The sequence below is a fragment of the Quercus suber genome, unplaced genomic scaffold, assembly GCF_002906115.3.
Source record: "Quercus suber isolate HL8 unplaced genomic scaffold, Cork oak 2.0 scaffold_43, whole genome shotgun sequence".
Lineage (NCBI taxonomy): Eukaryota > Viridiplantae > Streptophyta > Magnoliopsida > Fagales > Fagaceae > Quercus > Quercus suber.
The window spans coordinates 1163137-1226857 of NW_027069508.1; the positions used below are offsets into that span (position 1 = coordinate 1163137).

The following is a 63721-nucleotide window of genomic DNA, read 5'->3' on the forward strand; positions in this document are numbered from 1 at the left end:
CACATTCTTAGCATGATAGTTACTCTACAAGTATAAAATTTTTGTGAGATGTGAGAGACAAGGGTTGAGATTCAAGTTTTCAAAAAAGAGCTTCACACACATTTACACTTAGATTATATTATAATATAATTTTTATCTTATATAAAAAACAAAACAAAACAAAATAAAATGTATCCCAAGCAATCTAAAAAAAAAGAAACACTTTCTCAAAAAAAAAAAAAAAAAAAAAAAAAAAAAAAGAAAAACAGAATCACAGTAAAGAAATGTTTATTTATACACCAAGAATAAGAATATTGAATAAGGCCTAACCTAAACTTCAAACGTCAATTTGGCCCCATTTAGGCCAACCATCAACCAAATTTTTGTATGAGCGTTGGTAATAGCTTATGAAAGGCAAGTAAATATTCAAAGTTATAGGGCCATTAATTTGATATTTTAATGCTTAATAGCAAAATTAAAAGTTCATTCACATGTACTATTGCTGTTTTCTTTTCTTTCTTTTTTTTCTTTTTCCCTTTTTGAAAATGATGAGAGCAGCAGACACATGTAAATGGATTTGAGTTCTAGAGTATGTTGTTAATACTAAGTTAATTTTGCGGATAATGTAAGGATATAAATCGTGGGTAATGCGTGCCTTTTTGAGTTGATCAATCATACGTAGAAAACATGATGCGCAGAAACCTTAACGACTAATTAAAAGACAAAGAGCAAGTAAGAAGATATCTTTTTATTTTATTTTATTTTATTTTTTGAGAAACAACTACGAAGATATCTAAAAGAAGCTCAATTTGACAACACCACCCTCAGCTTTTTAAAAAGGCTCTTTATTCAGTTAGGAGGCAAAGAATACATCAAAACTCTATTAAACTAAACCCATCTAATCTCATTCATCTCTAAATTTTTATTAATGGATTAAATTATTATGGTTAAACTTTTTTGAAAATTATTTTAGTAATTCTTTTGAAAAGTTGTGTCCACAAATGCCTACCAATGCGTGAGACTTGGTTTTGGTCTCTTCTTTGTGTTTTTTGGACAGGATAGGACCCTTTCTCGTATAGTAGGATTTCATTTCTTTTTTAATTACCCACTATGATACAAGGTTTCTGTATCTTTAATGGAAAGAATATTGAACATGATTCATCCTGATTTGCTTAATGTCTTTTCAGGTATAACCGATAGCTGATTTGCTTAATTGTACATAATGCACAACATGCCAAAGAAAATCACACCTTTCATTGGCCATTGACCTTTAGGACAAATATCATTTCTTTGTGTTTTTAACAAAGACGTGTAGAATTTGAATCCCCTTCCATCACTTTAAATGTAACCAAAAAAAAAAAAATCCACCTTTCATTGGACTGACATTCTATACCTGGAGTTACAAATTGTTAATTTTAATTATCTATCTTTCTTAGAAATATATATATATATATATATATATATATATGTAAATTGGGAAGGAGAGGAGAAATCTAACTATCTTCATTGATTCCAAAATTATAATCCAGAAAAATTTAACTGATAATGTAGTAAACTTAATTAGTATAACTAATCTAAAAAAAATCAACTTTTTAGGATTTTAAGTGCTGGCTACTTCCATGACAAATTTATATTATAACTTTGGATTTTCTATTGTGTAATATGTATGGATTAATAAGGGTTGAAGGCTAAACCTTTTGTTCATAGTGCAAGTATGAAGGCCTTGCCCGAGCGAAAACTAAAGCTCAATCAAGTGAGAATGAAGATTTAAACAGAATGTTTTCGGTAGACACCTAGTAGTTTCTCAGTTGGCCAAAACCTTATTATGGAAAGACCCAAAATTAAATTTTGTTTTCACATTGATCTGTTTTTTATAGTCACTAAACCCCAAACACTACAATGTTATAAATAAAAATTAAACCCTAATTACTAGATGGGAAAACGACTGCAAAAATAGTGAGAAAACCTACTGAGACAATCCATTGTTTTCCAACAATTCTGCATTGAATATCCTTGAGATTCCTATTATTCTAAGAACAAGATCACCTACAATGTGTTGGACCTAGATCATGGAAACACAAAGATGAATTCAAATATCTCGAATAAACTCTTGGAGAGATCAAGAGATTGATTTTCAAGTGATAATCGTTTGTGAAGTGGATCATGTAAAAGTCACAAGGCAAGAGTAGTAATTAAGCGGTCTAGGGGTTTAAACAATGTTTTTTTTCATAGGAAAGCTACAGAGTCAAGCTCAGAAGGCCAAATTATACTAAAATTTTGGCACGAAAAGCTTGACAATAAGAAAGTACAACATGGATATATGTGGCATAGCAATAATATGCACTAATAGTAAATTTCATCTTTGAAAACACCATCAATTTACTGAGTTGTAAGTGTGTGCCTTATTGCTTCTTAAACCCTGTCAATTAAATGAAAATTTACTGTTGTCACAAAATATAATGGTGCTTAAGGTATAGTTTAAATTGTAGGACAAATATGACATTTTGTATGAAAGAAATGGATCAATTTGACCAATAAGGAAGAGGTGGTATGAAAAGCAGCCAAAGTAGACACTTTTTCTAGGAGTTTTGCTTTGCTTTGCTTTGCTTTGTGAATGAGAACTTAACTTTGGAACTCATTTTGAAGCTAACAAGAAGAAAATGCCATGTTCAGAAAAAGAAGCTCTTGTTAGGCTGTTCTACAATGTCTCGAGTTCATTCCAGCTCCTCTTCCTCTTCCTCTACTGCTCCTCCTTTATACTTCCCAAGTTCTTCCATTTTCTTGGCAGAAATCCAATACTTCAAAGGTCTAGTAGCAACATCTCTTTAATTTTATCTTTTTCATGTGTTAGTTTGCTTTTCTTGTTCCTTAATTTTTTTTTGTGTGTTTCAGAAACCAAAATCGATATGAATACAACTTCTCAGAGGATGAAGCAGAAGAAGTAGAAGAAGAAGAAGATGAGAGGTATTTACATGTTGAGTGCAACGAAAAAGATCTTCTTGTAGCTGACATCATTGGTGGCGGAGAATCACTATTGTTTTTGCCAAAACACCCTCGGAGGAATCAAACTCTTTCTGAAGAATTCATAACTCCACAAGAGAGCTTATTTGAAGACCCAGATGAAGATTCTGCCCTTGAAATTGAAAACCTCTCTGTTAAATGTGTTCATGAATCTGACGAAGAGTATGAAGTTGAAGATGTGTTTGAAGAAGAGATTCCTACAAGAGATGCTGATTCAGTTTACAACTCTGAAACAAATCAAGGTGGGCCCTCCATGCTGATTTCTAAAGAACTACACAAAAGTGAAGTGGAAGACAATGACAAAAACTGTGACGGTAATTGCAACATGTCTAGGCATCTAAGTTTGTTACATCAGTCACATGCATGTTGTACTTATTATACTTTCACCGACCTGTTATTGTTTTTGTTGTTGTAGAAGACTATCATAATCGAGAACATGAAAGCAAGAAGTCAGAAACAACAAATTTCTCAGAGGATGAGAAATTTTTTATTTTTGCACCACCCAAGTCAGAGAGAAAGAAGTCTATAGTTCAAGAAAAGGAGGATGAGATATTTGGTGATTCATGCACTGCTGGCTCTACATCTAAGAGCTCGTCAGAGTGGAGAAGCTCAGTTAATTATACTGAGGATCCACTTTCTTCTTCATCACGAAGGAGTTGTCCCAAATGGGAATCGTACACAATGTTTCAAAAATATGACGAGGAAATGATGTTCCTAGACAGAATAAGTGCACAAAAGCTTCATGAAACTGGTATTTTGACTATTTTCACTTTCTATTTTTGTTCTCTTTGTTAATACCATATTTATCATTCCTTTGAAAAACTAACATTATAGTAATTATATATATATCACAACCAAAATTCAGAGTCACTTAGGTCTGTTCTAGTGGGTCCAAGATCAATGTCAGAGAGAATTGTTCATAAAATTTCAACAATAAAGAAAAGGCCATCAGATAACCGTCGGAACCCATATCATGAACTGGAAGCAGCATATGTGGCACAGATTTGCTTAACATGGGAAGCCCTAAATTGGAACTACAAGAATTTTCTACAGAAGAGAGCTTCACGGCGTGACAATGACCCTGGCTGTCCTGCCTATGTTGCGCAAGAGTTTCAGCAATTCCAAGTTCTTTTACAGCGATATATAGAAAATGAACCTTATGAGCAAGGCCGGAGACCTGAAATCTATGCTAGGATGAGGCTTTTGGCACCAAAGTTACTTTTAGTTCCAGAATACCGAGGTATGTACTTTTTTAATCTGAAGTATATATGAAATGTATCAATTTTAAATTGAAATGATCGTTTTTCTTTGAACTTTAGTCATATGAGTTCTTTTAATTACACTATTCTACCTCTTTAAGATTAATGTTTCATCTATATCTATGTTGTGTTTTTAAAGATTCCGAAGACGATCAGAAGGAGGATGGTTTTGGATCAAGAATATCTTCAGATGACTTTCTTCTAATATTGGAAGACGGCATCCGAACTTTCATGAATTTTCTCAAGGCTGACAAGGAAAAACCTTGCCAAGTTATATCAGCATTTTTTAGGAGAAATCGAAGAGGTTCAGTCGATCCAACTCTTCTCCATCTAATGAAGAAAGTTAATCAAAAAGTAAGTATGCATTTGCCTTGTATTCGATTTTAATATTAACTGTTCATCAATTATTATAAAATAAATAGTAAATAAGGCATATCATATACTAGGGATTAAGATTGGGAAGATATGATTAATGATAATAGTTTTTACTGAGGGGTTTCACATATATACATTTAGATTATATTAGAGTCAATTATTATAAAATAAATAGTAAATAAGGCATATCATATATTAGGGATTAAGATTGAGAAAATATGATCAGTATTAATAATAATCTTTACTAGAGTGTTTCACATATATACACTTAAATTAAATTAAAGTAGAATTTCTTTTGATAAATAGATTCTCTCTTGCATAAATAATTGCCTAGAGTAGATTCTCCTAATAGTAAAGGAAGTTTATTATTATTATTTTTTGGGTCCAACTATTAACAACTGTTTTCTACACAGAAAAAGATGAAGCTTAAAGATCTTCGCCATCCACGAGTATGCTTGATGAGAAAAAGAAAATTAAAGGTGAACGAAGAGATGGAGATATTAATGGGTCTAATAGACCTGAAAGTGGTGTCTAGGGTTTTGCGAATGAATGACATTGTTGAAGAACAGAGGAACTGGTGTGAAGAAAAGATGAGCAAAGTGAGAGTTGTGGAAGGGAAACTGCAAAGAGATTCCTCACCACTTTTCTTTCCGGCACACTGACCCACCATATTTTAATGCTTTATGACTAGATATTGAATGTGCATTACCACATAAAACGGATATCCAGGAAACCCTTTTGTAAATACTGTTAAAAAAAAATTAAAAAAAAAAAAAAAAGAAACATATGATGGGGCCCAACAGATGAAAGTAACTACATGTGGGTGACATGGATTATGGTGGTGATATGGAATCCATGAAAGAGAGTAGTATAGATCATGGTTAGCTTTGTGATTCATGAATGCTGAAAGTGAAAGACCGAAGACAAAGCAAGGAACATGAAGTTATAGACAAAGATAGCTTTAGCTTTAGCTTTTTTTTTTTTGTTAGGGTTTTAAATAAGGGATATGAGCTGCATAAAAAGAAAGAATGAACAAGGCTGCTAGACATGTGGAATAAAAAGGTAGCACATGGTACACTCAAGGGATTAGTATAAGCAGACGACCCCACTTAGATAAAAGAAAGGAGAGAGAAATAAACGTGTACATCAGCCTTTTATGATATATCTAGAGAGCATGGTATTTTATGATTTATGTTAATGTTAATCTTGTAGTTTGGACTATATCATGGAGATGAAATGGATGACTTTTAAAATGCATGACTCGGTAAAGGTAGAAAGCATATTGCGATAGTAGCAGCTTTGGAATCTTAAATACGATCGATGTATTTTCTTTTCATTCAAAGTCTTCTTCAATCAACTTTCACATGCTATTTTATTGTCTCTCTAATCTCTATACACTTTAGAGAGAATACGATTGTTGTAAGATTTCGTTTCCTTAGAAATAGAAGCATTGGCCATGGCGTACATTGAGGGCTGGAATATATGCCTGGCACAATTAATTCCGTGGTCAAGTCCAACAAATAAAAAACAACTTGCAATAGTGAAGTTCACCAGTCTCTTCTGCTTCTCATTGTAGACAGTACAGGTGCTTAGAATTACGTAGCAGTGCGGTGAGAGAAAAGAAAGAAGGGCAACCTTAAATTTCAGGATGACTGTTTTCTATAATTCATATCTAGCTAGATCAAGTATTTTGATAGCCACCCACTTTTTTTAAACTTTCAAGGTAAGTTGAAAGATATGTTAGACCCCTAGCTAGGTTGACTTTGTACCAATTTTAACAATTTATTAATGTCTAGTCCAAGTAGTTACATAGTTGATTTCAATTACAATGTGAACAAAATGGTAAAACAATCACATACAAAAGATAAAGCGTTGTTCACGAAGTAAAAACCCAACAAGAAAAAACACTCGGAAGACCTAACCTAGCTCATCATATCCACTATATAGAAGTTGCAATACAACGTAACTTACAAGACCTCCGGTCCTCCAATATATGTAATTTGCTTGTATCTAAGCTCCTATCTATTGTTGCAATTGCTCATCCAACCTCCTCTTCACAGTAACGCTACACTGCAAGTCAATACGCCAACCACCAACCCAATCCCTTGATTACTTCAAGGCCACTTGAAGATTTATGTTGTCTTTGTGGTTTCAAAAAAGCGCTCCAATAACATAGGTGGTTATCTTGTATTTGGGTGGCTAAATTCTCCTATCAAGGATTTTACTAACGGAGAAGGTTGGAAGACAAATCCAGGGTCAGAGGGTTTTTCTTTTCGTTCCGGTAGTTCTTTTTCCCTTTTTGGAGATTAGGATTAATAAGGACTTATGAATGTGTAAGGTTTGGGCTATATCTGTCACAATATTGACTCTTGAGGCAAATTTCAAAATTTCCAACAATAGGAATTCAATTGACCAAGAGTTTTGCTTGGAGTTCGCACAACAAAAAATCAGCTAGCTTGAACAAGAATTTGAATTTTGCTCGATCAAATATGACTTTGATATATGCAACTTTTAGCCTTCATTACCCACTGTTATAATACAATAATAATGAAAGAGATTTGTTATGGAATTAATTAGACAACATCAAAAAATCTTAGTAGAAATTTCTCTTCCTTTTTATTTTTAGTACTTTTGTTTTTGATTGTATTGGGAAATTAGGGGGGGGAGGGGAAAAGTAGGCATAGAGTCGCCATTATTCCTAGACGTGGGGTGAATTCCCTAAAATCCCCCCCCCCCCACTAAGTCCACACATCTCTTATGATGATAGTTGTACCTAACAAGTAACAAGTATATCCACTCCAAACTCTCTATAAAAGGGACCAAACTTCACCAAGTAAAGGTATGTACTACTATTCATCAACTTCTCATACTTGAATCCTAGAAAGAAATACAAATATAATCGTCAAATGATTCTTGGTGGGTTCCACCCTAGTTAACTTCGATAGTCTTTCTTTCTTTTTTAGGTTACTAATTGTCCTTAGTGTTCAGAGCTTGTGGCCTACTGATTTCATACTTCATCAATCTATGTGTGTGTGTGTGTGTGTGTGTGTTTGTGTGTGAAAGAATAGATACCAATGAAAAGGCATTGTTGAAATGTCACTACAGAGACAGCTTTTAAAACATAATTAAAATGGCTACTAGCGATTAAGAATCATCAACCCTCACAAAGATACGTACTTTTTCTCCTTATTTCTACAAAAATTTGCTAATTTGTCCACGATCTCACTTGAGCAAATTGATTGTAGCTTAAAGGAACTGGCTCTCACTTGAGTGAACAATTTATTTAATTTGAAAATTTTGTCTATCCTTTGCATGTAATTTTGCTTAAGTGTTCACTTTTGAAATAGGATCACCACATATATTACAACATACATTAAAATAAAATAAAATAAAATCCCTACTAGCTTGTGATATATTGAGATTCATATCTTATCATGCATACGAATCAAAAGATATCTTTGGAGGTATGCCTCTTAGTTTTGTCATTTCAAATTTTCAACAAGTTAATGTTGACTAGTCTTAAAATTTTTTTTTTTTTTTTAAATCTTAATGATTTTATAACACACATCACACATATGAAAAATATCCTCTACACCAAAATTCACTATTAATTTGTTCGAAACTAATATGAACTTGTGCTACTACCTAGTTTAACGTATATTTACACACAGCCGGCTCTAAAATAGAAGTATGAGATGCCCCAAGTAAAGAAAGACCATCTAATTTTAACCAATAGAGTTATTTTTTTATTGTAATAATATTAATTAAGCTCAAATATTGGCCAATAAATAAATCAATATTTTTAAACAAAAGAGAAATTCTACATTCACAACATTTTTCACAATATTTTCACAATAAATTTTAAATGGCAGGTTATTACTGACTATTCTTAGTGGCTAAAAATGTAGTTTTAGTGGTGGGTTCAAATTAGAACTAATAATAACTTAAAACTTAGGATTTGTTGTGAAAATGTTGTGCATTTAGCACTTCTATAAAAATAAATAAATAAAATAAAATAAAAAATAAAAAAAGAGCAACACAAAATATTTTACAACATTTTTTACAACAGTTGAGTTGGCTAACTTTTACTGGTTCTCATCTAGATTCATTACTAACATCACTTTTTTACTTACCACTATTAATTTGCCACATTAACAGGTATGAAAAGTTTGTCAAATTTTTTATGTCTATAGACATTCTCAAAAAAAAAATTGTGGTGGTTCATATTAATTAGTAATTTTGCATCTAACAAGAGAATAGAGCTTAAGCAATATTTCTTTTTAAAAAAAAAATTCATTTTTAAATATATAAAAAGCCTCCACTCATTTTTTGCCTTATTCCTCTAAATGCATCAAGTCACCCTTGCATTTACAAGAGTAAACTCTTAAGTCTTATTTAGAAGCGACACTACTTCTATGTTAGTATAGGTAAATTCCTTCTTTTGTCATTGTTAGTTACATAGGCATTGCACTATAAAATTGTACTTCACTAAGAGAACAACTCATCCTCCACAAGTAACAATCAGCATTGATCAATCCTAAATGAGACTTTAACACTAGTACTAAAGTAATCATTTATCTGTAGCTTGTTGATACCTTTTAAACCTTTTTAAATAAAGCCTAGGTGAGGTTAGGTTCCAACTACTAGTGATCCTATTTGAAGGATTTTAGTCCCATTCTAAAAGATATTGCCCTTACTTCTCAAGAGAAACCTACGTGGTAAAGGTATAATTTCTGACTTAAAATCTTAGATTTTTATCCTTATTTATATTTGTTATGAGCCTTTTTTACAATATTGGGTTGGGCTGCCTCCTGCGGTACTGGATCCAAGTATTCTGAGTAAGGGAGTTGAGACCGGTCCAACTGTAACTCAATTTGGTCTGACTTGTGCGCAAACTATACCTCGTTCGCCAAGAGCATGCTTACGGCAAGCAGAACTACCTTAGAAGAGTTGTACTGGCAAGCAGACATGATAATAATAACAAAAGAAAACACTTTGGCTTTTTAATCAAAACGAATAAATAATCCCCAATTAAAAAAATAACCTCAATAATAACAAGCACTTTTGTAAAGAAAATAGGGGGAACAAGTGGGTAGAACATGCGTTAACAAAAAAAAAGAAATCAAATCAATCTGATGTGCCAAGCTATGCCACAAGACCAAGACCAGAGAGGGAAGAATGTTTTTCCTCAATGTGAATAATCTCCCAAGAAAATCCTGCCATGGAAATTAATCACTTTGAGGGAAATGGACCTGAATGGTTGATGCCCAAAAGAACCCTTTACTTTTGGCAGAGAGCAAGACTTTGAGAGGGAGAGAGGGAGTCAACCTATTGATGCATGTCTACCGTTCTAACTCCCTGTTTTTCTTTCCTTCTTTTCTAATTTTCCCTTTTATCTTTCTTTTTTTTCTCTTTTTTTCTCAATCTTGTTTTCTATTCTGTGGTTTTCCTTAGAGGTTCCTATTATCGTGATTATGCCCCCCTTGTGCACGGTAAGGGCCCCTTTTTATAGTGCTTGTTGTGACCAGTTTTACTATTTTAGTCTTTAACCACCTTTGTCTGATTTTGGTGTATTTGCTGACCACCACTAGTCTGTTTATGTTGGCTGTGCCACTACCCATCACCAGACAAAGAAGATTATTTTGTTTTTTTGTCTATCGTGGCACCCTTACCTGCTACAGTGTGGGTGCCCTCTCTCTCTCTCTATCCCTCATGGCATGCACCTAAAGATTCAAACTCATCCTTACTTCTTTTTGGTAATATGTCATCCCAGCAGGATATTTCCCCCAAAAGAGCCTAAGCAGGAATCTCAGAATAGATTTTCCCTTCTCCCCACCGCCAGATCATGCCCTTTTACCTCTGACCCATGACCTCACCTTGTCCTGTATTGACTGGGTACAGGCTGGTGATGTCTGGGCCTTGCGCATGCCTCTCTTCTATGTATGTCCAAAATCTGTCTGCTGCTCATGCATTCACCATGGTTTGAAGGCTTGCCTACACAGTCTGCCATCCGCCCTTGACTTCTTATTTGAGTTGTTTTCTGATTTCCCTTTCTTTTATGGCTCGCTTCCCTTAGGAGCTGGGCTTTATTTGATGGTGGGCTTTGCCTTCTTTCAACCTACTCTTTTACTGCTATCATTTCCTGTCATACCACTCTGTCATTCCTGCTGCGGCGTTATTTGACCTAATCCTATTGGGCCTCTTTGGGCCTGCCATTTATTCTTCTCCCAATAGCCCTGTATGGCCATTAGTTCTTTTATTACATTACTTGCAGGCTCTTGTGTCCCATTTGTTTCTTCTTGGGCATCCTTGGTCCGTTTGCTTTCCTTGGGCTTCCTTGGCCCTTTTTCTAACTCTGTATTCCCATGGACTTTTACTAACTTCTTTGGACTTCCCCAGCTCAATTACTTTATCCCTCATCCTTGGGGCTCATGGGCTTGTCATCAACCCCTTACTTTTTTTGCTTGCATTACTTTGAGCCTATTGTGGCTCATTCTCACTTTTTTACATCATATACTACTCATGGGTTTGCTACTTTTCTCTTTCCAGGCTCCTTTAAGCCCATCTGCTTCCTCAAAGCCCGTTTATTTATTTCATGGACCTATGATCTATTATTTCTGCCACTTGAGCTTAATGGTTTTTCTATCCATTTACCAACTCTTTTCTACCCGTGTTGCTGGGCTTCTTCTTTCTATTTCGATTCCCAAAATGATCATCAACAATATTATCTAGCTTTGAATTTCATGATCATATGTTGATTCACAGTAGTGTAATGATCATGTAACTAGAAATTGAATTAAAATGATTGTCTCTTAGTTCCTAGGTTTATGTTTTCTTTTAACGCACCTCTGATATTGCTCACTGGTTTAATCTAGATTTTTTTTTTTTTTTTCTTAATCATGTGTATAGGTTAGGGGTGTTTCATTTGATTGACATCACATGCATGCCGATTTGATTAGTCATTACTCAGGATTAGTCATCCTACATAAAATAACAAAATAAAAAAAAAAAAAAAAAAAAACATCATGCAAATGGATAAGATCAAATGTGGAAAGAATAATTTCTCATGCATTTTTACATGCACCCATAATTTTGATTTCATTTTATGTAGTTTATCACTCCAAAATGATAGAATTTGTCATATGAAATTATGTGTTTTGAGCATACAAGTGGGACTTTCTCACATATATAAGATGATTAATGTTCATACAAATGAGGTTTTTTTTTATTTAAAAAAAAAAAGTTTCAATTTATGATATTCGCTTCTGATGATAGCTCCTTTATCAACAAACCAAAACACTAATCAGTTTTTTAGTGTAGGCGAGAATTGAACCTTAGATCTCTTATTCAACCATAAAAAAACTTTACCAGCTGAGCTAACTAAAACTCACCCATACCATACAAATGAGGTTAATGGTTAATGTCCGTACACTTAATAATGGAATTAAACATGGGAATTTGGTTCTCATTCACAAAACAATAGCAGTGCATCCATTCCCCTGTCATTTACATTATAACATGCATTGTAAGATGTCCAAGCATCATTCACATGCACCTAGTTTTTTATTGAGTTCTATTGTTTTTTAGTCAATTTATGAACAATTTTTTTTTTACTTGGACTTGACTTGTTTATTAAAAAGGCCTAAAATTAGACTCAATCTTGACTTGTTTATAAACAAACAAACATAAATGAACTTTTTATCAAACCAAGCCCAAGTAGTTTATAAACATCATGGTTTATTTACAACCCTAAGCATAATTGACTCTAAATGGCCTACAAAAATACATTTTTGTCCATGAGCTTTTTACACTCTCTTTACTTCATTGGGCCATTAAAGAAAAAACATTTTTTTTTTCCTTTGCAAACCAAAGAAAGTAAAGATAAAATACATTCTTCTCTTTTTTTATCTCCATCCCTCCCTTCGTCCAAACATACAAGAGGAAAACATATTCTCCCTTTCTTTACCTTTTATTTTACCTTGTCCTTTTCTTTTTTCTCCTTCCCCAACTACAACCAAACTCAGTGTAATAAAGCATTGAAGAAGAGGTACTTGTATCTAATGCTAAGTGATTCCCAACTATTATGGTCAGCCATTTTTGCTCCTCAAGAGGCCAACTAGTTGGCCCATAATTTAGCAGCTTGGCCCACCCCATTTCTGTTGTTCCTACTTGGGTGTTTTCTTCCTTGGCTGAAATGAGCTGGTCCCCTTAGGCTTTTGTACCTTCACTCATTTTCACAATTAATCGTAATTGACTGATTGTAACTTTTATATGGATCTTTTTTTTCTTTATAACAAAAAAAGAGTGGGGTGATCAATGTGAAAATCCTACCTTGGCGTGACTATAATAACACTCTATTTGTTTGGGTCACAGGCCCTACTGAAATGCAGAAGAACCACAATGAGCCATTATTTTTTAACCTCATGAGAGATACTAATAAATCTTAAAGCTACTAAGGAAGACAACCCAAGTAAATTCATATTCGGACTCAAACCTTGAACCTTGAACCTCACACTTAACGCATCTTGTATATCACCCAAGAACACTAAACCACAGCCCACGGTAGTAACTTTAATATGGACCAATCCTTCTTCTTTTTTCCCAACATTCAGAATCAACAATGTAAAATAATTATTAAAAAAATCGTGTAATTCATTGGGTCCGAGAATTATTCTTTTTATCTCTGGTCATCCATGAAATGATAGCAAGAAAAGAAAGTCAAATGGAGATTGGAGGACCTAAATATCCAGAGCCAGAGACATATGCAGCAGGCCATGCTTTTTCATTGGTTTTGATGATAAACAATTTTTTCTGTCACTTCACATCACCTTCAACTAGCAGTGTTATTCTAGAACAGAGCCAAGTCCAACACTGGTCCACGCTGCCCCCTATTTCCAGGCGCACTGATCAACTCATTTGGGCACCCATACATAAACATGATGTCCATACTCTAATGGGAGCGATCACCTCCATTTATAAACATTTTATTGACAACAATAGAATAGCCAATGAGCTATCGTAACCTTCATTACATTCTTCTTTTTTCTTTTTCTTTTTATAAATAGAAAAACCGTCATTACATTCTAAAGTGCCAATGCCACACAGAAATTCATACCACATTAATTTTCGACCTGAAAGCCTGAATCCCAGGGGCAACAAAAGTGTGGATTGTTTAACTAAGGGACATAACTAAATGGTTTGTACATGCAAACTTTGTGATCAAACAAATTACGTTGCCTTTGTTTCAACGCAAATAAATAAAGAAGTTTCCTTTCCTTATGGAATACAATCGTCAAGAATAAAGAAAGATGGGCATTTGGAGAATCATATAGAAAGCATAATGTGATTATCACAATATCTCAGATTTTAAAAATTATTTGAAGATGAACTAAGAGAGTATTTGAATTAATCTTGTCCAACTTACATGTTTGTCATGCTCATTGAAACCGAGATTTCTAATTTTTCAGTTATTATAACCACCTAAAGATTGGTGACTTCACCCTATCCTGGAATCAAAATTTCTAAAGCTTTTTCATCAATACGTATGTCCAAAGCTTACGAGGCTGTCCCCAAAAAACAAGGGGTTCTACTTCTTTGGTATTCACTCAATATGTTATTTTTAGATATTAGAAATTAGTAATTATAGAGATGAACCAATTAGCAATCCGCTTCTTGATGCTAGGAATCAATTTTTCATCTTATAATATTATCAAACATTGAAGTGTATGAAGTTATGCTTATTTAGCCATTTAATTTTTGAGAGAGAGAGAGAGAGAGAGAGAGAGAGAGAGGCAATGGTTGCATTCCAAAACTTCTCTCTTGATTGCTTCATTATGTGAACTAGCCTCATCACACGCTTTTTGTTTTTTAGTAGTTCTATTTTGTAGCCAAAAAAAAATGTGTTTTTATTTTATATATAGTTTTTATTTTGTGAATCTAATTTATAAGTGGATAAAAAAATTTGAAAATCAATAGAAGAGTGGCCATATATTTTTTAGGCAATGTTTTAATAAGAGTTAAAGCTGTATTTTTACCGGATTATCTTTTAGTTTTGTCTCTACTTAAACATGAGAATATAGAGGCATTTTTGAATTAAAAAAAAAAAATAAGGAATCCAAATAGGGAAAGCCTCTTAAATAATTGTATAGATAAACATTAAATCGTTCATACACACGTGCTCACGCGAACACATAGCTAACAGTTGCATTTTTTAACTTCTTTCTTGCTTGCTTGTTTGTATATAATCAAGAGCATCAAATTAAACTCCTAGCAATCTGATCCAGGAATTTGACAATGGAGATTGTCTTGATTAGATATTTATCTTTTACAAACCTATCTATTGTTACAGAATTCCCAATATCCCTCACCCATCTCTTAGCTATAACTGCATTAATCATTGCAGTTGTCTGTTTTACTTTCAGATCCAATCCTGTTTACCTTGTTGATTTTTCCTGTTATCTACCTCCCGATAGCTTGCGAGTTCCAACTGCTAATTTTATTGAACATTGTGAAGCATCTAATATCTTTGACCAAGAATGTATCGATTTCCAAGCGAAAATATTGGAAAGATCAGGTATTGGATTTGAGAGTTGCATGCCTATTGCAGTGCATGAAATCCCACCAAATAATTCTTTTTACAAAGCTCAAGAGGAAACTGAAACGGTTCTGTCCACAATAGTCAAAGACCTTCTTTCCAAGCACAACATAAATCCTAAAAGCATTGACATTCTTGTATCCAACTGTAGCCTCTTCTGCCCTACACCATCCCTTACATCTATGATCATAAACAAGTTTGGATTCAGAAGCAATGTAAAGAGTTTCAGCCTCGGAGGAATGGGTTGCAGTGCTGGAATGTTATCAATTAGTCTAGTTAAAGATCTTCTAAAAGTTCACAAAAATTCAGTAGCTTTAGTTCTCAGCATGGAAGCTATAACTCCCAATGGTTATATAGGTAAAGTTAAGTCCATGCTTATGGCCAACATTTTGTTTCGAATGGGAGGAGCAGCTATTTTGCTTTCTAATAGGAAGCAAGACAAGCACAAGGCCAAGTACAAACTTCAGAACCTTGTGAGAACGCACTTGGGGTCTGATGACCAAGCTTACCAGTCTGTTTTCCAACAACCTGATGAATCTGGAAAAGTCGGAGTGTCTCTATCACGGGAACTTCTACATGTGGCAGCAAAAGCATTAAGGACAAACATATCGGAATTAGGCCCACTTGTCTTGCCATACTCCGAGCAACTCCAGTATGGATGGTCAGTGATTAAGCAGAAAATATGGTTTTCAGCAAGCCAGAAGGGAACTTATGTGCCAAATTTCAAAAAGGCTTTCGAGCATTTCTGTATACATGCTGGTGGAAAGGCAGTAATTGATGCCATAGAGGACAATCTCAGGCTACACAAAGAAGATGCAGAAGCATCAAGAATGACATTATATAGGTTTGGCAACACTTCATCTTCATCACTTTGGTACGAGCTGAGCTATCTGGAGGCAAAAGGAAGAGTGAAGAAGGGAGATCGGGTTTGGCAAATTGCCTTTGGAAGTGGCTTCAAGTGTAACAGTGCAGTTTGGAAATGCATATCAGATCTTGACCCAGATTTAAGAAATTCATGGTCAGACAGAATCCATTTGTATCCTGTTGAGATCCCAAAGGTGTGTGATCATTGACTATCACTGCAAATGCTATGAAGATCTCTTTATGGATTTTGATGAATTAACATTCAGACCAAAGTGAAATTAGTAGTTAACAGGGAATGATGGACTTAATATCAGATCTTTTATAGAGAGTCCAAACACTAATACTATATACCCACGTCAATTTCAGATACGTTAAAGCAAGTTTTATCTAATTGCCTTCGTCAATAATACCATGGAAGACCATTTTTAAGATACACAGTTTTTTTTTTTTTTTTTTGATAAGATACACAGTTTATTGTCCAAGACAATATGAGTTTCAATTAGTTATAGAATCAATTTAATCTTTTTGTTTTATAAAACTCATGTACCTAGGGCAATCAATTCTTATTCCTTGAGCTATCCCCCCAAAGGGGCTCTCTCTCTCTCTCTCTATATATATATATATATTGGTCAGTTACACATGCAACCGTTGGATCTTGAACTCATGATCTTATCCTCCTACAACTCAAAACACAGTCTTCAAATAGTTAAAAATAATTTCCCCTAGCTGGGCATATACCTAGAAAAGTCAGGGGAAAGATGAACCTGTTGAAACAACTGGTCTTTCCTAGATGCTACCTCAACTGCTGTCAGCTCACCTTAGATTTTGAGGTTTAGGATCGATGGGCTTTTCATGCTAGATCTCGCTTCCTAACAACAAATAAAGCTAGTTAAGAACAGCTAGAAGTAGGTCAACTATCTTCCAGCCACTTTGGAACTTTGCATATATAGCTTTATTAGGCTATGCAATAAAAGGGGGGCTTTGTTCTGGATCCCCCCTACGTGCAGAAATGAACAACCGCGACATACATCTTCTCCATAGTCTATGCCGCCTTCCTAAATCCATTCCGCAACTCTAAACTCCACCATATAATCTGTACTCCAAACCCGCTACATCTGCCAACAAAACGCTTCAGAAATCAATGCCACCAGCCCACCATATTTTCAAAATCAAAGCCACACCCACACTCTCATTTGACAAAAAAGCAATCCAATCTAGCTTTTCAACCACCCACCTCCAGTCATGATGGACAAACTATCCATGACTTAGCTTAATTTTAATTCCAAGATATAACTCAGCATTGACCAAAAGATAATGAATTAAGTACATATATATGGTTGAGCATATAGGGGAGTTATCTGCAATTAAACACTCCCAACTCCCAAGTGCTTTAAACTAGAGAATAACAGTAGCAAGCCAGCTATAATTGTCACAAGAAGTCAGAGAAGTGATAAAAACAGTCCCTAAGAATGCCACACTACTAACATATTGAATACTACCTGATTTAATTCATTTAATTTCTTGGGGAAATTATACTTGGCCACCCTAAATTATTCCCCTAATTACATTTTGCACCATAAAATTTTCGAATGCACATTTTGCACCGTAAACTATGACCATTATTACACTTTGCACCCCGACGCAAGTTTACTGTTAACTTAGACGAAAAGGCATGACACCATGTGAAAAAACCTAATTGCTCTCTTCTCAATCCCTTAACAATCCCTTAAAAGTAAAAGAGAAATTAAACTCTACTGCCCTAAACTATACTTCTAATTACACTTTTCACTCTAAATTTTGAATTTCCATTCAAGTTAATAGAAAACTTAACGTCGGGGTGTAAAGTGTAACAAGAGTTGTAGTTTTGAAAAGTTTAGGTGCAAAGTGTAATTTAGGATATAGTTTTGGATGTTAAAGTGTAATTTCCCATAATTTCTAAAGTCCATTGAAAAAAATCCAATCTGTTTATGGACTATAGTCTTTGGTTCACAGTGCTATGGATCTATAGCAGTACAAATGTTCATTATATTACCTTATTTAGAGTTTTCACTGGATTGACAAGACTTCAAAAGTCATGCATGGGCAGCTGATCAAATTCTAGTCTATACATCGGTAACAAGAACTTCTCAACGGCTATAAGAAATTGTGTCATCATTATGACATCAAATTCTCTAAATACATTACAATAATCAGAGCTGTAGTTCTCAGATCTGGTCATATGCATTAAAGGTAAAATAAACAGGTTCATTCAATCTTGGCACTGTACATAGGTGGTAAACTAAAACCTACAGTCTTGTCAACAAAACAAAAACCTAACAAGTTTATTTGGGATTCACCACGCCCATCAGCTGACTCAAAAATGTGACACTGACATGTTATATTAAAACTGTCTTTCTTGGGAGGCAATGTTGATCAAATTGGTAGTTTCCCTGCGAAGAGGTCAGTGGCATTAATAGGTTACCTTGAACTCTTGTAGTTTTATCCTTAATTGGTAGTTTCCCTACAAGATCTCAATGCTTTTGATACCATATGCTGCTTGGACAATATTTCAGCAATTAGTTGGCGACCAAATAACTGCGAGTTCTGGAGGATAAGGTTTCTCGTAGATGAATCAACAACATAACCTTGACCTGGCATCCATTGTAACAGTTGTAGAAGCAATTCCTTCTTTTCAGGTTGATCAATATAACGCGATATTGCCATCTGAAATAATTCCTGAGAGGGAAATTGAAGAAGATGTGACTGAATCTGAAGTTCAAAAGTCAAACATCAAGAGGAAACAGAAATATGCTTTGTTTTCATTTAATGAAATCCAATGTACAAGGGATTTCCACCTGAGTGGGAGAAGGGTGGACTTGATGATTTGGCTGATAATCAAGGTAATACAGATTGTGAAGATGAGACATGCAAAACCAGGGAAACAAGAACAGTTTTATACCCTCGATTGAGGTTATGGAGGATTGGCAATTCACTGTAGGGCAAAATTTTTACTTTTATCAGTTGGTGGATTTCATAAAATGGCAGACCACTGAGAAATTTCACTTCTGTCACCTCTTCAAGGGGCGAACCTTTCCAGACCTCCACAACTTTACAAAATACTGGAGGTCACATATCAGCCTCTTATCCTAATAAATTATATTAGACACACCAAAACTTTAGAATTATGGTCAGGAACACAATCTGTAACCCTTGAATGTCAATCGACAATGCAGCTCCAGGAATCAAATTACTCAATGAATCCAGATAAAAGGTAAAATTGAATATAATTGATGGGGAATTCAAGTGAGGAGACTCAAATGAGCTGTAGTCCTCACCATCTACATCTATCTTCTTTTCTCTTTTGCATGCATCAGCACACAAGGATTCACCATGGCAACATGTTTTCTAGTGCTTTTGGATTGAGTTTCTCGGTGAATTAAAGGAAAATGTCAACCAAAAAAAAAAAAAAAAACAGAAACATTGTATTAAGACCTCCTTCTCATTCTCTTTACTTGGCTAGGTAAATGGATCCAACCACAACTGGGAAACAACATTGATATCAACAAAATTAGCAGTCAGGATCATTTGATGAATATTTGTCATCCCAGTGACAAGATTTTGGATTTTACGCTCCGTTTGTTTTGAAATATAATATTTTTATGTAAAATGTTTTCCCATTTTCATGTGTTTGTTTGCATGTAAAATGTGGTCAAACTACAAAAATATTTTCCTTTGATTGTAAAATCCATTGTAAAAAGTTCTAAAATTTTTTACCTTTAAAATTTTGGTAAAACATTTTACAAAAAGACACAGTGGCCCTCTCCCCCACCACCCCCCCCCCCCCAAAAATTTGGTGGCTAGTGCGCTGACAGCTGGTTCAGGCTGTCCAGTCACCGGAGCTGCCTTTTCAATGCCAGTGCTGGCGGTCCAAAAGCCAAAACCACCGGTCCGGTCACTGAACCTCCGGCACTGGCAACTCTAGTTGCTAAAAATTTTACATGTCACACCAAACACCTGAAAACATTTCATTGAAAATGTTTTACATGTAAAATATTTTAATTTGAGAATACTTTACTTCAAAACAAACGGAGCGCAAAGAAAAATAAAATAAAAAGCCCAAGATTGGTTTCAATTTCATGGCCTTAAATCACCAAATTATGATGCCTTTGGTGTAACAATCTTTTAAGTGCACCCTGTTGGGTTACACGTGTGAGTGAAGTCTCACATTGAATAAAGATAAGAAGAATAAGTGGTTAATATAACATAATTGAGCACATACCCATTGGGCTTAGGCCTTTTGGGTTAAAGTGTGTCTCTATATGTTATATTAATTACTCAAGGAAGCTCCCCAAGGTGTTTATCTCCCCAACAAGTGGTATCAGAGCTCATGGTGGTGTGCGGCGAAGGTGGTGAGGTGTTCATGGTCCCTACCCAGCAGGGACAGAGAAAGCCTTAATGGTCCACACACAAAATCCTGGAGAAAAAGAAAAGCCCAACAAAGGAATATTGCAAATGGTGCTAAAACAATGATGAGGTGCGAGGTTCCCATGGACATGGACGTGCGGAGTTCCCATGGATGTGCGTGCAGGTTGACACGTGGTTCCCATGGATGGCGTACGAGAGACTCATGGATGACGCATTGATGAAGTGAAAAGCCCATTAGTCAAGAGGGAGTGAGTAGGACTTGTTCAAAGCTCACAGAGAGGCAGAGACTCACGTGGTGCTAAATAATGGTATGGTGCGAGGTTCCCATGGACATGAACGTGCGGGGTTCCCATGGATGTGCGTGCAGGGTTGACACGTGGTTCCCATGGATGACGTACGAGAGACCCATGGATGACGCGCTGATGAAGTGAAAAGTCCATTAAGCAAGGGGGAGCGAGTAGGACTTATTCATGGCCCACAGAGAAGTCTTGAAGCCCACAGAGTGGCAGAGACTCACACGTGAGGGGGAGATTGTTGGGTTACACGTGTGAGTGAAGTCTCACATTGAATAAAGATAAGAAGAATAAGTGGTTAATATAACATAATTGAGCACATACCCATTGGGCTTAGGCCTTTTTGGGTTTAAGTGTGTCTCTATATGTTATATTAATTACTCAAGGAAGCTCCCCAAGGTATTTATCTCCCTAACACACCCAACTCATAATGGGATAGACACTACCAGGCAGGTCCTATTCATATTATAAGGGTGAATGTTTACTATTTGAAACGTAGATGCAAATTGCGTCAACAACAATAATTCATTCAAGATTTCTTGAACAGTTAACTTACACCCACAACTTCTTACCTGATCAATCTTGTGGCCAGAACCATGGATGGCCTTGATAACATCATTTATCAAGTTGATGTTTCCTGACTTCAAAAATGCAGTCGCAAATTTCTTTACTGCAGGTTTAGAAATCAAACCTGCATTGTCCTGAGCAAAGAATATTTTAAAGAAAACAATCACTCATATGACAGATGATGAATAAATCTAAGAATCCTTAAAACAACATAGCATACCTTGACTACTACATAGGCATCTTTGAGAAGCCCTCCTGCTATCAGAATGTGCAGAATCTTCTCATGAAGAGCCTTGCACATTGTTCTCTTACTATGTCTCAACATATTGTAAACAGAAAATGCTTCTGAATGTGCCTTTATTTTACCAAGATGAAATATTAATGTAGAACAAAGTTCCTGCAAAATATCAACAGGCAAAAGAGTTTGGAGTTAAATGTAAATTTACCGTTTAAAAGTTCATAACTGCAAATTGTTGAACCACATGTTTACCTGGACTAAGATAATATGCAAAAGCATGGAATAACAAATTGTAAGGACTCAATATGTATTGTGCAATTAGATTAAAAAAGTGGCAACACCAAAGTCTTCCAAATTGAGAAACAGAGACAGAGACAGAGAGGCTCTAAAGAAAAAGAGCTGTTCTGAAGACTTCTTATTTAGAAGTGACAAGTTGGATAACATCATACCTCCTCTGGGTGGTGACCTTTACTGCCCATGTCTTCCATAGTCTGATAAGCAAGCAGATATAACCTCTCCTTACAGAAAAATTTGATTAGGATACTAAAAGTATTATAATCAGGACAGATTGCTAATTCATCCATTTTCCGTAGCATTTGCATTGCGCTTTCCATTTCACCTGCTCTGCAGTAAGCACAGAGCATTGTGTTCAACATAACCAAATCATATCTGTCATAGGTTGTTTCAAAATCCCTGGCCAACTGCTTTGCCTCTTCCAAAAGCCCACCCCGGCAAAATGCTGAGATCATGATACTGTGGGCATAGCCATCTGCAGGATGAACTATAATTTATACAGATCAAGCAAAAAAGACGGGATACATATCTTACACCTGGCATAAAAAAATTCTTTAGGAAATCACAAAATTGAACACAATGAAAGCTGACATGCAATAATCACATCAGGTCACTTCCATCAGATTTGAGAAGGGTTCATGAACAAATTATTAATTATATAGGCCTATGCCAATAAGCAATATACACAAACTAAGCACAGGAATTTCCTAGTGTTCATATCCCAGATGTCTTAGCAATTGTGAGTTGTGACCTTCCCACAAGTAACAATGCAAGTGGAAAATAATAATAATAATTCAGAAACTACAATTCAACTTAGGGTTCAGAAAAACATTTTCCTGCAAGCATGGCCACTAAGTGCCCTCCAGGATTAACAATGGATCACATAGCATGACTCCAGAGCTAAATCTTTGGCTCATCAAAGCCATCTTTCAAAGACAACTATGCTTTATTTTTATGTAGAGAAAACCATAAGAAATATAGTTTTAGCTTGGTAAAGAATACTATAATTTTTTGGTACTATTTGAATCATTGACAATAAAATACATAATTTGATGGTTAAGAGATGGCTTCTTTAAGGCTCAATATGTATCAGAAAGCATACCAGATCTGATGGATTTCTCCTTTATTTCTTGAAAGAGTGATTTAGCTTCATCTATACGCCCAGCCTTAGCAAGGCCATCCATCAATAAACAGTATGGCATCTACAAGAAGTTCACATTCTAAGCTATGGAAGTTTATATATATATATATATATATATAAGACAAGGATAGCAGTATTCTATGAAGCTTAGTTAAAAAATATATCAGATGATAGAACAGAAAACTTAAGCAAAATATAACAGGAAGCTGAACTATGAAGATGATCCAACAAGTAAGCTATGGTGGTCAATCCATTATGAACAAATCTATTAAAGGTGAAAGTTATATTTTTGGTGAAGTAGAGGACCATTGTCTACTGCAATGGTAAAAATCTCATGCTGCCACCACTTCATGCAAAATTGCTAAAGGGTAGGCAGTATCTAAGCCATCCCTTGCAAGACCCACTTAAGTGGGACCAACACTGAGTAATGACCCTTCTAACATGTATGATTTAAGTTCAAGTTATACCTATTGCAATATTAACATAATTTGTCCAAATTTTTAAAATTTGGGAATAATTGCCAATCAGGAAGCTCTTTGCTCTGAAGAAGCCACAAATAAATCATAGGAGAATCGAGGTTTATAGCACTTATGAGTAGGCTATGGGCGGCACCCTATAGCTATGCCTATGATACTATGCATGCATAAATCCTTATTCCTTGGCAACACTAGAAGTTGGAATAAAGATCGCATAGCTTTGGTGACAATCAAAATGTTATCCAACCAATAATTTAATATTATCACTTGCACCACCCATAACTTTAGGGAAGCCATAACCTGCATATGGATGGGAAGTGGCAAGAGTAGGAGGAGCAACAGTGGATTTAGTTGATCAAATGACAGATGGTTGGGTAAGAATATATATGTGTATATATATATATATATGGGAAGTGGCTAGACCAAGAGTAGGGTAATGGTTGGTTAGCTGGAGCAACCATGGATTTGGTTGATCCAATAACAAATGGTTGGGTAATGGTATGTGTGTGTGTGTGTGTGTGTGTATTACGGGCACACGCATCCTCACATGTGAGGCCCACACTTCCGGTTGGAGCATAGTTCTGATACTATCTGTAACGACCCCACCTCAATTGTGTAGATATTATTTACTTCAAGGCCCATACCCCTCACAGTATTGTTCTCATTGAAGGGAGATTATTCCTTATAAACACATCCCCATATGCTTCCCCGGGTGACGTGGGACTCCAAGATTGCTTCTATATATATATATATATATATATATTATAAGCACGCGCGTCCTCGCATGTGAGGCCCACACTTCCGGTTGGAGCACGGCTCTAATACCATCTATAACAACCCCACCTCTTATGTAGATATTATCTGCTTCAAGGCCCATTCCCCTCATGGTATTGTTCTCATTGAAGAGAGATCATTCCCTATAAACACATCCCCATGTACTTCCCCAGGCGATGTAGGACTCTAAGATTGCTATATATATATACATATATTTGATAAGTAACAAAATTTTATTGATAAAAAAGGAAACACCTATGTACATGGGGGGTGTACTTACTATACTCGAGGATCAAAACAATCACTCATTCAAATTACAAACCTCAAACAACTCTAACAAATTAGAGCAAGGAAGAGCTTTAAAAGCAACACGTCAATCGGACAAATTGTGAAAAATGAGAGATTTAATCTCAAGAATATATGACCACTCTTATAATTAAATAATTTTGTTGTAGTTGCTTCCCCCAAAGAGAGTAAGGAATGTGATTCCTAGATGTTTAATGCAGCATATTTGGAGGGAGAGGAACAAGAGGACTTTTGAAAATCAAGAAGTATCTATTATGGGGATTAAATCACAATTATAGGATCCTTATTCTTTTGGATGTCTTTGGACCCAAGTAGACCCTTTATGCTTTATGACTTTATTAAAGCATTTTTTTATAAGCATGATATTTCATTAAGAGAAAAAAATGCTCAAAATGGTGAAATTGCTTTAAGAATTACAAACAGACATTCATATGGTCAAAAATATCAACTATAGGGCTACATGACAACCATTCCACCCCCATCATAGCGCAACATTTAAACAATGATCTCAAAGTACTATTCTTAATGTTGATTTCTCTTCATCTTCAAAACTCTCTCTCTCTCTCTCTCTCTCTCTCTCTCTCCACACGATACATTGACAAGTCACTTGCCAAACAAAAGAAACCGCACTTTATGTGCAATTGAGTCTTAGTTTCTAGTGTATTCAAGAAGAAAATATTGACCACCACTTTTACTAAAACACAAGATTGCAAAAAGAAACTGCTCAAGAAAAGCTCATATTGCAAGTCTCGGTACCTATTGACCTATCGAGAATTAATAAATCTTGATACCTACTCTACACCTCTCGATCTATCGAGCCTCGGGAAAACTGAACAATAAATTTTGTTTTCATCCTATGATAACTTGGCCTTCTAGGGATTCATGCACTAAGGTTCCAGAGCATATAAAAGACATTTTATAGCAGTTGTAAAAGAGACAAAGAGAAACAAGCATAACAAGAGTTTCTACAGGTTTTTGTACCAAGCTACTACCGATTCATTCAAGTGTGGTTTGAAGAACTCAACAAAGCTACAACAATCAAAGGGTTGTTGTGGAGTTAGTAACAGATACAAGATTAGTGCGAAGGTGAAATCTTCTACAAGAACTAGTCCAATTGGCGATTGGAGCTGAGCTTCCTTATAGTAAGTTCTACTATAGGTAGGTACTTTGAAATAGGGAAGATTCCTTGTACTTGTAAACTCTATTCTTGTTAATGGATTCTTTGGGAGTGGTGACCTGAAATTCACTCAGTGGGATTTTGCCTGTGAGGGTTTTTCCCATTGTAATCAAATCGTTATGTCAAACTTATTTTCCACTGCACTTAATTTAGTTTGGTGATTTGATTGTGCCTTAATTGGATTTGCATGTAATTTGGATTAATTAATCAACTTAGGTAATTGGTTAATTTAATTGGGGTCAATCTATAACCTAACACAACATAATTTCAATGATGACTGAAACACTCCTCTCCATGAAAACAACAAGTCTATCGCCTTCCTAGGCATCACCCATAGCACTCCAATGGTTGTAAATGCAAAAGCCCACAACTCTTGAGCTATAATAAGACAATGAAGTATCCAAAGACCACAACTCTTGAGCTATAAGACAATGAAGTAGCCAATGCTTTATTTTTTGCAACTACATTTCCACATTATAGATCTATTAACAACCACCACCTTCCTTTTAATATGATTATCCAAAGTTAGGATAGAATTCATGGTTGTTGTCCATGCAAAGAAAGCCACCTTGTGTGGTACCTTACACACTATTTGAAGGGAACTATGATGTAGGCACATGTCTCAAACACTATGAAAAATATAAACTAAACTGCCTTGTTCCCATCTGAAGTCCAAAATAAGCAATCATCATTTCCTTTTGAAATATACTTGGAGTAAAGCAAATCCATCGTTTCATTCACCTAGTCTAATTCCTAATCGTGAAAATCCCTGATGAATCATGGATTCCCTCAACAAGTAATTAAAGAATTCATTGATTACAAAAGAAAAGTAATCAAAGAATTCATAGAATCCCTATCCGTGGCAATTAAATACAACTCTGGGTACAATTCTTTCGATAAATAATTTCCACACCCAACATCATGCCAAGACCTTTTTTCCAGCCCTAAAAGACAAGGGGGCAGAGAATCTATCCCCAAGGGAAGAACTACATGTAAGGGTGGGCCACTAAAATTTTGAATAAATATACCCATTAGAAAAATAATATTAAAAATAAAAAATAAAAAAAATAAAAACTATTTTTTGGATTTTTCCCCCCTCAAAATTATGAGCTATTTCATCTCAAAATTTATTTAAAATAAATTCTTTTAAGAAAAAGGAAAAAAAGAAGAAGATGATAGATCTTTTAAATTCTAATATTCAAGATTTTTAAAATTTTAAGAAAGCAAAAGTCATCTTATAAATGAGAATAAAGCTATAAGCATATTATAGAGAAAATATAAATGCCTAAGCATATTATAGAGAAAATGCATTTTTTTAATGCTATATATTAATATAATTTGTGCCCATAACAGATCAATTTTATATATATTGTAGATTCCATTAAGATTAAAACCAACAACAATAACAATATATTAAGATAATTTGAAGATAAAATAAACCTTATCAAATAATACTTACAAAAATGTAAATTAAGAACGTGCTAAAAGTAAGTCTCTTTTTTATCTAATTTCGTAATTGTGGATTCTAATTATATGATCTTTTATGGGTTCCATTCAACGGTTTTGAAGCTTTGTATCACAAGCTTGACAATCTTTATTATTCATGACTATAAGAGATAGTGTACCTCTTCATCAGCATAGCCCAAAGTTTCCAGTTCAGCCAATAGTTCTCTTGATTTTTCAAACAAGCCTCCTCTAACATATACCTTTAATAAAGTTGTCAAAATTACCTGCAAGCATTTTTGAGTATGACTTCATGAAATACTGTAACCAAAGCCTTGACAGCTACTTAAAAACATAAAACAAAACAAAATGGAGAAAAGCATATGAGAAGAAATACAACAATGAGAATCAAAAATCAGTCAGGCCATATATCAATGACATGTGAGTAGAAAATTAAAAGCATGATGCAACACGTATCAATTTGTTAAAGTAAACATGTCGTAATACACATATTACCAATATTCTTGACCACACTAATTGTTCCCCCTATATTGACATCTTTTTTTTAATGAATAAAAAAAATAAAAAAGATTCTTGTAGTTTCTGAATTAGGAAAGAGTGTGCCAGAAAAACTTCATATCACCTGAGGGTTAATATGTAAAGGCAAGTTTATTTGATATATGCAACTCTTCTAACATAAGTATTCCGTTTTCATGGGATTTAAATTTGAATTTTGTTAACCTTTGAAATTTGCTACTAATACCAAGCCATCTCAATGCATACTAATACCAAGACATCAAACAACCTCAACATTTAAAAAAGCACGAATATACTACTTTTAGAAAACTCTAGTCTTTATTGACAAATTAAACATGAAAACAAACCTTATTTGGTACTAACCCTGCAGATTTCATATCTTGAACCAACTCGTCAGCCTTTCTATAGTTTCCACTAATTGAGTAAGCATTGAGCAAAGAACTGTAGTGAAACACATTTGGCGAATGACCTTCATCTTTCATCTGGTTAAAATAGCTTTCTGCTTCTTCCAATTTAGTATGTGAAGCACAAATAGCTAGAAGTGTCCCATAAATTACACTGTCCATGTGCAGCCCACTATGTTGAAGCTCCCGAACCAGCTCTAATGCCTTAGAATAACCATGTTTAACTTTGATGCAACCTGCAAGCAGCTAAGAATGACAAAGGACAATGGTGATGTGATGTAGGATCTTTAGAAATTCAGCACTAAATTAGGATTTTTTTTTTTTTTTTTTTTTTTGAGACCTTGAAGGGTCCTTTGACTAGGTTCTAAGGGTTTAGATAGGGTTAGGTAAAATAAATAAAAATGGATTTTGAATGAATTTGATCGCTGCTTGGTGTCAAAATAGTGAATAAAACAAGAAATAAAGATATATAAACCCTAAGCAATCACACCTTTAAAGCTTAGGAAAGCTGCTGGAATTTTCTTAGATTCAATCTCTACATCTCTATTATTGACTATATAAAAGCCTTTGTATAGTCTATTGCCAATGCCTTCCCTAGAAAGACTAAGGATACTAAATAACATTTTCCTAGAAAGATTAGGAGTTCTAATAACAAAGATAAGTAATTAAGAACTTTAAAGTCTAAACCAAATAGAAAAGGACTCAAAATAGAATAACTAGTAAAGGATAATTACCATGAAACATCTTTGATTTGTCCAAAGATTATTGTGCTGTTTAGACATCACAATAATGACAAAAAGGAAAGTTCCATCGTGCTTACATAACATTTGAGATGAGAATATTTTTCTCAGTGATGCAACTATCTGAGCAAAATCATAAATTCTAATAGTTTAACTCGAGAAATAAAGCAGCATACAAATTGAAACTGGCTAGTAAAGCTTGACACATGCAGTTTCATATTTGCATAGACACATACTCATAAATACATCCACAACACATGTCAGTTTATCTATATGGCAAACACACAAAATTCATGTGATTTTTTTCTTAATTAATAAGTTTAAAGATTCTAAGTGTGACCTCATTTTCAAACCGTCATGAGTCATCTTTGAGCATGCTGCTTTAAAACCTTAGCAAGGTGATAAACACAGACTCAAAGAATCTACACGTGGTGATCAAAGCTAGACATAGGTCATGGTTTTACTATCTAAATGTGTGTGTGTGCGCGCGTGTTCACGTCCATGTAACCATCTGAGTGGATATATTTTTAACTGGTAAATGAAAGGTCTGTGGTAGAAACAAACTATTCACTTGATTTTCTGCACAAATCAATTCTGTGTACAAACAAGTGACAACATGAAAAAAAAAAAAAAACAAAAAAAAACAAAAAAAAAAACAAAAAAGGAGTTCTGAAAGCTGTTTGTTATGGATAAGTGCCCTATATAGTAGCATATTATCATCGTGTAGCTGACTGTGGCAGAAACTTCAGGTTATATGAACAACATGTAAACACATGCTAGGAGAAAAATTGGAAATACATAGTATGAATTAAAAAAACATACCGTGCTATATGTAACAACATCTGGAATTAAACCATCCTGCTTCATCTGATGAAACATTTTAATGCTGCTATCAAACTTGCCATTCTGAACCAGACAACTAAGAACAGAATTACATATGAACACATTGTTTTTTGCTGATTCATCTTTAATGCCATTGTATATCTCCATTGCCTTTACAGGATTTAGGTTCTTTCTCATGAACTTCATATAACTGCTATAAGACGAAGCATTTATCTTCCCATTTTGTTGCATCCATTCAAAGAGCTGCAATAATGCAAAATTGACATAACAATTATCAACAATTATAAGAAGGGGAAATTAAACAACATAGTTAATTAGGTTCATTGTTCAAAGAGGATGTGATGCGGGAGACACAAGAAGATTATTATTTAGTATTATTTATGTTTGCAAGCCCATTGTATTTTTATGTTTTAGGTCTTTTAGTTATTGGGCTTTTAATTATTGGGCTTTTAGTATTTTAATTTAGAAGTAAGGTTATTTTTGTAATAAGGCAATTAGGGTTTCCTAGCCAATTAGAACTAGGGTTTAACAATCCTTTATAAGCAACTTATTGTACTCCTTGAGGAGATAGCTGATATTTTTGATGAATGAAAACAATGGCCGTTTGGTTTTTCTTTGGTCTGGTGCTGACTCCAGGTCTACCCTAGGTGCTGACTCCTAGTGGTTTCCCCGCTTGGTGCTGACTCCAAGCAAGGCCTAGGTACTGACTCCTAGGTCATATCCCTTTATTTTTCTATTGTTTAGTTTTCGTTCTGGTTGTCCTGCGTCATATTTGGTATCAGAGCAAACACCGATCCGTTGAAGAATTACCGCAGGAAAGAATCAAAAAAAAAAAAAAAAAAAAAATCACATACCCAAAAAAAAAAAAAAAAAAAAAAGTTGTTGTCCTATAATTGTGCTACCCGTCAGAAGACTCTCATTGCAGAGATTTTTCTTTTCAGTTTTGAACCCACTCAATTGAGGAGCCAAGCCCGTGACTATCAAGTGCAGTAAGTTAACCACTGACAAGGTGAGCTATGGTAATATCTGACGCACCTTATTTTGATGGTGATGATACTTATCCACGAGATTTTGTCAACTGGATAAATGGGATGGAGCAATTCTTTGAGCAAGCAAATTGGGCAGATAATAAAAAGGTTAGGTATGCCAAGTTGAAGTTAAGAGGTCACGCACAAAGGTTTTGGGAGAAGCTTGAATATTTTCGCTATGTGGATTATGAACCTGCCATTAGTGCGTGGGAAGATATGAAAGAAAAACTTTGTAATGAGTATTTGTCACCATACTATCGAGCTAAGTATCTACCCCAATCTCAATCTCAGTGTAGTGCTTTTCCAGTTGAAGCAAATACGATGAATTCTCATCATCATCATCCTATTTCATGTCCTCAACACACTTTTGAACAATCTACCAAGGAAACCAAGAAGACTCAATCTGATTCAATTGGGAAACCAAGGACACTAGATCACAATGAACTTCTTGCTGCCCAATAGAAGGCAACATTGATGATGATATCTTGGTCGTTGAGAATCCTCCAACAACACCAAAGCCTAATGTTGACACAGACGTACATGATTTGACAAGTGTTGCTTTAACATGCGTGCAAGGAAATGAATCTATTGAAGAGCAGCAAGGTGAAGAGATGGTGCCTAAAGAGAGTATTATGTTAGGGGGTGCACATGATGTGAAAGTTGAAGTTGTTGAATGTGCTTCTGATCAACCCTCCACAGTTCTTGAAGATCTACATCTTGGTGAAGTCGAAGAGGTTAAAACTACAGTGCTTCCTATGATTCATAAGGTTCAAGACGAGATTATACAAATTTCACACATTGATTTTGTTATTCCAAATGAGTTTGATGTGGTGGAATTCACGGTTTTTCTTTTCCCTGTGCTCCCTAAGGTGATTCCAGATTTGAAGCAAGCGTTACTTGTCAGCATCCTAATCCTTCAACACTTTAGAACTCGAGGTCGAGTTTTCTCCAACCAGAGGAGAATGATGCGGGAGACACAAGAAGATTATTATTTAGTATTATTTATGTTTGCAAGCCCATTGTATTTTTATGTTTTAGGTCTTTTAGTTATTGGGCTTTTAATTATTGGGCTTTTAGTATTTTAATTTAGAAGTAAGGTTATTTTTGTAATAAGGCAATTAGGGTTTCCTAGCCAATTAGAACTAGGGTTTAACAATCCTTTATAAGCAACTTATTGTACTCCTTGAGGAGATAGCTGATATTTTTGATGAATGAAAACAATGGCCGTTTGGTTTTTCTTTGGTCTGGTGCTGACTCCAGGTCTACCCTAGGTGCTGACTCCTAGTGGTTTCCCCGCTTGGTGCTGACTCCAAGCAAGGCCTAGGTGCTGACTCCTAGGTCATATCCCTTTATTTTTCTATTGTTTAGTTTTCGTTCTGGTTGTCCTGCGTCAGGATGGGTAAAGAGGGCAAAACTATAACCACAGACAGAGGGCAATTAAACAGTCTTTTTGAATGACAAGAAGACGCCTAAGTGACAATAATGCATATGAAAAACAATTTTATCTTATTTTATTTTTTGTAAAAGGCTTACGAAGACATTTTCTCAATATTTTTCAATTACAATTTACAAGATCCCTACTAAATGGATTTAGAATTACTAAAATTCTTTCAATATTTTGTTCATGACAAAATAAAATTTCTTGGTACTAGTACCATGCCATTCCATGATCTATCAAAAGTAAAATTGAATTATCCATTCAACTACAGAGTAGCAATATATGGATTTAGTTTATGCACTCATAAGATCAGTGAGCAATTTCCATTTTGTCGGTCATCCTATTTCTGCGCCTTGGCATGTGGGAATTCCAAATGCATATATACACCCTCTTGTTTCCGATTTTTTTTTAATATCTTATGTAAGCACTGACAGCCCTCTTGGAAGAACAACTAAAATTTTTATACCAAGTTCATGACACACGAATTAGACAAAAGAGAAAGGGAAACAAACCATCAGATATCATAATGATGGATAATTATTACTTAAAGAAGTCAATTATATGAAAGCTCTGAATTCCAATTCCCCAAACAGTCGTGAGAGAGGGGAGTCTCAATTTTCCTTTCCATCCAGATCTACCTCTGTGTGTTTCATTTTCCTCCTTTCTGTCCCTTTTTTTCTGCCCTACCTTTTCCATCCTCGCATATTCCATCTTTACTAAGTTTATGGGTACAAAAATAAATTAGTAGTAAAAAACAAATGGCTTTCCTCATTGAAAAGCAAAATGTGCCCTTATCACTGATCTAATATTAGTTTCTATTTTAGTTTACTCTATTTTTACTGCAATCACTTTGCTATGAGTACACCTATTTGTCAAATAACAAATGCTATTCATTCATCTACAAACTTTTCCCAATCTTACTATTTCTATGTCTTCCCTTCTTTACGCATTTCTATCATCAGAGGATGGCAGATGCCTCCCAAGCAACATGGCATAACCCCATCACTTCTAGCAACCACCATAACACTAGGAAAGCCATTAATGAGTAAAGAAATTATAATTATTATGGGGTAACATCCTGATGCAGGACCATTAAGAAATTCAGCACTATACTAGGTTTCTTGATGAATTCTTGAATAAGGATTGATGTTTAAGAGTTTAGGCTAGAAAAGAATGAATGTTGACTGCTGTTTGGGCCAGAAACAGGGGATAAACAGAAAATAACATAAATAAAACACTAGGCAATCACACGTCTTTCTAAGCATCACACCTAGGGTTCCTTGGCATCACACCTTGGAGAAGTTTGCATCACACAAACAAGGCTTAAAATAAGCTACCGAATTTTATTAATCAATCAGAGGCTATAGTTATCCTTTTCCTAGTAGGATTTGGACTCTAAATAACCTATTCCTAAAATGAATAGGAATACTAAGAATAATTAAATAAAAGACTTAATAATACATAAACATAAAATAAGACTCATAGGCCTTTGGTACGGCCAAAGACAGCCCATTCCAGATTTCTGGAAATTACCAAATTGCCCTTTTTCTAATAGAACTTAATTAAAACTGAACCAGCAGCAACTAAACAATAAAATAAGACTAAGCAAGGCCCCATGAGAGCACCCCATCATCCGAAACATCCCAAATTAAGGCTTGAGCATTAGAACCAGCTTTTCCTTGCCTCTTGTAGGTCTTAAAAGCGGGCTGCCACTCACATTCCCCATCATATCCTAATGCAACTGATTTCACACCACCTAGGGTCATGGCCCCATGGTTTTAGTCTTGGGGTAGATCCTAAGTTTGAAACTTTAGGGTGACAGCGTGACTCTAGTTCAGCTCAAGAACTATAGCCTTCCACTGCCTAAAATCAGTGGCACCGAGGTCAGGCTATACTCAACACCTACGGAAGCACCTATGGCCTCCTCACTATGTAGAGCCCTCAGGCATTCACATTACTGTGAGTGGAAACCTACTATGGTCAAGCCCAAGTAGGGTCACCATGGTTGGTCCCCCGAAATGATTTCACAAATTTTAGAATGAAACCAAAAGACTTCAAAATATTAGTTCTTTCCAACCCAAAATTTAGTCTTAGATGATAAAGTATACTTCTAGGGATTGTATGGCCTTAACCCTAAAGTTTTAATACCATGAGAGAGAGTTGCATATCAAGAGTGAACTGTATATCGCCTCTATGGAGCTGAAGAGGGTAGTGAGGAAAATTATACTTGTTGTCAAAGAGTGAGGTACCAATATCATTTGGTAATATATTCCAATGCTGAAATGAATTGAATGCCTTAGTGAAGCAACCATATACAATTTCAAAGATCGCTGGCAGCTTAGTGTTGACTACTTATAGAAAAGACATCTGGATGTATCTTTATTGGATAATTTTATACACACAAAAATAAAATTTGAGTTCAATTTTATTTTAGGCTCATATCATAAAATGTGTTGAGTTTAAAACATCAAATATATTCTGTTAAAGCAGCTGCCCAAGAAAAAGGAGTAAATAATGGATCTACATATGGAAAGACCCTTTTAAAAGGAACCAGATGCACAGATGGCACGAAATAAAATAAAACTAAATAACACACATCAAAGAGACATCCATGCAATAAGTTGTGAATATATATATATATATATATCCAAGTTTAAGACTCTACAACAAGCTTAACAATTCAAAAAACCAATAATTGGCTTCCAAAAACATGTACAACAGCTTCCTAATTGAAGCACCTGAGAAAGATCCTGCCATCTGCCTAGAGTTCCAAAATTTCGTAACACGGCATTCAAGTCTTGCACCTTCAACATCCCTCCTAATCTGCAGTGATTTATATTCTACAAGTTATATCTAATACACTCAACAGATGTTTTTTTCCAGTAAAAATATCATTTCAATATTTGAGTAATTAAGTTAACACAAAAACACCAAACAGGTAAAAAATTTCAGTAACATCATCAAATAACAATGGAGATAATTCTAGATGTCGGATAAATATGCTGCAATCCAAATTCAAGCTAACAATTTGATCTTTCCCCTAATGACAAAGCACGATTGAGATTCATTTTAAACTTAAGAGGCATTTGGCAACGTCAATAAAGATGCCTGAAAAGTTAAACTGACTACCCACCAAAAAGAAAACTAGTGATAAGTTATTAGACATTTTAATATTTCTTTCCTTTTTTTGTGGGGAGGGGGGGTGTTTGAAGTAAAGAGGCTAGGCATTAGTGTGATGGCAAATACCTTCCACCCAAACCGATATAGGGTTGGAAGTTCAAGCCTGGGAATATACATATACATACACATATACATACATATATATATGGGGTAAGACTGTCTACCCATAACTTTTTTTTCCCAACCCCCACAAAAGAATGAGCTTTTTGCACCAGTACAACCCTTTTTTTAAGTGAAGTAGACATTTTTATATACCAATAGACATATAACGCAATCTAAAATGAACCCAACAATCCAATGGGTAGTAATTACACCAAAAAAAAAAAAGTTAACAGGAAATTTCAAATACTAATGCATATAAGAAACACCTTATATTGGCATTAGTAACAATACCCAGATGATATGTCGCTTGATAACTTGAGAAAAAAAAAATGACATAAAAGAAAGAAGAATTAAAAAGGATAAAGTACCTTGCAAGAGCAGAGTCCAAATGAGATTGGGAGGAGGCCTGTTGAAGTTGAAGAATGGCAGATTGCCTTTCCAGGTAGGACTTGGAGTGGCGTCTCTTATTGACACTACCACTAACTTTGCTGTTTTGGTTAAAACTATTGGACTTTGTTGCTTCTTTGCCAACATTATTATTTTTTGTTTGGAATTGGGAGAATGATATTGCTGAAGCTGAAGCTGAAGGAATTGTAGGAAAAGCCATGGTGGATACGGGGCTGAACAGCGTATGCTGCTTAAGCTCAAACCCAGTGCCGAGCATCATCTCTTTTTGGATTTGGTTTTGCTTTTCGTCTTTTCCTTTGGTTTAAAAACTGACCATCTCAGTCCCTAGCCCTAAACGGCTTGTAACGCCGTTACATATTTTAGTCTAGTCGAGTCTCTCTCTTCCCTTTCTCTAACGCCAAAACCAGTCACAAAACTCTCCAACACGCACCACAAAAAACCCAAATCCTCTAACGCCAAATCCAAACCAAAACTGACCCACAACAAAACCCACAATCCACTAACGCCGATCCTAACCAAAACCCACAAACCGCCGCGAATCCATCACAACGGCGCCACAGTAAAGACGAAGAGGGAGGAGAAATCAACAACGAAGAGAAAGAAAATAGAAATGAGAGGGAGAGTCAAAGGTTATGGACTGAGATGGTCAGAGGAAGAGAGAGAAATTAGATATCATAGGCGGCAAAACTGGCTGAATAGTAGCTTTTTAGAAAGAAAAAAAAAAAAAAAAAAAAAAAAAATTTGTACATAGCATGGTTTGAAACTATTTTTTAAGTTGATTGATCTTTGAACTCAAGTTTGGCAAAATTGAGTTAGAGCTGAAACTCGAGTTCTAAGGACTATGTAACAATATTGAATGGAACTTTAGTTTGACAAACTCAAGTTTCAGTTAAAACTTGTGGTCTTAAAACAGTCTAACTTACAAAATAGTTTCATTGGTGTATTGGTTTTCTAAATATTTTCTAAAATTATGCTATTTGGCAAATTTTGCCTATCATAGGCAATGGACAAGAGTAAGAGGAAAAAAAAAAAAAAAAAAGGACGTTAGAGGCCTTTTGGGTTTATGGACTGATATGGTTAAATTTTTTAATTTTTTATGGACTTAATTAGCATTAGTCCAAATTTCAAGAATGTTCTTAAAATTTAGGGGCTATTTGATAACGTAATTATAATAATGTTGTTTTTATTTTTTGAAAATGCAAGACTTAGGTACAATATTTAAATGCTGTTCTTTAGGTTTCCCCTCTTAAAATTTTACCATGTAAATTTTTCCTCATAAGATGGAACTTTTTTTTTTTTTAGTTAAGTATCCACATGTCATAATCTTAAGAAAAAAAATCTAAAAAACTGCATCTAAAGTATTGTATTTATGTTTTGTTCTTTTTTGAAATATGTGTGGATCAAAAAGTGTGTGGAAATACGTGAATGTTATTTAAAAATTGAAAACATGTGTTTAAACACATGTACCAAACGGCTCCTTAAAGCATTCATAGCAGATGTTCTATAAAAAATGTCATTTTGACATACAAAAAGCCTACTTTATTATTTTACCACATCATTTTATAACATCTCATTTATCAGATGTTTTATTATTCAATTCTATACATTAAAATAATATTTACAACAAATTAAAATAATATATTAAACTACTTCCCCATCATCATCAACAACAACGGCACAACCACCTTGACTGCAACAATGTCGACAGCCATCACTAGCACAAACCCACATCCACCAACACCACCTTATAAAAAAAAATTTCACTAGGAATCTCTAATCAAACAACCCTATCCTTTCGTTTTTCTAGTAAGTTAAAAGGAGCGGCTCACTTCTAGTTGTAAACTCTCATGTTTCCTTCTATTGTAATATAGATGAAAGACACCTAGTAGACTACAATCCAAGGGCAAAAAAATAGTCAGGTTAGTCTCTCGTAATTTTGTCTTTCTTTCTCTCGTTCTTTCTCAATTACTCACAATCTCCAACAAGCAAAGTTAGCAAACCCACCGTCACACGCCCAACACCCCGGCAATGGAAGGCAAGGAGCTGTCAGAAATAATGGCGGAGATAATGTGAATGGATAGTGTCAAATGTGGAAAGAACAAATTCTCATGCATTTTAACATGCACCCATACTTTTGATTTCATTTCATGTAGTTTATCACTCCAAAATGATAGTATTTGTCATATGAAATAATTTTGTTTTGAGCATACAAGTGTAACTTTCTCACATATATATGATGGTTAATGTTCATACAAATGAGGTTAATGGTTAATGTTCATACACGAAATAATGGAATTAAACATGGAAATTTGGGTCTCATTTACAAAGTAATAGCAATGCATCCATTCCCATGTCATTTGCATTATAACATGCATTGTAAGATGTCCAAGCATCATTCACATGCATCTAGATTTTTATGGAACCCTATTGTTCTTAATTCTATTTATGAACTTTTTTTTTTTTTTACTTAGGCTTAACTCATTTATTAAAATAGCCTAAAACTAAAACTCAAGTTTGACTCATTTATAAATATACAAACATGAATTTTTTATTGAACTGAACCCAAGCAATTTATGAACACCATGGTTCATTTACAACCCATTACAAAAAAACGCAGCTTCGGAGCTGCATTTTGGATTTGCGTTTTCCAAAAACGCAGCTTCAGGGCACCCTAAGCATGTTTGACTCTCAATAGCCTACAAAAGTACGTTTTTGCCCATGAGCTTTTTACACTCTCTTTACTTCATTGGGCCATAAAAGTAAAAATCTTATTATTTTTCCTTTGCAAACCAAATAAAGTAAAGATACTCCTAAAATACATTCTTCTCTTTTTTTATTTCCTTCTCTTCCTTCGTCCAAACATACAAGGGGAAAAAATCACCCCCCCCCCCTCCCCCTTTCTTTACCTTATATTTTCCCTTGTCCGTTTCTTTTTCATTTTTCTCCTCCTCCAACTACAACCAAACTCAGTGTACGTAATAAAGCATTGAAGAAGAGGTACTTGTATCCAATGCTAGGTAATTTCCAACTATTATGGTCAGCTATTTTTGTTCCTCAAGAGGCCTACTAGTTGGCCCATCATTTAGCAGCTAGGCCCACCCCATCTCTGTTGTTCCTACTTGGGTGTTTTCTTCCGTGGCTGAAATGGGCTGGTCCCCTTAGGCTTTTGTTGTTTATGTATTTCTTGTTGTACGAACCAAAAAGAAAACCAGGAAAAAAAATTTTATGAGCAATTCTAGAGCTACAACAAATTCTTGACTCATTTTCACAACTAATCATAATTGACCGTTTGTAAGTTTTATATGGATTAATCCCTTCTTTTATTTTAATTGCATCATTCACAACCAATGACGTAAAATAGTTATAAAAACTAGTTTCATTATATGCGCTCTGCACATGTGATGAAATTCTTTTTATTATTTTAATTTAATATAATTTTTTAATTTAAATTTATCTATTATTTGTAGGGTTAAAAACTAAAATTTAAGATTTAAAATGAGCAAACTGCTAAATTTAATATGTGCTTTTTTTTTTTTAAATGTATCAAAATGTGTGAGATATATTCAAATAGAGAATGATCTAATATTCTAATTTTTAGAAGGAAAAAAAGTTTATCTAGTATTTTATTTTTTTAATTTTGTAAAATTACAATTTTAACCTTTTTATTTTTAAAAAATAAAAATTATTTAATTAAATTAAAAATATTTTAAACATTTTTTTAAAGGCGTAGTTATCTCAATCGCTTAATATACAGAGATAATCGTGGATTCATTGGGTTTGAGAATTATTCCTTTTATCTTTGGTAGTGACTGTACCTTTGATCATCCATGAAATGAAAGCAGGAAAAGATGGTCAAATGGGGAACCTAAATATCCAGAGCCAGAGACGTATGCAGCAGGCCATGCTTTTTCATTGGTTTTGATGATAAACANTAAAAAAAATTATATTAAAACCCACCACCAATGATTTGTCAATCACCATCTCAACCCACCCACTGCCGAATCGAGTATCAAATAACTGCAAAAAAAAAAAAAAAAAAAAACCCACAGTGACAGAGATTAATTTTTAGAAGGAAAAAAAGTTTATCTAGTATTTTATTTTTTTAATTTTGTAAAATTACAATTTTAACCTTTTTATTTTTAAAAAATAAAAATTATTTAATTAAATTAAAAATATTTTAAACATTTTTTTAAAGGCGTAGTTATCTCAATCGCTTAATATACAGAGATAATCGTGGATTCATTGGGTTTGAGAATTATTCCTTTTATCTTTGGTAGTGACTGTACCTTTGATCATCCATGAAATGAAAGCAGGAAAAGATGGTCAAATGGGGAACCTAAATATCCAGAGCCAGAGACGTATGCAGCAGGCCATGCTTTTTCATTGGTTTTGATGATAAACAATTTTGTCCATCACTTCACAACACATCAACTAGCCGTATTCTAGAACAACTCTCCAAGTCCAACACTGGTCCACGCTGCTACCTATTTCCAGGCCCGCTGATCAACTCATTTGGGCACCCATACATAAACATTATGTCCATACCCTTATGGGAGAGGCTCACCTCCCGTTATAAACTCTCCCATTTCCTCCTATTTTAATACACTAGACATGAAGTAAATAGAACATACCAGCAGGATATTTTTTTTTTAAAAAAAATTATTTATAGAGTTTAACCTATAGCATTTGTTTATGTGATTTTTGCTCTTTATTATCAGATTAAGAAATTACTCGGCTTTTTACGTAGGCAAAAATTAAACCCAATTGAACTCATAATTTCTTATTCAACCATTAAAAATTTTACTAGTTGAATTAACTATAAACCATACCATGTCATTATTGTTGGTTGGATGCAAATTTATCTCTTCGGAATTTATGATTGTAGCCTATAATTATTGTACTCATCAATAGGAATCAATAGGAAGATGACAAGCAGTGGCCAGGTACATTATTGGTGGAAGCCTTGTCATGCTACGCAAATTGTGTCTGAAAACCTGCAGAATAGTTAGGCCTGTTTGTAACATGGGTTTAAACAACAATTTTCAGTTTTTTTGAAAATTCGTGTGGATAAAAAAGTGTGTAAAAATACGTATAATGTTGTTTGAAAATTGAAAACATGTGTTTAAAATTATGTAGCAAATATTCATGATTGGAGTTCCAAATTTTATGGTACTAAAAAAACAACTCAATTAAATAAAAAAAATTCACCTATAAGCAACTTTCATTTCATTTGTTGCGAAAATATTGTTGTAAGGGCAAGTTTTGGCTCCTAAGCCCAAAAGATGAATGAATTAAGACTCAAAGAGCCCATCACAATAAATTTGTAGAGAATAAACTTAAAAGTTAGGCTTCAATTGATCCAACAGCGTGCATAGTGAATCAAAGATAGTATGAAAGTAAAAAAAAAACAAGCTCTGTGCAAAGAAACCCTTCTTCGGCAAAATCTGAGGAGAGCGGTCCTAATGTATATTTCTTTTAAACTGGGATATAATTTTAGTTCTTTTTGCTACAGTGTTTTCTTTACAGATTTTTCGATCCGTTCCTGTGGAGGGTCTCTTACATTATATAGCTTCCTTTAGATGATCTTAGCCCTCCATTTGTTGACCGTTCAGGCCACTACTTGAGTGTTTGTCCCATCAGACACTTTTCCAAACCCCTTATGAGTTGCGACAGCCAAGACAGCACTGTTCAAGAAACTTTTTCACATAAATGCAGCTAGAATGCATTAAATGTGGTAACATCTACCATCCCTTTAGTCATGTCAAGGCTAACCCCTTCTCCGAAACTCTTTTTCTACAGTGTGATCTCCTCTGGTAACATGCCATTGATGTGGCCTTATTGTCCAAGGGTGTGCCCTCCTCGGCATGATAATGGCCCCCTCAGCCATGAGTATGACACGTGGCGCAATTACCTTATTTAAATTCCTGTACCCCACAATTGTGATAAGAATAAAATGTCACAACATTTTTATAATACAATACCTTTATTTTTAAATGTGCTAAATTCCCATATGATATTTATTATTTTATTTTAACCCATAAGAAATTAACACATGGTTCACAATATTTTTATAATATCTCTATGTTTACATTTTACTTACAATGTTAATTTATATTGTAGAAAAAAAAAATGGTAAATGTTGTACACATTTGTTAAATGTGTATAATATTTACTATTTTTTACAAATTTGTACGACATTTATTACTTTTGTGTTAATGTAAGTTTATATTACAAGTATAATGTAAACATAAATTTTTTTAAAAAAAAAAAAAAAAAGACAAAAAAAACAAAAACAAGCTTAGCACACTTGAAAATAAAATAAAATAAAAAAGAAAAGGGCAGTTCACCAAATTGACCAAACTTTTTTTTTAAAAGAAACAATTGAACAAACCAAAAACACTATTTATGAGCCTCTTTCCTCTTTTTATATAATTAACAGAAATGAAAGATACTTGGTAGACTAATGATCCATTTGGTTGGAGGGATGGAAAAGTGAAAAGATAGAAAATATCTTAATTTCTCTTATTTTTATTTGATTGGGAATGAAAAAATGGAGGGATGAAAAAAGTGAATTTGTATAAATTTACTCATAGACCCTTGTTAAAAAATGATGGCCAATTAAAACAAATAAATGACAAACAACCAAAAAAAATCACCCAATTCATTAAAAAAAAATCATGTCAAAAAAAAAAATCATGTCTAATTAAACAAAGAAGAAGAAGAAGAAGAAGGCAATGCCTAGGAAATCCAAATAAAAGTAGAAGAAAAGGCAATGCCCAGCCCAAGATAGGAAAAGAAAAAAAAGGGAGGCAATGTCCCCAAGACAGCACACAAAAAAAGAAAAAAAAAAAAATGAAGAAGAAGAAGGAATTGGCTACACATGGTCATTTTTGTCGATTAAGTAGCCTCATTTTCTCATTTCAGTTTTCTTTCTAATTTAGGGAAAAAAAATTTTGGTGGGCTTGAAGAGAAAGCACCTGGGCCTTACCATTTATTTTCCTTCCTCCCAACCTAACCAAATATACTCCAAAAAGTTTTCCTTCCCATTTTTAGGGAGAAAATATTTTGGTGAGCTCGAAGAGAAAACACCTGGGTCTCATCATTTATTTTCCTTCCTCTTAACCCAACCAAATATACTTAAAAAAGTTTTCCTTTCCATTTTCCCTCTAAAACTTTCCATCCACCCTATTTCACCTCCAAACAAACACACCCTAACAGTCCACACGCCAAAAATAGCCACGTAAGTCTCTCTTAATTTTGCGTTTCTTTCTTTTGTTCTCTCTCAATTATTCACAACCTTCAGCAAGCAAAGTTAGCAAATCCACTATCACACACCCAACACCCTTGGTAGTGTAAGGCAAGGAGTTGTCCATCAGAGAAGCATGGCCAGTGTGTCAAAATTGCTACATCAGTTTCTCAATTTTTGATCTTATAGTTTCTCTTTCTTTCTCTTTATTTGCTCCATTCTCTCTCTCTCTCTTCAATATTTTCACAACCAAGACCAAGTCTTATGATAATAGCTTAATTTTGTATATTTATATCATTATTAGAAAGCATTATCATACTTATTTTGAGTTAATTCATGCATTTTATATTTGGTTTTGAAATAATGCTAAATAATTAATTTTGTGCTTAATTGAATTTTAATGCGTAAATCTGTCTTTTGTACGAGAATGGAACTAATGGACTTTACTTTTACAAGGGCGATAATGAAAATCAAAGTAGGTCAACCCAATTAAATGTGAATTCAATTGAAGTAAGAAATTAAAGGGAATTTGCACTAAATCCAAGTCCAATTTGGATTAGGATTCCAGCCTGTGCACCACTTAGTATTTTGGGTATAACTTTCTATTCAAATGTCCAATTAAGACGATTCAAGTTGGGCTAGAAATTTAACTTAAAGGGTTACAACTTTATAGTTTACCAAAAGTCCAAAATCTGACTTTAAATGGGTCAAAAACATCGGTTAAGTGAAGCTTGAAAACTTGAGATTTTCTCCAAACGGAAATTCAACTTGTAATAGAACTGTTTGACCTATTTAAATGCTCTTTACAGAAAAATTTGAAGGGAGCTGCCGTAGAACCTAATTTAGGTTTTTTTTTTATTTAATTTTTTTATTATACAGTTTTTAGAGTTTTATTTTGTGTAATAGTTTGCTAGAAGCCTTGCTAAGGCAATGAGTGAAACCCAATCATTTATTAGTATGTTCTTAACAATTATTTTATGGTTTTAATGCTTAAATTCTTATGTTTTTATTTTTTATTTTTTATTGATTTACTCATTTAGAGAAGTGTTTAGTTCTATATAATTCTTTGATTTATTGTAGACTCCGAGTATGTTAAATGCTTAGTATTCCTTGCGAACTAAGTCACTAGTTTTGTTTTGCCTAAAATCAATAAATTTCATAAAACTACCTTAGATAATTAATTATTTAGTTCTTATTGTTAAATTATCCAACTAAAATTATATTTCGTATGAATTTTAGTTGAGTTATAAAATGAATATTGTTAAGACTATCCATAAATGTGTTGTATGCATATCTCAAAAACTTAGCACCTTAATATATTATTATTCCTCTCAATTTAAATTACTTTTACTAAACCATCAAAAACTCTTCAATTAAAATTTATTACTTTAGTTTTATTCTTTTGTGATTTGATAATCAATTCTATTTTCCTATGGATTTGACCTTTGACTTACCGGTTATTATTTTACGACAATCCTGCACTTGAAAATATTATTTAAGTCGCAGCGCCTTGTTGCACCGGAGAAGAAGGAAACATCCAAATTGAATCAAAACTTTTTGGACACATCCAAAAATCCATAAGATGTACAAGCCAGAAATTTTTTTTGGACACATCCAAAAATTCATAAGATGTACAAGCCAAATTGAATCAAAATAACTCTCTCTCAAAAAGAATCCCCATGAACAACCCAGAAAACCCATTCACATGAAAATCAAAGAAATTTTATTAATCACCCAAAATACACACACATCCATTAAATATATCACAAAAATGAAGTGCAAGAAATAAAAAGAGAGAAAACTAACCACGCATTGGTGATGAAATCAGTGGCAAGAGGGAGAGATATAGAAGTTGGAAATTAGGAATAGAAAATCAAAGAAAAAATTGTTGAGCTTCTAGATATTTGCGGTAGCAATTTTGATACGTTGGCTACGCTTCTCAGATGGCGTCTCTAACATTATTTCTGATAGCTCATTGCCTTCCACTGCCAAGGGTGTTGGGTGTGTCACGGTGGGTTTACTAACTTTGCTTGCTAAATGTTGTGAGTGATTGAGAGAGAACGAGAGAAAGAAAATAAAATTAAAAAAGACTGACGTGTCTTTTTTTTTTTGGCCTTTGGATTGTTAGTCTCCCAAATGTCTTTCATCTATATTAAAATGGGAAGAATCAGGAGTGTTTATAACTGGAGGTGAGGCGCTCTCCACTCTAATAACAATGACTTAAAAATAGAACGCAACTGATAAATTTTATCAGTCAAATAATTAGAATTTAAAATTTACATATAAAAAAAGTTTAAAACTTACCTATAACACAAAGAAAAAAAGAAAAGAACAAGCTAACTTATGTACATTCTTCCAAAAAAACGTATATACATTGGTTTATGGCATTTTTTTGAAATAAATTTTATGAGAAAAAAATAAGTATTAATTTTTTTGACGACCTTTTACATTTTTTATAAAAATTATATTAAAATTTTTTAAAATAATTTAATAAAAATTACTCTAAAAACATTATTAATATAACTGTAAAAAAAAAAAAAAAATCAATCTTGACATAGTGCCTTTNGAGTTATGAGTATGTTATTAAGAAATATGATGAACAGGTTGCCCTTTAGCGGGCCAGTTAAGTATAATTATTGTCCTGTCTTTCTAGACATGTAACCTATTGCCCTATTGTGGGTTTAAACTCATGTATTTTGGACATATATCTGCTTATGTAACATTTGATAGGTATGTTGTGAAAAAATCTTATATTCGTTAAGTTTAGGTAGCCTATATGTGACTAACATTTGGATCTATGGACTGCAGTTGAATCTTTTAGCTTGGGCATCCAAGTCTAACCTTGCCACTTGCGTTTTTTGAAAAAATTAAAAAAAGATGCCGTACACTTTCGCCACAATTGAAAAAAAAAACTTTTTTTCCAATTGTGGCAATAGTATTGTCGAAATTGTGGAGAAAATGCCATTGCCACAATCGAAAAAAAAAAATCTTTTTTTTTTTTTCCAATTTCGACAATGCCATTGCCACAATTGAGAAACAAATTTTTTTTTTTTTTTTTTTTTTTTTTTTTTTTTTTTTTCCTATTTTCGGCAATGGCATTGCCACAATTACCAAAAAAAAAAATTCGGCAATGCCACAAACCCATTGAAACAATTTTTTTTCCTCCCATTTTCGGCAAGCCACAATTGCCACAAAATTTTCGGCAAATCCATTACACTTAAAAAAAAAAAAATTGATAAGTGCACACAATTTTTACAACATTTTTACAACAAATTCTAAGTATCAAGTTGTTATTTGTTGTTATTATTAGATTAAAATAATAATCTCAATGTTAAATTTAAATTTGAACTAATAATAACAAGTTACCCGTGATTTATTGTGAAAATATTGTATACGTAGCACATTATATTTTTCTTTAATTCTTCCCTAGATTTTGGCATTCACTTTTCCCCCTCCCATTTTCGGCAATACCATTGCCACAATTACTTTCTTTTGGGAACTCACACTTTCAGTTAGAGCACTTCTCACACAGCTACTCGATCAGCACTATTGGCAGAATGAATTGGGCAATGTCATTGCCGTAATTTAACTTTTCTCTTTCCGGCCTTTTTCTTATTCTCTCTACTACTTTTCTAGGAATTTCAGTAACACTGTTGCCGAAATTCAATATCTCTTCTCAAATCCCTAAGTTGTAACAATATTTATAACACAAATAAATTTCAAATTTACTATATTTAACCAAAAAACTTAATTGAATGAGGTAGAGATAAAAAGAAAATGGTAAAAATGATTGAAAGGGTATTAAGTAAAATTAGACAATATTTGCTGTTGTTTAAACCCACAATAGGGCAATAGGTTACATGTCTAGAAAGACAGGACAATAATTATACTTAACTGGCCCGCTAAAGGGCAACCTGTTCATCATATTTCTTAATAACATACTCATAACTCAAAAGTTTGTTGGGAAGACAATCAAAAATTTTCCGGGTTACAGGCTCTTTATATTTCTTCCTCTTCAACCTCTTTTTAAATGACGCTCTGCCTGAGGACATATTCCGACGACAACTTGAATGCTCTTCGGACGCCAGTCACAGTGGAATACGGTTAAAAACCGAACAAACCATGTTGGATAAAATCATAGGTTTCCTTCGAAAAACTTTAGCGTCCGGAATTACCTGCACAAATATAACTGATATTTTAGTTTTCAATAAAAAAAATTGCACAATTTGTGTAGAGAAACGTTTAGTCTATAGTATTTTAAAAAAATAAATAAAAATAAAAATAAAAATAAAAAACAAAGTGAAATATTGTTATTAATGAAAAAATAATAATTTTACTAATGAATTCGAGTTAAAACTAATAACAACATACTATTAATATTTGCTATAAAAATATTGTAAATATGTTGTCTGCATATCACTAGGTTGCCTTTTACATTTTGAACATGTTGTGTACCTACTATTTTAAGAATTTTGGGGATAGAATAGGAAGTAAAATTTTCCCAACATCTGCTGCTGTAGTGCCGTACAAGGGAGGGTTAAGATGAATTCCTTATTCTTAATAATTTTTTCCCAAATTTGCCACTTGCAATGAATATCTCTATATTTGTTCACAACATCTACTAACCTAAAATCCAAGTTAAATTTCTTATCCAATCCCTCTTAAGATATTTAAACTCCTTTATACCCAATTTTTTTGTCATCTAGGTCTATTTCATTGCACAACAAAAAATAATATTTCAAGATTTCCGGATTAGTCAAATCCGCTTCTTCCACTGGAGTCATTTACCATTATCCATATTTTGCTAGACGGAAAAAAAAAAACAAAAAAAACAAAAAAAAAAAACAAAAACAAAAAACAAAAACAAAAACAAAAACAAAAAAAGAATATTAGAAGGAAAACAAGTAAATGCAAACAAAAAGCAAGAACTTGCATTAATCAAGAGTTTGCATAGCCGACAATGGAGGAGGTGTTGGTGGTGGAAGAGAGTTTCTTCCCTCCCAAGAAGACAGACACCAAACTCCAAAGCTGATATTGATTGTGTGCGAACAATGTATGTCTCCCAAACTATCATCAATCAATAAACTCAAAAATTCAAATCCCACCCAAGATTGTCAAAGAACCAAAACAAAAACAGAGGAACAAGAAGAAAAAGAAGAAGAAAGAGATGTAGCTTAATATTACATTGAACCAGCCATTGCTCCCGAGTAATAGGATACAAGAATCTGCAAAAATAATTCCAACTTATTTAAAAATTGAAACCCACCAAATATAAATACTAACATTCACAATGAAGCACTCCATAAATTCTAAATGGCTAACTCATAATAAGAATCTGAATCTAAATAAGAAATTCACTTGATTTGGACTGAAATCAATAAAATCCTTTTATCCATTCCCCTCATAGAAAAAGAAATTGAAATAATAATGCCATAACTAGTGTACTTTAACCCAAAAAGAAAAAAAGAAAAAAATAAATAGATGTTAGCAGAATACATTGGAGCGTTAAGCTATTGTTATAATAGATTTAAGGCATCCTTCATTTTTTGAGTTAAAATTAGAAAAGTTTGTACCGTGTACCATAGAATTCTCCAATTTACATACAGTAACACGCATGTTCTTAACTGTCACGGTTTGGGATATTGATAAAAATGAGTGTTTCTTTCAATTTCAGTGTTTAGCTGTTTGTTTGTTTGTTTTTTTTTTTGTTTTTTCCTTCTTTTGCCGGCAATCTATCCATGAAGACGGAACAACAATGGAGGAGAAAGAGATAAAGAGAGAAACGTAGAGAGAGTCTAATATAACATTTTTTTGGGTTTAGAGATAGATATAAAATATAATAAATGAGGGATAATTAATGAGATCCTAATCAGAATATTAGCATTAATGAGGGTTTTTTTTTTTTAACCATTGGAATTAATGAGATCCTAATCAGAATATTAGTATTAATGAGGGTCTTTTTTTGACCGTTGGATCTACTTAAAACCAATGGTTTAAAAAATGTGTAATTTGAACCCATAACAAGCTGTTAGGAAAGTAAAAACTTGTAGAGATTCAATTTCCAAAATGAAATTACTGAGTTCTCATGCCAAAGGTCAACCATTTCTAGAGGCACGTAATTTAGATGCAAGGCTTGTTGTAAATCCAATATTACGAGAAAAATCCCAAAATCCAGTTGCCATAAAATGATCTCGAATAAGACCCCCAGATTTGGAGGGTCCCAGATTACGTCTTAAGCTATCATAGGAAGTTGAATCAGTTGATAGTTAGTTTTATAAAAACTTTTTTAAGGCGGGGACCAATAGATCCATTTTAGAGTTTTATTTTTTGATTCAATAATGTTAAAAACATAATAATAGTATTCCATTGCATGATGCTCGACTGTGTGAACATTTGAAATCTAGACAACTTCTTAAGGAAAATCTATTTATTGCCAAATATCCATATTCCTCATATGCCAAAAATAAATGGTAAAGGCTATGGTTGGTTAAGATTGCACATGACGTTAGAGCATTCACATCAGCTCGTATAAATTTTCTGTCTATTTTACATGAAAAAACCTACTTTTTCTATTTTACACATCCACTCTTACAATACATCCACATAGTTTATCTATTCTATACATTTATTCAATAAAATATTCATTATTTAACAATTTTTTATTATTCACTCCCCTCTCTCTCACAGACCCACAGCCACCATCACCACCATCATCACCGCCCAGCCACCGTCACCACTATCATCAGAAACCAAAAGCCGTTAAATCAGAAACCAAAATCGACATCAGATCAAAACGCCATCAATCAACACCGATCAACCTACACTGATCAATCAACGTCGATCAAAACGCCATCGTCTCAATGCGATGGTAAGATCAACCCACACCGATCAACCCACAAAACAACATCAGATCAACTAACACCGATCAACCCACATCGATCAATCAACGCCGATCAAAACGCCATCGTCTCCATGCCTCCACTCCTCCACACATACCCAAATCAACCCACAACCCAAATCAACCCAAAACCAAGCAAACCCACACAAACCAAGACCAACCATCGAGACCTCCCCACGTCGTCGCCATCGATCATCGACCCAAACCCACACCGCCACCATCGAGACCACGCCACGCGCCGATCTCGCCACGCTGTGAACGCCGGTGGCATGCTTTGAACGAGAGAGAGAGAGATGTGAGAGAGGGAGAGAGAATTGAGGATGAAAGAATATAGTGGGTTTTTTTGTGAGAGAAAGAGAGCACAACGCCTGAGAGAGAGAGAGAGGGAGGTGAGAGTCAGTAGATAGGAGAGAGAAAAAACTAATAAAAAACTAAATACATGAGCTACAGTGCCCGTGTAAATTTACACGGGCACTGTAGCTCATGTATTTAGTTTTTTATTAGTTTTTTCTCTCTCCTATCTACTGACTCTCACCTCCCTCTCTCTCTCTCTCTCAGGAATTTACACGGGTACTGTAGATCGTTGATAATTTTAGACGAGTTTACACATTTTAAATGGACTGATGTGGAGTGGCTTTTGGTTCAAAATGTGCAAAAGTGGTCCAAATGTGAATTTTACACATTTATAAAAGAGCTGATGTGATGGCTCTTACTGGAACACCAATCAAAGTTGTTAGAAGTGGAGAAATATTCCTCGGGATATGGGGGTTGAAGTTGATGTCACACACGCTGGACCAATGACAATCACAATGAAATGTAATGGAGTTTCAGAAAAGGGGCAACAAAAACATTGTTGAAGAAGATGGGATGACTGAGAAAATTATGACTCTTTGGAATCCAAGTATAAGTACTCTTCCAAAGAAAGAAGAGCTGTCGAGGGGGGATTAAGTGTACCAAATCCAAGACCAAGAGGGAAAGAACAGTATTCCATTGCATTATGCTTAACTATGTGAATAACATTTGAAATTGGGACAACTCTTTATTGGAAAATCAATTTATTGCCAGATATCCATATTCGTCAGATGCCAAAAATATAAATATTAAATTCCATGGTTTGTCAACTACAAGATAGTTGCACGTGGCATTAGTGCAACACCAATCAAAGATGATAGAAGTAGAGAAAGAGTCCTAAGGATTTGGGGGTTGAAGTCGATGCCAAACACGTTGGGACCAAAGACACTCACAGAGGAAATGCAATGGAGTTTCAGCAAAGGGGCAACAGGGACATTGTTGAGGAAGATGGTAAGAGTGAGAAAATGATGGATATTGTTGGAATACGCATATAAGCACTCTTCCAAATAAAGAAGAGGGTTTTAGTGTACCAAATCCAAGACCAAGAGGGAAAGAATAGTATTCCACTGCATGATGCTTAATTGTTTGAATGACATTTGAAATTGGGACAACTTTCTATTGGAAAACCAATTTACTGTCAGATATTCATATTCGCCATATGCCAAAAATAAATAGTAAAGGCCATGGTTGGTCAACTACAAGATAGTTGCACGTGGCATTAGTGCAACACCAATCAAAGACATAAGTAGTGGAAAAAAAGACTCAAGGATTTGGGGGTTGAAGTTAATGTCATACACATCCAGACAAATGACAATCACAAAGTTAATGTAATGGAATTTAAGCAAGCTGGGCAATGGGGACATTGTCGAGGAAGATGGGAGGAATGAGAAACAATGGATCTTGTTGGAATATCAGTATAAACACTCTTCTAAAGAAAGAAGAGTTCGAGGGGCTTGAGTGTACCAAATCCAAGACCAATAAGGAAAGAATTGCCACGTGAAAGAAGAGTTATGAATGCCATTTGAAATTGGGTCAACTCTCCATTGGAAAATTAATTTATTGTTAGACATTCATATTGGTCAGATACCAAAAATAAATAGTAAAGGTCATGGTCGGTTAACTACAAGATAGTTGCACATGGCAATAGTGCAACACCAATCAAAATGTTAGAAATAGAGAAAAAAGTCACCAGAATTTGGGGGTTGAAGCTAATGCCACACACGAGCGTACGAGACCAATGACAATCACATAGTTGCACATGGCATTAGTGCAACATCAATCAAAATGTTAGAAATGGAGAAAAAGTTTCAAGGATTTGGGGGTTGAAGTTGATCAAAAAGTAAGTGTAATGGAATTTTAACAAAGGGGCAACATGGACATTGTCGAGAAAAATGGGAGTAGTGAGAAAACGTTGGATCCTTGTTGGAATGCGAGTATAAGCAATCTTCCAAAGAAAGTAGGACTGGATTGTTGAGGGTGGGGGGGGTTTGGTTTGAGCGTGTCAAATCTAAGACGAAGAGGGAAAGAATAAATTCTACTACATATATGCTTAATCGTGGGACTAACATTTGAAATTAGGACAACTTTCTGGTGGAAAATCAACTAACATTTGAAATTAGCATTTTCCTATTACTAAATATCCATATTCGTTAGATGCCAAAAATAAATAGTAAAGGCCATGATTGGTCAACAACAAGATAGTTGCACGTGGCATTAGTGCAACACCAATCAAAGATGTTAGAGTGGAGAAAAGGTCAAAGGGATTTGGGGGGTGAAGTTGATGCCGTACACTTCGAGACCAATGACAACCACAAAGTAGATGTAATAGAGTTTAAGTAGAGGGGCAATGGGGACATTGTCGCAGGAGGAGTGAGAAAATGGCAGATCTTGTTGGAATACGAGTACAAGCTTTCTTCTAAAAAAAGAAGAGTTGTCAAGGGGGCTTGGGTGTGCCAGATCCAAGACCAAGAGGGGGAGAGGGTGATGAGAAAAAGTAGGAGGAAAGGAATTATAAGTTGAAGAAATAATAAAAGGTTTAAGGGAGGCTTTTTTTTTTTTGAGAAGGAGGTTTAAGGGAGGCTTGGATGTGTTTAGAAAGGCATTATTTTGTCTAATAGTGTCACAAATTCTAAATCCTCCCATGGATTTTGGCTTAATTAAGGTAGACTGATTAATTATATGAGCCGTTGGATTAGTTGGGTTATCACCCTCAAAAGAATGGTCTATGGATTTTGTTAATGAATTCGCACATTTGAATTTTGAAGAGGCTAGTGAATAGTTTGGATTTGCATATAATAAGCGGATTGAAGAGGCGTGTGGGTGTGGCTGGCTAGCCATGGCTAAATATATTCATTGCCATCCTTCAATACTTTGTTGAAGTTTTTCAAGGAGATATTTCTATGTTTGGACTTTGGAGTGTTCTATTTTTGTAGAATTCTGAATCATGGTAACATCTTAATTAGAAATATTTAAAAACAAAAAAAAGTTAAAGAAAAAAAATTTACCAAATATAAAAAAAGAGAACATGCATGCATCGTGTGGGACCAAACCAGATCTCTTTATATATTGCATCAGCGAATAAAGGGGAAAGACAATTGATTCCCCCATATATATATCTAATCCAATAGATTCCCTCTTGCACAAAGCCCAAGCCACAGAAACCTAATCAACGGTTACTAAACCCGATCTCATACTAAAAATAAAGTACTTGCACACACATGAGTGAAACTCATACACTCTTTTTCTTACCAAGCATTGTATGAATACTGGACCAACCTCTTTTCACATATCTCTTCTGTTATCTCCTTTGTCAAAAATCTCTGCCTTTCTTTTCGTCTCTTCCCTCTTTATTTTTCTTCCCCGAAATCCTCCTCCTCCTTTCTCAGGAGGAGCCTCTTAGGCAACCCAGGTCAGCTTTCTCTTCTTCTGGATTAGATCTACATAGTTTTTATTTTTTTAACATGATTACAAGTTCAAGGTCAGTTTGAAAGTCTAGAAGAATTTTTATGGTTTTTCATTTTAATTTTTTTTTTGTTTTAATTTTTGGGTTTCTAGAAAGAAGCGAAAAACACGCGAATATATGTGGCTGTCCCTAGCTAATCTGGTAAAAATCCATAATCCACTCCAGAAAATAAGGACCAACACCTTCTTGTTATCATAGTTAAAAGCCCAAAAAAAAAAAACATAACTCAAGAGCTCAGGACAGCAGCTATCTTATTATAAGCCTAGACAAATTTTTTTTCTTTGTACCTTTTTTAAGAAAACCAAGAAAGGGTATTTTTTTTTTTTAAATTTGTCAAAGTTCTAATTTTTATAAAATTGAGTACAAGAATTATTGTATTGCTTTTATGGGTATTAATTAATTATGAGCATGAGATAAAGATTTGCAAAATTTTTTCTGTGTGGATCAGGCGTGGTTGGTAGGGTGCAGATCTTAAAGTTAAAAGAGTTGGAAGAGAAAAAAAAGAAAGAAAGAAGGAAAAGATGAACAGGATGAGCATGTATCAGCAAAAGAACAGCATGGGATTGGGACTAGGAGGGTGGTGCGTGGAGGAGAGAGATAACTCTGTGGTGTGCCCAAAGCCTCGCCGGTTGGGCCTTTCCGACCCTTATGTTCACGACCACCATTTCAGACCCTCTCTCAGATGGCCCATCATGTATGTTCAAATCTCTCTTTAGTCTTTCCCTTATATGAAAAACAAGTTTTTGCTTTTTTGAGTTTTTTTTTTTGTTTTTCTGATTTTGGGGTTGGTTTTTTTGCTGTGAAATTTTCAGTCATCAAACTGAGATCGGAGATTCAAAAGCAGGAGCGGAGCTTTTGGATATTATTCTCACAAAGGTTCATATCTCTTTCTGTGTGTGTGGAATTTTGCTTATTAGTATTGTTTCTTTTGTGTGTTCGATTTGTGGGTTATTTTAGATGTTTATTTTATTGTTTCTGAAAAATTCATGCTAGATTAGAACACTGAGCTGACAACATCGTAATTTTTCCAATTCCTAAGGTTGTTTATTTTCATCAATTTCCTCAATTTTCTAAGAAACCAAACACATGGTAACTGCCTAACTGGAACAAGAGCGAAAAAAAAGGGTTAAAGAAATGGATGGTTCAGATTAGCTCGGAGACATGTTAGATATTGTCATGCTTATCTTCTTGTATCGGAGAGAGAGAGTTGCTGATAACTATAACTAATTTTGATTTTTCATTGCTGAGCTTTTTTAATCAATTAATTTTATTTCTGGGATTTTGTGAGCTCAAATATTGGTAACTTTTTATTACAAAGTTCTCATCTACTTAAATTTAATTGCGGCCTTAAAATTTTTGTTCTTTTTATAGGGAAATTGTGCTGAGAAATCCTGTAACCAAGTAGCTTCATCACCACCATTTTTCTGTGGATCTCCACCAAGCAGGGCTTCAAATCCTGTAATTCAAGATGAGCATTTTGGCAATGAAAATGTCATTGCTTTATCTCAAGCACCCCCTTCGCCTTCTGCCCGGAAAGGCCGAGGATGTGTCCGGATGAAATTCGGCCACACACCGGCCCCAGTTCGAGTCGAAGGCTTCGATTGCCTCAGCACAGATAGGAGAAATTGCAGCATCTCTGCTGTGGCTTAAACAATTGAAATATGCAAAAATAATTACTATCAATCACCCTATGTTCAAAGAGCAATGGAGATTTTGGGAGAGAGAGAGAGAGAGAGAGAGGAGCTAATGTTAATGTTTACAGTGAAATGAAAGATGGTGTAAATACAAGGTCAATGGTTGCTTTGTTCGTTGTTGGGTTTTTGTGTATTAAAGTCTAAAGAAGATGTATCATGATGTAAATTTTAAGGTGTTGGGAGAGAGGTGGTTTAATTTTGAGGAATAAATTATTAGAGAAAGAAAGAGCAAGTCTTTCCCTTCTCTTTGTTAGGTTGTTTTTATTTATATTTATATTTAATTTTCAGTGCCTTTCAGAAGAGTTTGAAGTCTTTTAGGAACCTTCGTTGGGAGTCTGTAATCTCTTGTTTTGTCTTTCTATTCCTCTTTGTAATTGTAAGTTGGAGGGAAATGAGGATAAAAATGTCTTTGGAATTTTGCTTATTGTTTTGTTCTTTTTTTCCCTTCTCCCTTGCCTTTTCCTTTTTACGTGTGCTGCCCATTGTAAAATTAATTCCGTAGTGGAATGGTGTTAAAGACTCAGTCATAAAAGCCATATAAATAATAATTAAAAGAGAAAAGATATTTGTGTTTTTTAAATATATTTTTTCATAAGATTTATAAAGAGGTTAATTTTTTTAGACTTTAGAAAGTACTTTTTTTTCATTCCTATCCTAAACTTTGTATATATATCTTCTTTAAAATTTATTAACTTTCCAGTAATTTGAGGTCGAAAAACTAGCTTTTTATAATTTAAAGACAGAAAATAAATTTTTATTAGGATTTAGGAATCAAAATAATATTTTAGTCTTTTTATTTTATTCTATTTAGATTGATAGTATTTCAATATGAGATTAAATTTTTATTAACTCATGTTTTACTTATCCAATCTCAACATGTCATATTACCTTATCACACATTTAAGAATAAATACAATCACACTTAATCAATTTTAATATCCATATATAAATCTAACCAAATTGGGAATCAATCGAGATATTAGGTATGGTAGGATGTATTGAATTTTAAGTAAAATGTTATGTGATAATCACTTATTGAATGATGTAAAACATGAGTTTTAGTCCCTATCTTTATAGAATTTAATCTCTTTTAATATATAACAATTGTTTCATGATAATTATTCTTTATCATTATGTTAATATATCAGTTAATTTTTAATAAAAATAAAAATTAAATCTCAGATATATTTTTTTTTTTAGAATCCTCATATATTTTATTTAACTGAAATATTTTATTTAACTGTAAGAGATTTCACGGCTTGAATTATCTAGAACTCATTTTCAGTATTTTAACTTATCTTGAGTCTTCATTTCTAAATAAAATTGTGCGTAGTACTTCTGAGCTGTTATGATCAGCACCCCGAATAGGAATTTGTCAAAGGGAGATGCCATTGCCATTAGCCAACATTGACGTTTGGGGGGGATATTCTAATATAGGCTAAACAATTTGGGTGGTGACTTTGTTTGTTTGTTTGTTTGTTGTGTATAGGCCCTTCCTTTTGACGTAGATGATAACTATTGGACGTGTGATGTTTGAAGAGAAAAAGGTTGAATGGGTCTTTTAAAACTAAAGGCTGACAAAGTGACAACAGCTTTTATCGACAATAGCTACGTTCTTAAATATTATATTATATATATATATATATAATATGCAGTTCCTGTACCCAAATTCACATTTTGTTTATGGGTCAAATTTTTTGATTTGATTTTAATAATTTCATATTATTGATAAAGCTGAAATCAAGAGTTAAGATATAAGCATGACGAGTAGATTTGGGTGTGAGAAAATCAAGAATTAAAAATACATAAACATGACATAAATTTGGGGGGTGAGAAAGAGCATGTCCCTGGCACTATTTCCTCGCATTACTCATTACATAATAAAAATTGAAATGCTATTTGCCTGTTTGGTACCATCGGGCCTAATGGCTTGTGTCTTGGGCTAACAAGACTCTAATATGCGCCTGTGTTGGTACCTTTTATATTTGGTCAAAATTAGGTTTTAGAGTATTTGCATTAGTGCAATAGTAAAAAGCGTCAAATTTACACCTTCAAACTCTCGTCAATCAAGCTAAAATTTGCAAATTTGTAAAGTTGTTATAGTAACCATGTATATTGTTATTTTATTTTTTTCTCTCTCACCACTTTTCTCATCAAATTCCTCTCTCTTTTTATGAAGCTAATAATAAATAAAGAATAAATTTAAATAAAATAGAATTTAGAATAAATAATGTGATATGAGTATTTTTGAAAAGTGGTTGTGTAAAATAAAACAAGTAAATTCTTACACTAAAATAAACAAAAATTTTGCACAATCTGATGTTAGTGCCCTCTTAATTTAAGAGCAGTTAAGAACTACTGTAGTTACGCCCATGTAAGAAAGTTACACTAATCAACCCTCCTAACTATTTTAGGAGGGTTGGTGTTCTTTATACTTCATTAAAATGAGGTCTTAGTATGATAGCAGTTAAGAAATACTATAATTACGCCTTGGTAAGGAAGTTATGCTAATCAATCCCCCATAGTATCTATACTACTATTTAAAAGATTTATCTTATTTGGGATCTTCAATTTAGATGCTTAAAATACTCTAAAATTCATTCGTTTCTAAGGCTAAAATTATAGGGTTAGACATGTAAAATTAATAATTTAAAAACTCCCAATTTTTAGCTAAATTAAAAAAAAAAAATTATCTCTTACCTCTACATTTCTCTCTCATGTTAGTTGTCAAATACTAATACAATTTATTCTTTTTGAAAAAAATAAAAAATAAAACTTTTTTTCCTCCACGAACGTATCTTTTTTTTTTTTTAATCATTAAACTATTTTTTTCCACTTCTAGATTTCTCTCACATTAGTTAAGTACTAATACAAATTTTTCTTAAAAAAAAAAAAAAAACTGCTACAAGTAAAACGCGTAAATTCAAAAAATAAAAATAAAATGCATTGTCGCTTGAGAAAAATGCGTATGCAATGAAGCTAGTATATATATTTTTTTGTTTTATAAAAAAAATAATACTCCCTCCGTCCTATTTTTTTTGTCCTGTTTGAAAAGTCAAACTTTTTAAGGGAACATCATTTATTATCTTGTCTATTTTTAAAAAATGTATAAGTTTCTAAAACTACCTTTAAAAAAATTTATCAAAAAATTGAATTAGTAAATTAATAGGGGTATAATAGGAACATTAGTAAATTAATGACTTTTATTTTTAGAAACAGGACGATATTTTGAGACATCTTAAAATGAAATAGAGGACAAAAAAAATGAGACGGAGGTAGTAAAAGATTGAGATTTGGTGAGTGGTTGGAATGGGATGGGAAGAAGGGTTGGAAGTCATTTAACACCTCATTAATCCCAAGTCCCAACGCGGACACAGATACATATACAGTTGCGCCGTTGCTATCCGTAAGGCGCGCTGACAGCATAGCATCTGCCGCGTTATCTTCTTATTTTACGCTTTTCTTTCGCTTTAGGTGTGGGTCACAACTTACACACACACACACACACAAAGCCCATCACACAGGAAACTGTCTCTCGTGGAATCTTTCTATCTATCCATATATCTATTACTTTCTCTTCTTCTTTTTGTTTTTCTTGTTGTAAATCAGTTTGGAGTGAATGCCGCTCTTCTCACTTGTCAATTGTCATCATCGTTTGACTGCTTTTCTTTAAGATAGTGAGGTTTTTTTATAATAAAAAAAGAAAAGAAAAGAAAAAAACTTTATATTATACTCTTTTATGAAATCATATTATAGTTTTTTTTTTCTAAGTTAAGTTAGATATTAAGAATAGGAAAATCTTGTAATTCTCGGTAACTTATTTATAGTATTTATTAAAACATATAGTTTTAAAAAAAAACATATAGTTCAAGTAACTTTTATGTCAAATGTATGGGAAAAAAGAAGAAGAAGTTAAAAGCTACTTTTTTTTTTTTTTTTTTTAGTTAGTTTTGTTAATTTTTATTTAAAAAAAAAAAAACTAAGACAAAAAACAGAAAGTTTATTTTTTCCCCCAAAAATACAATACAATGTTTGGGATTTGTTGCCTTTTACTTTGTCTTAGCTTTTTGACAAATAATATAACTTTTAGCTTTTTTATTTATTAAATAAACTAGTTTTTAGTTTTTTTTAATACATTTAATATAAAAGTTATCAAAAATCATATATTTTATAAAAACTATGTAAATAAGCTACTAGAAAAAACACACTTAATTTTCCTTCAATTCAAAAGTGTAGCATTAGCATCCGAGATTGTAAAACTCCCAAAATGCTTTTTTAGCACCCCAAATACCAAAAACCTTAGAGTCTTGGCAATAGATGTGCCAAATGCTAAATTATTAGCATTTGGCATACCAAACACCAAAATCCTTACTTCATGAGATATGCCAAATGTAAAAAAAAAATAGCATGGTGCTATAGTACCCTTTTACTCTTTTAGAAGGGTGCTACACCATGCTATTTTTTTTTTTCCACTTAGTTTTATATATATATATATATATTTACTCTCCTCTCTCCTCATCAGCCACTCTTCCTTGAGTCTCTTTTTCCTCTACCTGTCTTTCTCTCCTTCCTTTGCCTCTATCTCTCTCACAGTCACAACTATCCCTCTCTCACTCTCAACCTCTTGCCATGTTGTCGATGCCTTTAGAACCTACCACACTATCGGCGCTGCCTACCTCACTCTTTGGATTTTGAGTTGATTTTGGTCTTTATTTTTGTGGTGATTTTGGGTTGATCTAACTTTAGGTTTTTGGTGGTTTTGGGTTGATTTGATTTTGGGCTTTTAGGTTTTTTGGATTGGTGATGGTTGGTTGATTTTGAGTTATTTTTACAGTGGCTGGTGGTGGTTGGGTTAATTTTGGTTGTTGTTGGAGGTGGCAGATTTGCATTTTTGCAGTAGTGGTGGGTTGCGAGGGTGGTGGTGTGGTGGTTGGTTGTGAACGGTGGTGGTTGCTAGGATTTGTAATTTTTGTTTTTTGTTTTTCTTTTTATAACAATGGGTTGTTTTTAAAGGATATTTTAATGTGTTGTAATGATAAAATAGAAGATGTGATGTAGGTTGTATTGTAAAATGATGTGCTATAATAATAAAATAGTTTTTTGATATGTTAAAATGACATATTTTAAAACAGTTGATGCTAATGTGTTTACAGCATTTAGGACTTTATACCTAAAAAATGTAGAAGTTAGCTACAATAAGCTTTTATTAGTAGAAGTTCACTGTAGTATTTTTTACTCCTTTTTTATTCTTTTTTCTTCTCTCTCCTCTCTCTCACACTCTCTCTCATCCCTCTCTATATCCCGCCACTCTCACTTCTCTCTGTCATACTTCTCTCTCTTAGACCTTAACATCAATGCCTTTGAGGTGGAGATAGACGTGGGTTTTCATTTGGTGGGTTAAGAGTTTTGTGGATCATGTTGGAGATTGGCATTTGGTGAGATGCTAGGTTTTGTGGGTTATTTGGCAGTGACGATGGTGGGTTGCTGGTTTCGAGAGTAGTGGTAGTGGTGGGTCATTTTTTTTTGGGTGGTAGATTGCTTTATCTGGTGGCAGTTGTGGCTAGTGGTTTTTGTGGTTGGTGGCGGCGGTGATGGCGATCAGTGCTTATGGTAGTGTGTGAGGGAGACTAAGAGAGGGGTAGAGTCATGTAGAGAGGAAGAGAGAGAAGATAAACATGGGTGAGAAGGAAGAAAGATGAGTTATTTATATTATTTTAATGTGTTGTATGTTAAAATAGGAGATGAGATGAGTGTATTGTTAAATACTTATATGAAGTGTTAAAATAGATAAAATACCCTTTTCAGGTTGCAAAATAAAGTTTGTTTTAGAAGCCTGAATGTGAATGCTCAGATACGTGAGTCCCATTCAAGATTTGAAAACTATCTTCCTTATTTATAGAAAAAAAAAAAAAACTTTTTCCTCCCCAAAAATAATTAAAAAAAAAACTATTTTCTTACTTTCGTAAATTATCATCTCCCTCACAAGAAGCAAAATACTTCTAAAAATTTGAGTTATATATTTTTTCGGGGGGGGGGGGGGGGTTGTGTGGCGCTCAAGAATTTGAGTTTGATTGTATCGTAATAGAAAACTAACTGAACTTCAAACTAAATGAGGTGCAATAGATATGTGAAGAAATAAGTCAAAGTAGTTGAATTGATTGAGATGAGATCCATCAAACTCTCCTAACAAATCAGGCCCCCAACATTTTGGATGATCTCAATTAATTGCATTACTCATCATTCTTTTGCATTTCTTATCAACTAAATATTTACCCTATAGGATTGGTTTAGAAACAAATTAATAATCATTGATAATAAAACAATCAAAGATTAGAATTCTGTAGAGAGACAAAGTTTTCTCTATGAATTTTTATTTAAGAATAGACTTGCATATATTTATGTGGTTGTTCATGAATGGTTTAAGTAAACACGTAAGGCACCCCTCTCAGGGTTGGCTTAATTGCTGACCATGGTGCCTTCATAACCCAAGAGGCCTTCTAACCCTTTGCTTGGATATTTATCTCACGAATAATGAAATATTTCATTCATTCTTGAACCAGAAATTGAAACCTTAACCTCGGTAAAGGACAATGGACTAGACGAAGACGATAGCTAGGTGGTATCTTACTATTATCTTCCTTGACATGAGTTATCATGTAAACTTGATCTTGGACAGGGATTAGTGCCAAAAGAAGTAGTTCTATGATTTGATATTTTATGAGGACTTGGTGTAAATTTTTTGCTTCACACTGTCCACTAAGGACATATCACATCATCATATTACTAAAACATAAATACATCTGATCATACAAGATAATATTTCAATAAATATCATATTTCAAGTTTTAAATAAAATGTTGATGTGGTGTTATTAGGTGTGATAGGATGTATTGAGTTTTGTTAGGTTTTGTACTTGTATAATTTTGTTGGCAAACATGTGAACACAAACTTGTAAAGATAGAGTTCATAGAGTTTATAAGATTGATTAGATAATACTCAAGAAGTTGCTATTTAGTGTGCAAGAACTAGAATGAAGCTAATTTAGGGATTTGGATTTTTAACAGTTTCTACCTATTGAAACTTAAGTTCAATTGATCGAAAGTCATATGTCAGAATCGTTTCTTCATCCCATCAGCCCATTAGTAGAATAGGGTTTCAAGCCTACTTCACTAAGTATTTAAGAGAAACTCTAGGGCACGTTTTTTGGGGACTTTGTAGCAACTCAATTTGAGATCTAAAGGTTTGTGCCTATTGCTCTTTCAAAGTTCCTACTGATGATCACTCACACACTCATTGAATTGGTGGATTCAAGTTGCTATCTTCCAGCTATCAAGTGCACTGAATTCAAATCTTCAATGAGACACTGAAGTACGTGGGCTGGAGGTTCACGTTGTAGTAGTTCGCTATCAAAATGTTTGTGGAATTTAGAGCTCAATTCAGTAACTGTAATTAGGTTTACTACGTATAGGGTTATTCTAATTGTAAATCTGTATCTTATAGTGAAACTGTTCACCTCGGGATTGATGAGGTCAAGTCACTCTAGGATTTTCCTTTGGAATGATTTGCTTTATTAGGTTTCCTAGGTTATCATATCTTGTCTCACTTATATTTCTGCACTTGCATGATATTGATGATTATATGTTTGACCTAAATCCTCCATAACTAATCTAATAATCAACTTGGATATAAAATCGGTTAAATATAGTGTTTTGTCAGAGATAAAAAACTAACAAGTTTTAAGTAAAAAGCTGATGTAACAATTTTTTATTAGATGGTGTAAAACACCCTATCCTCACCAAATTCGGACTTGAACAAAAATTAGGAGAAGAGAAAAATATGGATTTCCATTAGGGGAACTGAATTTCAGACCTAAATTGTAAGAAATATAGAATGTTTGAATTTAAAATTAAAGGAGGCAGAAGGGTCAGTGGGGTGAGTTAATGTTGACAACCCTTGCTGGCCTTTCTTTTTATAACAACTTGGAGTTTAGAAGAAATCCTTTATGAAAAAGAAAAAAATTTGCTTAAAATAGTGAGTATAGCAAAATCTTTGCATTGGATTATGAAGCTCATGGAAGGTTGGATTGGCTTTGTTTTGTGCTGAATTGGGTAGGTTGGTTGATTTAGTACAATATAGTTTGTTGTTATAAGGGGAATTGGTGGTTTTTTTTTTTTTTTTTTTTTT

General features: G+C 33.9%; 4 protein-coding genes across 9 annotated transcripts; 3 read left to right on the forward strand and 1 right to left on the reverse strand.

Moving 5' to 3' along the window:
• The first annotated feature begins 2440 nt into the window (after positions 1–2440).
• Positions 2441–5970, forward strand: LOC112037488 (uncharacterized). Of its 2 annotated transcripts, none has more exons than XM_024070330.2 (6): positions 2441–2785; positions 2872–3314; positions 3416–3751; positions 3866–4240; positions 4399–4613; positions 5048–5970. In XM_024070330.2, exons 1-6 carry the CDS (start codon positions 2640–2642, stop codon positions 5294–5296), a joined length of 1764 nt encoding a protein of 587 aa, XP_023926098.1. In that variant the 5' UTR covers positions 2441–2639; the 3' UTR covers positions 5297–5970. The 2 variants fall into 2 exon arrangements, with proteins under 2 accessions (XP_023926098.1, XP_023926099.1); XM_024070331.2 differs by having other exon boundaries at positions 3419–3751.
• Positions 5971–14789: 8819 nt separating this feature from the next.
• LOC112037473 (3-ketoacyl-CoA synthase 7) lies at positions 14790–16548 on the forward strand. Its single transcript, XM_024070312.2, has one exon. The coding sequence runs from the start codon at positions 14928–14930 to the stop codon at positions 16299–16301; it is 1374 nt and encodes a 457-aa protein (XP_023926080.1). The 5' UTR covers positions 14790–14927; the 3' UTR covers positions 16302–16548.
• Positions 16549–16609: 61 nt separating this feature from the next.
• On the reverse strand, positions 16610–36730 carry LOC112037472 (pentatricopeptide repeat-containing protein At1g10910, chloroplastic). 5 transcript variants are annotated; one of them, XM_065771383.1, is made up of 11 exons: positions 35846–36729; positions 34934–35018; positions 29709–29972; positions 28090–28392; positions 27388–27492; positions 22991–23090; positions 22044–22375; positions 21577–21753; positions 21362–21490; positions 18554–18807; positions 16610–17207 (listed from the first exon to the last, which is right to left on the reverse strand). In XM_065771383.1, the coding sequence occupies exons 1-10, from the start codon at positions 36142–36144 to the stop codon at positions 18577–18579; spliced, it is 2025 nt and encodes a 674-aa protein (XP_065627455.1). In that variant the 5' UTR covers positions 36145–36729; the 3' UTR covers positions 16610–17207; positions 18554–18576. The 5 variants fall into 5 exon arrangements, with proteins under 5 accessions (XP_065627455.1, XP_065627456.1, XP_065627454.1 ...); XM_065771384.1 differs by lacking the exon at positions 18554–18807 and having other exon boundaries at positions 35846–36730; XM_065771382.1 differs by lacking the exon at positions 16610–17207 and having other exon boundaries at positions 18153–18807.
• A 16800-nt stretch (positions 36731–53530) lies between these two features.
• On the forward strand, positions 53531–55961 carry LOC112037476 (uncharacterized). Its single transcript, XM_024070317.2, has 4 exons — positions 53531–53789; positions 54292–54537; positions 54656–54719; positions 55215–55961. The coding sequence occupies exons 2-4, from the start codon at positions 54365–54367 to the stop codon at positions 55491–55493; spliced, it is 516 nt and encodes a 171-aa protein (XP_023926085.1). The 5' UTR covers positions 53531–53789; positions 54292–54364; the 3' UTR covers positions 55494–55961.
• The last annotated feature ends 7760 nt before the right edge of the window (positions 55962–63721 follow it).

Excerpts from the sequence above, each read along its gene's own strand:
- LOC112037488 (XM_024070330.2), top strand. The coding sequence starts at position 2,640 with ATGCCATGTTCAGAAAAAGAAGCTCTTGTTAGGCTGTTCTACAATGTC. Across the intron at positions 3,315-3,415 it reads CAATGACAAAAACTGTGACG|AAGACTATCATAATCGAGAA; the intron begins GTAATTGCAACA and ends TTGTTGTTGTAG. Across the intron at positions 4,614-5,047 it reads TGAAGAAAGTTAATCAAAAA|AAAAAGATGAAGCTTAAAGA; the intron begins GTAAGTATGCAT and ends TTTTCTACACAG.
- LOC112037473 (XM_024070312.2), top strand. The coding sequence starts at position 14,928 with ATGGAGATTGTCTTGATTAGATATTTATCTTTTACAAACCTATCTATT.
- LOC112037472 (XM_065771383.1), bottom strand. The coding sequence starts at position 36,144 with ATGATGCTCGGCACTGGGTTTGAGCTTAAGCAGCATACGCTGTTCAGC. Across the intron at positions 35,019-35,845 it reads TTGGACTCTGCTCTTGCAAG|ATTAGGAGGGATGTTGAAGG; the intron begins GTACTTTATCCT and ends AAATCACTGCAG. Across the intron at positions 28,393-29,708 it reads ATGTTGTTACATATAGCACG|CTGCTTGCAGGTTGCATCAA; the intron begins GTATGTTTTTTT and ends TGTCATTCTTAG.
- LOC112037476 (XM_024070317.2), top strand. The coding sequence starts at position 54,365 with ATGAACAGGATGAGCATGTATCAGCAAAAGAACAGCATGGGATTGGGA. Across the intron at positions 54,538-54,655 it reads TCTCTCAGATGGCCCATCAT|TCATCAAACTGAGATCGGAG; the intron begins GTATGTTCAAAT and ends TGAAATTTTCAG. Across the intron at positions 54,720-55,214 it reads TGGATATTATTCTCACAAAG|GGAAATTGTGCTGAGAAATC; the intron begins GTTCATATCTCT and ends TTCTTTTTATAG.